Source organism: Rhamphochromis longiceps, linkage group LG23 (assembly GCF_057381845.1).
Source record: "Rhamphochromis longiceps isolate RC_006_pf linkage group LG23, R_longiceps_female_GT1.1, whole genome shotgun sequence".
NCBI classification, from domain to species: domain Eukaryota; kingdom Metazoa; phylum Chordata; class Actinopteri; order Cichliformes; family Cichlidae; genus Rhamphochromis; species Rhamphochromis longiceps.
In genome coordinates, this window is record NC_140578.1 from 157,185 (window position 1) to 228,919 (window position 71,735).

At 42.9% G+C, this 71,735-nt stretch overlaps 2 protein-coding genes across 4 annotated transcripts in view; one reads left to right on the plus strand and one right to left on the minus strand.

Moving 5' to 3' along the window:
* Positions 1-1,235: 1,235 nt before the first annotated feature.
* usp13 (ubiquitin specific peptidase 13) lies at positions 1,236-36,269 on the plus strand. 2 transcript variants are annotated; one of them, XM_085399193.1, is made up of 22 exons: positions 1,548-1,691; positions 1,832-2,065; positions 3,800-3,925; positions 6,148-6,211; positions 7,350-7,471; positions 8,084-8,226; positions 9,154-9,338; positions 9,746-9,843; positions 10,679-10,869; positions 11,218-11,289; positions 12,740-12,845; positions 14,339-14,464; positions 19,257-19,410; positions 19,779-19,953; positions 20,075-20,163; positions 20,603-20,725; positions 23,325-23,348; positions 25,367-25,510; positions 31,335-31,504; positions 33,589-33,781; positions 34,126-34,210; positions 34,498-36,269. In XM_085399193.1, exons 2-22 carry the CDS (start codon positions 1,955-1,957, stop codon positions 34,592-34,594), a joined length of 2,598 nt encoding a protein of 865 aa, XP_085255319.1. In that variant the 5' UTR covers positions 1,548-1,691; positions 1,832-1,954; the 3' UTR covers positions 34,595-36,269. The 2 variants fall into 2 exon arrangements, with proteins under 2 accessions (XP_085255320.1, XP_085255319.1); XM_085399194.1 differs by having other exon boundaries at positions 1,236-2,065; positions 12,740-12,812.
* Positions 36,270-41,253: 4,984 nt separating this feature from the next.
* The window catches only part of pex5la (peroxisomal biogenesis factor 5-like a), a 112,872-nt gene continuing 82,390 nt past the window's right edge, over positions 41,254-71,735 (minus strand). For both annotated transcript variants that reach the window (XM_085399196.1, XM_085399195.1), the window contains 8 exons: positions 68,341-68,436; positions 56,415-56,531; positions 54,481-54,624; positions 52,672-52,742; positions 49,702-49,920; positions 47,633-47,798; positions 44,515-44,672; positions 41,254-42,419 (listed from right to left, as the gene is read on the minus strand). In XM_085399196.1, the coding sequence (XP_085255322.1) occupies positions 42,218-42,419; positions 44,515-44,672; positions 47,633-47,798; positions 49,702-49,920; positions 52,672-52,742; positions 54,481-54,624; positions 56,415-56,531; positions 68,341-68,436 (1,173 nt within the window). In that variant the 3' untranslated portion in view covers positions 41,254-42,217. The remainder of the gene's footprint in view (positions 42,420-44,514; positions 44,673-47,632; positions 47,799-49,701; positions 49,921-52,671; positions 52,743-54,480; positions 54,625-56,414; positions 56,532-68,340; positions 68,437-71,735) is intronic.

A 71,735-nucleotide genomic window follows, 5' to 3' on the forward strand; every position in this document is an offset into this window, starting at 1 on the left:
AGCAAAATCAGAATGACTTGATATTGATGTGGTAACATCGTCAGGTTGTATACTGTTGACCTAAAGTGAAATTATCCTGTGGAAACAGCAATTTTCACTTTTAGAGCATTTTGAAATCTTTAAAAGAGTAGGTCGTATCTTGGCAATTTGAAAAGTCTTTTATTTTGGAAGGCATAATCAGAATGACTTGATATTAATATGGTATCACTGTGGGGCTGTATACTGTTGATCTGGAGTGGAATTATCCTGTGGAAACACGAAATTTCCATTTTAGAGCATTTTGAAATCACTGAAAGTTAGGTCAATTGTGGACAATTTGAAAAGGCTTTTACTTTGGAAGGCAAAATCAGAATGACTTGATATTAATATGGTATCACTGTGGGGCTGTATACTGTTGATCTAAAGTGGAATTACCCTGTGGAAACAGGAAATTTCCATTTTAGAGCATTTTGAAATTGTTCCAGGAGCAACTCAGATATGGGCAGTTTGAAAATGCTTTTATTTTTTTAAAGCAATATCAGAATGTCTTGATATTGATATGGTAACATCGTGAGGTTGTATACTGTTGATCTGGAGTGGAATTACCCTGTGGAAACAGGAAATTTCCATTGTAAAACATTTTGAAATCACTGAAAGTTAGGTCAATTATGGACAATTTAAAAAGGCTTTTATTTTGGAAGGCATAATCAGAATGACTTGATATTGATATGGTATCACTGTGGGGCTGTATACTGTTGATCTAAGGTGGAATTACCCTGTGGAAACAAGAATTTTTCATTTTAGAGCATTTTGAATCGTTAGAAGATTAAGTCAATTATGGACAATTTCAAAGGGCCATTACTATGAAAGGCAAAATCAGACTGACTTGATATTGATATGGTATCACTGTAAAAAGACTGTGGTTGGAAAGTGTTGATATAAAGTTCAAATAGTATTTGGAAATACGACTTTTGCTTTTAAGAGCATTATTAAGTCATTGAAAGAGTAGTTCAAAAATGAAGATTCACAGGGCTTTTACTTTGAAATCCAAAATAAGATGGCCTTGATAGTGACAGGGCACAATTAGGGTACAAGGCTGTGTCATATAGATCTAACATTAGAGTTTGTAAAAAAAAAGAAGCCTAAATTATATGTTATTATGTTCTTAACATACCTGTTAATTCACTCGAAGTTGGCTTTTATTTTGAAATCCGGTTTCCACATCCATTCCCGTAATACTTTGAATACACAGGGAACGTAAAACAAACTGGAGGCTGGCTTGACTGCAAGTCTCGAATTGGAGGCTGGCTTGACACAAGTGGACAACGGGCTTCTTTAGACACACGCAGCACAAGTGGACTTAAAATCACATATTAAAAATAAAAATCTGCCATCTGCAGTATATTTTTTGTTTATTTACTTATTATATTCGCAAAATCCTGCAGAGCAATGACATTTCCTGCTCTCTCTCTTTTTTAAACAAACCGACTGCAGATTGATAAAGGATCAGCAGCAGCTACTAAAAATCAAAGTGTCCTCCATAATCACGCACTTCCTGAATCCTGGAAGCTGGAAACATGCTGTAGTAAATGTGGGCGGCTTTATGAATCATCCTCAGAGGCGGGAGGGGCCTTCTCGTAAAACATCCCCGTGAGCAGGAGCAGCACAGCGGCGTCACCACAGCCAACAGCAGCAATGTAATTTCTGCGCAGGTCCGAGATTTTTCTTTTTTTGTGTGATGGGAGACAGGAAAAAGAATAGAAACACAAAAGAACAACATTAGCTTTGCGCCGCACCGTGCAGCAGCCTGCCTGCCTCCACCCCTCGGTCATTTTATTTTTATGTTTTTCAGCGTCACATCCCCCTGGTCGGAGGAATGTAGAGACGGAGTGCTTTAAAAATAGCATCCTCTCCTGTGACAGGCGCTGCCCCGGAGGCTCCGCAGCATTGTGGTGCGAGAAGCAGGAATGCGAAGATGGCTGCAGACCTCGGAGAGCTGCTGGTCCCATACATGCCCACCATCAGGGTCCCCAGAACAGGAGACCGGGTGTTCAAGAGCGAGTGCGCCTTTTCTTTCGACTCTCCCGTAAGTGTGCCTGTCGCCCCCTTCCACACACACACACACACACACACACACACACACACACACACACACACACACACACACACACACACAGCGACACGAGCGGCTTGTTTGGGGAGAGAAAGTGCGTCGCAGGCAAGCTGACAGCTTGTTTTGCACGAGCTCAGCGGCGCACGTGAATCTGCTGTAAATGAGCGTGTTTCCATGGTCACCGTCCCCGCGAGCTTGAGAGGGGAAAAGACAATTAAAGGGTGTTTACGTCTCAGGCGAAAGAGATGAAAGGGGTTTCCTTTGTGTCCACTTCACACCACCCCACTACTACTGGAGGTCCACACGCAGGCCAGTTAGACCAATAAACGGAGCCACACACCTACACCTGCCTGAAGCTGGGCTCCCCCTCCAGCAGCAGCACACTGAGTTCACTGCTCCACTCTTGGCCTTTTATAGTCTGTAATTTGTCTGAAAATGGCCTAAAGTGCGTCAGTGGTGCTTGGCTGGAACTGTGTCCACGGTGATGTTTCTGTTCTCAAACAGGATTTGTACACGTTTAAAGACCCTAATGGTGTTGTTTTGGTTTTTAGTAGCTTTTATGGGGTCACATGGTGTCTCTGCAACACTGTGACTATAATGAGTCAAAAAGTGAAAGATTTAATGCTTCTGCTATATGAAAATGCTTATTCTGCTTTATTTTTGTCATTTTACTTTTCTTCTGTGAATAGGACAGCAGGGACATCATGAACACAGCTGCTGCTTTACTTTATTTGAACCTTTAAGGGGTTTCATGCGCTGATGATTCAGTTCTTCCTGTACGTGAACTGAACCCTGCATTTTTGTATCTGTCACAGGTACCCTTCCTACCTGTGACAGATATAAATAACATTTCTTTGCCCCAATGAAATCTCGCTTTCTCGACTGAACCCGTTTTTAAAGGTGACTCAGCTGTCTGGAGTTTGTCATGTTGGCCTGAGGACTGGGTTATTTTTACCCTTGCACTGTTGAGGCTCATATGTCACTCTGGGCCACTTAAAGGTTTATCACGGGGGGTTTATAAGGCCTGGCCTGGTCGCAGATTTAGGTTAACTTTGAAGGTGTATTTTCCAAGTGTGTTGTTTTCCCATGTGAAGTGAACTGTCAAGGAAAGGAAAAGGTTGATTATTGTAGATTTGAAAGCATGTTTAGGTGTCTGTCACTGTTCACGTGGACATTTTTTGATAATAACAAGATGACCAAAGAATCGTGTTCTTCTCTCAAAGACATGACACAAGTCAGTCTCAGCTTATGGGCTGTTACTAAAGGTAAAAATCATTCTCCCAAGAGCTCAGACATGTTGTTAATGAAATAGTCTGCCTGTAATGGGATGCTTTTCAGTTTCAGAAACAACAGCATAAAATTGTTGTATCATGTTGCTCGTATGAAGCCTAATATGAGACAATAATCAATTACTTTCCTTGGCTTAAATGACCTGTCAGAAGAGGCATTTGCATTAAAACTAATGCTTGTCAGCAGCACAAATGCTGAAAGGTGGAAAGTTTTTGGTGCAAATAATAATTCTTTGAGCGAGAAAGAGTTTGGAAAGTGTCAGAATCACATCTCTGTGTTTGATGTTACCGTGATGAGTTTGGCAAACTGGGCAAAATAGAAGATCCTGAAATTGTTCCCACGGTAAGAAATATTTCAAATGTGCTCATAGTGTGCCAGTTGTGCTTTCTCATTGTTATTGTTTGTTTTGCTCCGCAGGAGTCTGAGGGAGGCCTGTATGTGTGTATGAACACATTCCTGGGCTTCGGTCGAGAACATGTGGAGCGACATTATCGCAAAACAGGACAGAGCGTTTACATGCACCTCAAACGGCACGTCAAAGAGGTGCGTCTTCCACCTGCTCCATGTGCTTTGTCGGGCGTTGATTGTAAATACAGACTAAAGTAGAATTCAGAGCACAGAAATCATCTTTGTTTCTAAAGTGCTTTTCAAATCCTGTTTATAGAGCACGTTTGAATCCGTAGCACATAAAGGTAATTCATTTAATAGAATTTAACAGAGTCGAACAGAAAAGCTAAAAAAACAACTCCTGAGTAAAACCAGTGATGTGTGGAATATTGATTCATATATTTAAATGATGATTGTTAACACATAAGACCAAATTAAATCCAGATTTCTTGCGCACAAAAATAATCACAACGTGTCAAGTTGTAAAAGCGTTTTATCGCAGATGTAAACTGAGAGAAATGTTTATGAAAAAAGTGTCTGGAGAGCGAGTAGGCCAGGTGCTTGAGTTTTGGGAGAGGAACGTCATCCCGGCCCTGTCTGATGCAGCATCCCAGTTGCTCCACGGTCCTACATCTGCTCGGTCATATTGTTCATTTCAATAAGTGTTTCCAGTTGGTGAAGCTGGACTGCAGGCAGGTAGGCCAGTTCAGGACACAGACTCTCCTCCCACAGAGGCTGATGCAGCATAATAGATGCAAGTTAGCATCGTCTTGGTAAATGTATTTGTATAGCGCTTTTCTAGTCCCTAAGGATCCCAAAGCACCTTACACTACATCCAGTCATCCACCCATTCACACACACATTCACACACTGGTGATGGCAGCTACATTGTAGCCACAGCCACCCTGGGGCGCACTGACAGAGGCGAGGCTGCCGGACACTGGCGCCACCAGTAGGCAGCAACGGGTGAAGTGTCTCGCCCAAGGACACAACGACCGAGACTGTCCAAGCCGGGGCTCGAACCGGCAACTGTCCGATTACAAGGCGAACTCCCAACTCTTGAGCCACGATCGCCCGCTGGGCCCCTATGGGTTCATTTGCAAATCATTACACCCCCCCCTGTTTGTGTGTAACACTTGATGTTTTCAGGCCTGTTTCTCACCTCTAACTTTCCTCACTGAACGTTTTTCTAGTTTTTGTGTGTTTGGAAAATTCCAAGAGTTAACTTGGTAATTTGCTACTAATTATGTGGAAAGTTGAGGATTTCTTTAACTTGTAATAAAGAGATTAAAATCTATTTTTCTTAGTTTGCTGAACACGCCGTTAAAACCCACAATTCATCAAGCTGTGATGTTTTTAAGATTGGACCAGTGAGGTGTGCTTCAGTAAAACATGAGTAAAAACAATTTTCCAATTGGAAAGCAACAATAAGACGAGCATTACAAAAGTGAAACGACTGAACCCATTTATATCACAACAGAATTTATTACTGTAGAGTTTTATTACAATTAATGATGTTTTGTCCAAAGACTGTAACGTTACGCTTTTGTTGAGACTGAGCCACAGAGCTGCTGAGTCATTTAAGGGAACAGTCTTTGCAAAAGTATCACATCTGAACCAAAACATGCTTCACTTTTGTCTTTCTATGAAAACTGGATGGTGACCGACAAAGATCAGAGCTGCTGCCTCTAATTGGCTTCTGCTCTGCTTTGTAGAGAACTGCTATTTCAATGCCTGGATCTGTCCACAAACAGCTGCTCACATTCTGCAGGCTCCTGTGTCTGCTGGGTTTTTTCCCATGGGTCCACTCGGTCTCAAGCGTGTCAGCATTCTCCGTCTTTCTGCCCTGTTTACCCACCGAGAGAGGCTCATTCAGGCCAACCTGATCAAACTGAAAGGAAACCAGTTGGTGGCGCTGTGGAGTTGTGCTGCCAACTGATGATTCTGCAGATTCACGGTCCTAAGCCATTCAATAACTGTGTCAAAGCTAAAATATGTTAATGTTACTATTCTTTGTTTTTGTGTTCATGCTGCCTTTTTGATCGCACTTGACGACATTCAATGAAGAGACAATTGCAGCAGAGGCAGAAAAAGACCATGACACACACTACAGGCAAAGACAGGCCCACACATGATGTAAACAGTATCTGTCGTACTGAAGCACTTTATTAATCATCCTGTATGTTGACCCTGCCATGGTCGGGGTTTTCCGCTTGCCTTGTAAACTGACCCGGCACCTGGAACGTCCAGCATCTATTCCTAACAAAATGACAACTATCTGGATTGGCTTTAGCACGGCATAAAAATGTGTTTTTTCAAGTAATTCTGGATGTCTGTGCAGGGTGCTGAAAGGTGTTTAAATGTGATGTTTCCTACAGAAAGCCACCGGAGCTGCTGGAGGCGGCGCCATCCCCAGAAGAAGAAATGGAAAAGTGTTTCTAGGTAAGACCGAGGCAGTGGTGCAAGTAGAGTTTACAGCCTTATGAATATAAGTAAAAGCATTCAGGGTTTTACTTCACTGGTACAAGAAACTCACTAAATGCTCCTTTCCTCACCACGAGACCTATCGTCAGAACTTAAATGTACCAGAGTAACGACGATCATGTTTACGGATTTTGTAGCATGAGAACAGGAAAATGAGTAATCAACTGTTTATACTCCAGCAGAGGCAGGATTAAAGCACTAAATCATACCTGAACAGTAAATCTCGTTGATTGGTGTTTGCAAAAGTGCAGCTCCAGAAGTAATTTACTGTTTTGGTGGTTTAATGTTAATGTGGTCAGAAACGCATCTCCTGCTCTGTCGTGACCCTCCAGCCGCCCCCTCTTGCCAGCCTTTACCCAAAGCGTCAGATATTCCTCATGATGTGTCCCCTCCTCTTCTTCCTCCGCTTCATCTTGTTCTCTAAATATAGCTCATTTATTTGTAAATGTGGTTGGTAACTGTTCTAAATCAAATCCTGGCCCGCTCCCCTTCATCTCCGCCTCTTTGGGGGTGCGGAGAGGGAGAGTCGCCGGCCTCTCAGCTGCCACCGCCTGTCAACCTCCCGTCCAGGCTGCTGACACGCTTCTGCTGCAGCTATGACGCTGCGCCCAGAGGACCAGGTGACTCTGCCTCCTTCCTGACGGAGGAATTCCTTCCACTCCATGAAGGGTAGATTAGATCAGCCCTCCAGCCATTACCTGCCTCTTCCTGAGGACTCCTTCTTTGGAGCAGTTCTTCCTGTTATCCTTTTAAGATCTTGAAGTGACAGCGGTTATGTACGTATCCGCCATAATCCCCACGTTGGTCCAGTGATCTAATTAAGGCGCTAGCTGCTGACGTCGCATGCAATCAGTAGGCATAACAGCATTGTCAGGGTTAACCTATGATCCTGTTTCCCACTGAGTCATTATGCACGTTTAGGCTGCAGTGGAAAACAAATGCTCTGTATGGAGGGTGATCAAAGCCCGCTCCTTAGAAATCCGCTACTGACTAAAGGAACAAATCATCATCTCAAATTCAAGCAGAAAAGAACATCAAGTAAAGATATTTCAGAACAATTTCAGTGGCAGCTGACTGTTTGCTTCCTCCCTGAAAGATTTAGAGCTGAACCGTGATTTTAACGGGGAGGACTATGAATACGAGGATGAGGCCAAGCTCGTCATTTTTCCAGACCACTTCGAGATCCCCTTACCAAATATTGAGGAGTTGCCCGCTCTGGTCAGTGAGTCGGTGTTACCGTTACAGTGCACGCTGATGGTTCCCTGAGTGGCCACCCCGTCTGTCTTGTAGAGCCACCATTTGGTCTCAATCCATATGTTTTACATTCAAGGTTCAAAAACATCTGTGAAAATTCAAAAACGAACTTCATTATAGAGGATTGGTGGGTGACCTGTGAGATGTACACCTTTGCAAACATTTCGGGGAACCATGTGGTGCACCTGTATGTGCCTTGTTTTCTGTGTTTACTGCTTGCATGGAGCACAGAAGAGACTTTTCACACATTTATTCGTTAGTTTGGCTTTTAGAGCTTGGCTTTGGCACGACCTCGACGTCTGTTTTATTATTTAATGCATGTGCGATTTCATGTTGCCGCGGTGGAAAATATTTAATTGTACAGTGTAATAAAAGAGCAGGTGTGTTTTGCTGCTGGATTTTTCTTAACTCTTTCGGTGTTGAATCAGTCATGTGACGTGGCACACACTTTCTTTTTTAAGCACAAATCTTGCATGACCTCTTTGGCTCTTTTCTGTGGTTCTGAGCTTTTATGTTCAGTTGTAAGAAAATAATTGCTGAAATAAAATACTGACCGCTGACTCTGCTGACGTCCAGGTGACCATCGCCTGTGATGCAGTACTCAATGCACCATCAGCTTACAAGAAACAGGAGCCTGAGTCCTGGGAGGAGGAGATCCAGGTGTCTCGGCATGCCAGAAGCCTCAGACAGCTGGATAACGGGGTCAGGATCCCACCCAGGTCGGAGTGAAGTCTGTGTTATTCCCTGTATGCTGTCAATACAAATAACGGCAGTAAGAAACAACAGCTCTATATAGCACCATGATCACTTTGACCTTCAGATCAATGTACTGACTTTGAAGAGGTCAGAGGTCAAATCTGACACGTACTTTGTGTATGTCAACAATAATCACGACACCACAGAATTCTGGTTTCAAAGTTACGGTTTTTGTCCGTTTTTGACCACGAAGCCATTAAGTTGACTTTGAAGGCATCTCTGGATAGAAGTCCAGTTTATTCAGGTTATTGTGTTTGCAAACAGAATGATGGCACGCACACACTACAAAAACCTCGTTAGTGAAGCCAAAACGAAATGTGAACCATATTTCACATTTGACACTTCATTGATCAAAGTAATCTTTGGTTTCCACCTATTAAAGGCTTTGCTGCGTACTTTATTATACGTGTCTGAATAGGCATGGATGTAAACGTCTATGTTTTTAATGATTCTATATAAGGAAAGTCTTGTATTTGTAGTCTTTGTTTCTGTTGCTTTGATAACTAAAGAACAGGAGAGAACCTGTAAATCCGACGACTTTCACCCCTGTTGTTGAGGAAAATGCAATGTTGCAGTAAAAGTCTAAGTGGCTCGGATGGAAAAGCTGCTTGAAGATGTTTCACCTCTCATCCGAGAAGCTTCTTCATTCTAGGGTCAAATGGTGGAGAGTCCCAGATTGACTGTTTTGACCTTAGAACTCAGATGAGAGGTGAAACGTCTTGAAGCAGCTTAAAGGAGTCCAGACGCTTCTCCATCCGAGCTCCTTAGACTGCTGTGACCTGGATGACTGAGAAGCTTCACAGACATTTTGCAGTCAAAAGTGAGGCTTGGCACGACTGAGTGATTAAAAATGGCACATCAACAACACGAGTCTGTTTTGTTGTCTGCAGTGGCTGGAAGTGTCAGAAGTGTGAGATGAGAGAGAACCTGTGGCTGAACCTGACAGACGGAGCGGTGCTCTGTGGGAAGTGGTTCTTTGATGGGAGCGGTGGTAACGGCCATGCGCTGGAGCACTACAGAGAGACCAACTACCCTCTGGCTGTCAAACTGGACACCATCACCCCCGATGGAGCAGGTCTGGGACTCTTGATATCATCACGAGAGCCGTTCCACGAATCCAGAATTTCATTTATTTCACGTTGTCAGTGATCCTTCCTTTACATTTGTTTTGATCTTTAATGCAAAGAAAACTACAGAAAACTTGTAGTTTAGATCAAATTTATGGTAGTGTTTAAAACACAATAATATGTAGTTAAACTCGCTTCGTTTTTAAAAATTTGACATAATGTGTAGCATCGTGTAGCTATAATAATAATTTCACCTACCGACTGTCCGATCAAAGTTTTGTTCCTGAAGCTCACACAGTGACTCTTGGAAATACAAAGCAAGATCTCATCCATCTGTAGTTCATTTCTAAAGCGAGTAAGTTACCATCCCAACAATGAATCTTGTTGTAGTGATTAACTGCTCTTTAAATTTCAGACATCTATTCGTTTGAGGAAGAAGAAGCTGTGTTGGACCCGCACGTATCAGAGCACCTGTCACATTTTGGAATAGACATGCTACAGATGCAGAAAGGAGTAAGTTAGCTGCTTTGAGCCTAAAACATCTAAAACACATCAAAGAAATCAGTAATAATCAGTCAATTATCAAATCAATAACAAACGCACACCACGCTTCACTGCTGCAGCTACACACTGAACATTTTCATTGGAGTTTTACAAACATTTGTTACATTTCTTTACGTGAAATAAAGAAAACTTTGAAGAGATGTAGCGCTGTTAAATTCACTGAGAGGTTTATGACACAGCTGCCCTAAATCACTGCTATTTAAATGTAGTAATTGGTGTTTCTGTAATGGTTAATGCTATGGAAGAGGACTCCAGTGGCCCTAATCCTCTCCCATATTAATCTGTATGAGTGAAGCACACTATTATTTTTGATTAAAATGCCAAATTACACAAATTGACTTGCATTCCTACAGTGGTTGAATATTATGCTTGATTGATTTGAAGTTTTTGAAAGAGCTGTAAATATTTATGTTTTCTTGTTTGTATGTCAGATGCTCCAATAAATTTGATGAACACTGTATTTAAATCGTGCCAATAGGTGTCAGTCCCAAAAACATCAGTCTGGGGTTTTTGGGGATATTTCAATCAAAACAATCCACATTTAAAAGAACTTCATCTCAGAGTTTAGTTTAGTACATGAATAAAAAGTGTAGGACTGATTGGGATTGACCTGCCTGGATTCTCCAACGCTGTTTTTGGTCTAACCAGGCGTTTTTCATGTGGGGTGGAGTTTAAAAACCATAATAGACTTTCCAGTCAAATTCTCTCCAGCTTTGAGAACCAGATGAAGACTCTGTTTCTCCCAAAAGGTGTTTCTAATATAGCTTCCCTTTTCCCCCTTCAGACAGAAAACGGGCACCACACAGACAATAAACCCCGGCCGCGGGTCAGCGAGTGGGAGGTGATCCAAGAGTCGGGCATGAAGCTGAAGGAGGTGTATGGCTCTGGTTATACAGGCATCAAAAATCTGGGAAGCAGCTGCTACCTTAGTACGGTCATGCAGGTCCTCTTCAGCATCCCAGACTTCCAAAGGATGTGAGTAATATCTCGTATGTCAGATGTTATTGATTCTGTACTGGTTTCACAGAAAGACTGCTTTTCTTTAGAGCCAGTTTAAAAATGAGGTCTTGTTACCACAGAAGAATCTGAAATACTTTTTCAGTTTTTATTAACAATCAAAGCTGTTTTTTATCAAGTGTTTAAAGTGTAAATTTGTTGTTCAAAATAATTTACAAATATTTATTCATGTCAGTCGACAGAGGACATAAAAAAAATCTTTTGAGCAATATTTAAAACTGTTACTTTACAGTTAATGTTCCTGAGGGTCCATCATCCCGTATGCTCCTCTGTAGGTCAGAGTGTGACTCATGCTTTGCTCTCCAGGTATGTGGGTAATCTTCAGAGGATATTTGACTACTCACCGCTCGACCCCACCCAGGACTTTGCAACTCAAATGTAAGTGACTGCAGTGTCACGTTATGCAGTGTGGAACTGCACAAACAGGAGAGGGTGTTTTTCTAGCTGCTCAGGACTGGAATATTTTGTTAATTATAACATAATTAACACGATGTGTCGTTTTCTAATAGAACCAAATCTTGCCAATGAATTTTGATGCTAGTTGTAAAATCTGTTTGACTTTGTCACATAAGCCAGTATGTTGCAAGAGGCCAGTCAGATGCTGTGGGTGTGATGAATGGGAAGCAGATTCTTAGCCAGGAAGGCGATAGATATCAGCTGTGTATTTCATGCTGTGAGGCACGCAGCCAGATAAAAACACGTTTATATCTGTCACTGTTAGAGCTTGTCAGCGAGAAATGGGTCATAGGAAAGTAAACCGTTTATTTGTATAATGGCGCTCTCTTAAAGTTGGATTATTCTGAAGACAATTATGTTGTAAACAGGTACTTAATAGAAACGCTACGTGTGAATAAAGGTCAAGGTGCTGAAGGACAAACAGGAAAGTCTTTCATGATACACATGACGCATTCGGGGGGCGGGGATTGGAGCTGAGGTTCTGCCACCAAATATTTAAGTTCATTAAATTAGCATGTTGCTAAAGGTCGTGTAATCATTTGAAGAGGCTCTCCTCCAGATCTTTGCAGTAGTTGCGGTGCTGCGTGCCTCACTAAGTTAAGCAGGTGACCTGTAAGCTGTAAGGCTAACACAGGGCCGGGTTTACGCCACTTATCACACATTTATGGACTCATGCACCGTCTGGCACAAACTGTTTTAGCTCCTCTTGAAGCAAACGTCCGTCTGATTGGCTGCTCTGCATAAACACAAGGTTTGAACAGCAGGTGGGTGGAGCTACTGTCCTCGCAGCTATAGCTGTGTGCCTGTTATTACTGAATATCGGACGTCTGCTTTTGATCCAAGAGTGGAAAAACGCCCATGAAAACACGCCTGGATCGGGATAACTGTTACATGACCTCACTGTTTAATAAGAACATCAGTGTAATAGTGTATATATGACAGGGAAACAAATGAAGCAGACTAGGTCCCCTTGCTTGCTCCTTTTCACTTTTAATAAATATGAAGTAGTATACAGTCGATGAAAACTGTCATCAGCCTTGAATGAATCTAAATGACTGTATTTCTCCTAATTGTCTCTCTGGAGTACCACTGCACAGACGTATTTATAAGACAAGAAACAACCACAAAGAGCTGCAAAGAGGCGCCACAGCCAGTCCAATAACAAAACAGGCACTTAGGACTACAGCCTGCTTTAGTTTAAACTCAGGATTATCACGAGCTGGCCTCCAAGTGCCCTGTCTGAAGGTTTTGTAGTGTCTTTTTCCTTGACATCTGTGCACACTTCCTTCAGGGTGTGCCATCTAAAAAATAACCCCAGCAAGACTAAAATAAGACTCTACTTTATGCTTATGTGTGTGTTTTTGTGTGGCAGGGCTAAACTGGGACATGGACTGCTTTCAGGCCAGTACTCCAAACCGCCCATGAAATCTGAGCTCATTGAACAGGTGATGAAAGAAGAATACAAGGTGTTAAACTGGGTATGTCCAGCTTCCAAACTGGGTCCATAAGCAACAGAAGCATGCGAATAATCCTAACATTCAGATTTAGCCGCTCAGTTTGATTTAACGTTTGGTTTTTCATAGTAACGTAACAGAGTTGTTTTTTAAGGAGTGTAGTTGAGTTTATATATGTTTAAAGTCGCTTCTCTCCTCCTCCTGCTGTTTTCATTTGGTCTACAAACTGTTGACAGCAGTTTGAGCTGCTCGACTTCAACAGCTCCGTTAATATTTTGTGTTCTGCCTTTTAGTTCCTCACATCACAGCTTTATGCTGCTACATGGGTAAAATGTGCTACTGTTTAATTTATATGAATATTTACGTGTTTGTTTGTCATTTGAAACTGTTGCCTTTTCGGAGTCGTAGTACACATCTGCCACAAAATTACAGGACAGCCATAAAGGGTTATTTCTGTAAGCCCTGGGCTTCTTCCATAAGCTTCACCAGCCACCAGGCCGAGCTGTGAGCTTCCTGCATGTGTGATGGGGAATCGTGGTTGGACATATATTGACAGCTGGGGAGATGTGGGGGGAGAGCTTGTATTATGTCAGTGTGACCCAGCACAATCACAGAGTCTCATCAAATTGTTTCCTTAATGCTGGTACACGTTCTCGTGATGGAGGTTGGTGGTTTTACGTGTTAAAGACTATTACTTTTGTTTGATTGCAGAGAAAAAATATAGATTGGATGGCAGCAACATATTTAAACGTCTGCTTATTTTATAGTAACTGCTGGTTTATGCTTTTTCACACTTTAACTTCTGTTTAACCAAAGTAAATGTAGATATGTGTGAAGGAGCCAGGTTAAATGTTTTTGCTGCATCTTTGTGAAAGCACATTTTTATATGTATGGCAGCAACAAAGTTTTAGTCACAAGCTGCAAGTATCAACAGTGATGGCGAGCATTGGAAAAGATGCTTTTTACCTGAGCATTGTGATGCAGACGTCTGTATTTCTTGTTGTGACAGCTAGCTTAAAGTTTGAGTTTTTTAACAAAGAAGGTGGCGATGCCAGTGCAAAGAACCCACCGCAGACCCGATGGTGTTGTCGTTAACATGCTTTTCAGCATACTTGGTTGCTGTTCACACACTCAGTCAGCTGCAGCTCATAGCCCAACTCGCATTGACATCAACAACCCAGGACCCAGTCAGATTTTTAAGCCGGCAAGACGTGATTGCAGATGGCGTGCAGGTGTGTCCATCACCCCTGCAGCAGCACCGCAGACCGTGCCCCCACAGCAGCGAGTTTTTGAAGTATCTGTGTTACTTTGTAGCATCATATTTTAGCACATATATTATTGTCACGTTAGACAAACATGTTGATTAGCCTGACATCACACATTCCTTCCAACATCTATAATTCCCACTCTCGGTCAGCTGTCTCTTGTGTTATATGGTCCTCTGAAAAGGCCGAGTATTTACGCGTAGTCAGATTATGTGAGACATCTTTTTATATGTATATATATTTTAATTGCAGCACCAGCAGAAGGGCATCTCTGCTCGAATGTTGAAGGCTCTGGTCAGCAGGGGACACCCAGAGTTTTCCTCCAACAGACAACAAGATGCTCATGAATTCCTCCTGCACATGATCAACCTGGTGGAGGTGAGTGAAGCCGGGTGGAAAAATGTCTTCACATATCCACATGTACACTAATTACACACTTTATTAGACATCCCTTGTTGTGGCCATTTTTGTTGAATGTTTATAAAATGCAATTTGTATTCATTTTTGTTTTTTCTTTAAAGGTGTAAGAATATACTGACCTGGTTTTGTTATGTAAATTTGTAATTAATTTTATTGGAGAAGCTTTTGCAAAGTGATTGGTTTATTAGCTTATGGACCCTCTCATTAATCAAGAGATTAAGAGCACCCTGGATGGGTGTGGTAAAGAGGTTTTTTGTTTGCCAAATGTCAGATGGGAAGACGGGAGGGTTAGGAAATGATTTTTTGACCACTTTTGAAGTTGTTAAAGCAAATTAAGTTAACTTTCGTTTAATTTTAAGTTTTAAGAAGTTATTTGGCTGATTTTTGTTTATAATTTTCCACGAAATAAACGGCATATGATTTTTAAACAATGGAGTCAGAAGTGCGTTCTAAAACAAACCTCCCGTTGCCACCCACGGCCTTTTCTTGGACTTTTTTGGTGTTTGGAACGTAAAAGGCCGCGACATCCCTGTTCAACTGTCTTATAATGCAAATACTGTGTTCAAGTTCAAACTGGGCACCAGAATGGGAAAGAGGTGATTCCAGTGACTGTGAAAGTGACAGGCTGTGACTGCAGAGTTTGCTGAACTGCTGGGATTTCCCAACACGACCTTCTCTATGTTTGAAAAAGAGAAAATATCCAGTGAGTGCGAGTACGAGACGTCAGAGTCAGACTGAGGCTGGCAGCAATAACTCAAATAAACACTTGTTGGAATCAATGTATGCAAATGAGCACAAAGTTGATCTTAAACTGCTTTCAGTGACAACGCACTGCAGTTTGAAAGGCCTCCACAGTCACCAAATTTCAAACTACTAGAGTTTGGGTTGTGGTGGAAACGGGAGATTCGCATCATGGACGTGGAGTTGAATAAATCTGCAGCAACATCGAACCAAAATCTCTGATCTTTGTTTCCAGCACCCTGTTGGCACAAAGAATTAGAGAAGTTAAGAAAACAAAGGGGGTCCAAATGGTATTAGCAAGGTGTATCTAATAAAGCGGCTGATGAATGTATAAATCTGGCAAACGACTTTTAGAAATGTGAATGTAAATACATCTGTGAATTCTATATTTGATGTAAGTGTTACAATGTTGCTCTGTAAAATTAAAAAACCCTGACGTCTGTCAGCGTGCCTCGCTGCGTCACAGAAAATCTTTAAAATGACGTAAAACATCCCACGTGACCGATGTGCTGTAAACTGCAGTTTTCTGTGACATTGTCACAGAGTGGGAGCTGTTGTGGGATATGGTGAGTGTGACACACGGGGACAGACAGTTTATTGGAGGAGGGGCCGTTTGTTTTCGACTAAACACAGCACGCCGTCTCCCTGGTTGGTACATAAACATGGGGTGTGCTGAAATGTCTGTCTCAAGCAGGATATCTATAGACCTCTGCTATCGCTTACACTGTGTGGCCAGATAATGCCTCCGATTCTGCCTCACCCAGGACGCATGCCCTGAGATAGTCTGCACATAAACAAAACATAACAACCAATCTCTCCTAACCTCTGTGGCTGTTGTTAAAAAAAATCATCTGTAGATATATTTCACACTAAATGTGATTAACATTTTTGTTTTTGTTTCCACACCTCCTTTGACCTACTAGTCAGTGTTTACATGCCAGTTTAGTTACCCATACATGGATAACCTGAATAACATCACCACCATCAGCAGCACGCCCAGCCTGTGCCATCCTACAAATATGGCTGAAGTGACATTATAACTCGTGTATTGCTGTAGCATCTTAGAATAGAAGGGCTGGGGTGCAGAGAGGCCTTGGCCTTGGCAAACGAGTGCTTTAATCACAGTGCCATCCTTCACCACAGTCTTCAAATAAACACTGCTTCAATCAGCCCTGCTGAGGATATGGAGCCTGTCAGTGATAATGATTCTTCCTAGTTTTCTAAAAAAGATGCAGCTCTCTCCATTGAGGCATTTGGTAAATTAAAGAGTCACATCAGTGTTTTGAATGGCTGTATTAAGAAATGTGGGTCAAACTGCAGTCACGCTTAAGTCTTGCCAGGAGAGTCTAGAGAGACCACGGCAAAGACAGTCGTTTCTGTGATTTATATATCCAGTCTCTATCCACCTCTTCCCCAGTTTATGTCATTGTCAAATAGAGCTGTTACATTTAACCGTATTTATAATTTGCTTAATATGCCAGCGCTCCCACCTCCGGCAGAGCTCAACAGCAATCTGAGGGAGACTCGGGACATTGAGTCTGACCATGTTCAGCACCTCCGTTGCACTGAGCTGCGGCTGCAAGGTGGTTGGTACCCGTCGTGGTGGTGTCCCCCGAACCAGACGTGAAGGGAACCATCAGACTGACAAAGGAGTCCTGTCAGGTTTGGTTAGCCTAGGACTTCGATGGCAGCTGATAGGTACCGATTGGCCAAGCGGAACATGGTTTGGGAGTGGCTGAAGCAAAAACTCGAGTGTGGGAGGAGTTCAGGGAGGAAAAAGACTTTCGGACTGCCTTGAAGAAACATGGAAAACCGTCAGGCGACTCGGAGGGTAAAGCAGTGCTCTACCTGCACTGTGTGTAGTGGAGCGCTGCTGGCTTCGACCGAGGACATTGTTGCACAGTGGATGGAACTCAGAGGACTTCCTTAGTCTTCCGCAGAGAAAGCAGAGTCTGGAGACGAGGGGGACAACTCGTCTTTTCCGGGGGGAGGTCACTGAAGTAGCTCCTTGGTGCCAGAGCCCCTGGTGTGGACGAGGTTCGCCCTGAGTTCCTGAAGGCTCTGGATGTTGTAGGGCGGGCTTGGTTGAAACGCCTCTGCAGTGCTGCGTGGAGATCAGGTGTGGTACCTCTGGATTGATAGACCGGAGTCGTGGTTCCCATCTTCAAGAAAGGGTGTGCTCCAACTGTAGGGGATCACAGTCCTCAGCCTCCCTGGGAAAGTCTATGCCAGGGTGCTGGAAAGGAAAATGTATCCGTTAGTCGAACCTCGGATAAAGGAGGAACAATGCGGTTTTTGTCCTGGTCGTGGAACCAGGACCATGGACTTGGAGAAGACATTCGACTTTGTCCCTTGGTGTATCCAGTGGGAGGTGCTCAGGGAGTATGGGGTGTTTGGTTAATTGCAGAGCTTGGTCTGCATAGTCTCCAAATCTGAGGCCATGGTCCTCAGCTCGAAAAGGGTGAAGTGCCTACTCTAGGACAAGTTCCCAAGTGGAGGAGTATCTTGGGGTCTTGTTCATGAGTGAAAGGAGAAAGGGACAGGAGATTGACAGACGGATTGATGCTGTGGCTGCAGTGATGCAGACGCTGTACCAGTCCATCATGGCGAAGAGAGAGCTGAGTGTGAAAGCAATGCTCTCAATGTACTTGTTGTTCTACATCCCTACCCCTGTGGTCATGAGCTTTGGGTAGTGACCGAAATACAAGCAGCGGAAATGAGCTTTCTCTGAAGAGTGGCTGTCAATGGAAAATTGTATTTAGTAGTCAGTATAATCTTTTAGTGATATAAGTTTGCATATGGTAGAATACTGCATGTAGTTATTTGTATTAGGAAATATTTAACCATGTATGCTTAGAGGCATATAATTAATTGTGTAGTGACAGGATGTGTGATCTCTAACAGGCTGCAGGCTTGGTGTGCACTCCAGGAATGCACCCCCACGTCCTGGGAGCATGAGAGGTTGCACCTTGTTTTATTGTTTTATTGTTTTAACATAGCTATGTCTGTTTTAGTCTAAGTGCCTTTTTGCCTAGATGAACCGCTGGACTTCTTCACTGTGTTATCTAGGGTGAACCATCTAGGGTGAGGGGGAGATTACCCTCTTCTTAACCAAGGATGTACCTTTTGTGCTTTCATGTTATATGACCCTTTGATCAGCAGCACACACACACACACACACACACACACACACACACACACACACACACACACACACACACACACACACACACGCTCACTGAAGTATAAATAAAGACCGGGGCAGTTTCTTAGTGCGAGTCTCAGTTTGGAGGCTGCCCTTGCTAGCAAGAAGTTCTGTGTGTTTCTCTTCTCTGAGTCTTTACTGAAGAAGTGTTTTAGAATATTTTCCCTAACAGTGGCTTAGAGATGGGGTGAGGAGTTTGGCCATCTTGGAGGAGCTCAGAGTAGAGCCGCTGCTCCTCCACATTGAAAGGAGCCGGTTGAGGTGTGCCGGGCCAAGAGGCAGGACACGCTGGAGAGATTATGTCTCTCGGCTGGCCTGGGAACGCCTTGGTGTTTCCCCGGAAAGGCTGGAGGTGGCCGGAGAGAGGCAGGTCGGGGCTTCTCTGCTTAGGCTGCTGCCCCTGCGACCCGGCCCCAGATAACCGAAACAAAATTAATGATGGATGGATGGGACTAATACTTTATGACAGTGGTGTCCAACTCCAGGCCTCGAGGGCCGGTGTCCTGCAGGTTTTAGATGTGTCCTTGATCCAACACAGCTGATTTAAACGGTTAATGACCTCCTCAACATGTCTTGATGTTCTCCAGATGCCTGGTAATGAACTAATCATTTGATTTAGGTGTGTTGACCCAGGGTGAGATCTAAAACCTGCAGGACACCGGCCCTCGAGGCCTGGACTCGGCCAAGCCTGCTTTAGGGATAATAAACTAAAGTCAGCCTGACACATAATCCAAATGTGGTCCGATTCTGTTATCGATGCTCATATTCAGCGTCTCTGAATCGTAAATCTTGGTGTTTCTGCAGAGGAACAGCGCAGGCTCAGAGAATCCAAGTGATGTGTTTCGCTTCCTGGTGGAGGAGCGAGTTCAGTGCTGCCAGACTCGTCGTGTCCGTTACACTCAGCGGGTTGACTACTGCATCCAGCTGCCCGCTCCATTTGAGGCCGCCAGCAATCGAGGTAACGGAGCCCCCACACGCTTACAATGCGAATGGAGGCCACGATTGCCTCTGGTCACTGCAGCAAGTGGGAGAATGAACTGGACCTGCTCTGAGAAGGGAATAATGTTCCCGGCTAAGAGCTGTTTTGTATGTAAGGTATAATTACACCTTCACAGCTTGATATAAAGTATTACGTGACAAATTGTATGTACTATTTAAATGTTGCCAAGATGAGAGTATTTGACTGAAACAGTGGAGTTTTAGTTAAAGCTCTGCAATGCTACACTTACAACAAATACATTGGCTTTTGCAGCTTTTGCAGCACCTTCAGTTCTGAGAATGCTGCAAATGAAAGTGACACATTTTTGTTGTTTTTTTCATTACCAGAGGAGCTACTTGCATATGAGGTCAAGCGTAAGGAAGCAGAAGAGAACATGCGTCCCCCTCCTGAACCAGTGAGAGCGCGGATCCCTTTCACTGCTTGTCTGCAGGCCTTCACAGAGCCGGAAAATGTTCCTGATTTCTGGAGCTCGGCACTGCAGGCCAAGTCAGCTGGAGTCAAGTAAGCAACGTCCACTTGTTCTCGGGCCAGAAATGACCAACGTACACCCCTTTTTAACCAGTATATTTAAACGAAAACCAGCTGGATTCATAAACTGAATTTTCAACACATTCTTTTACAGAACTTCCCGATTTGCCTCGTTCCCAGAGTATCTGGTGGTGCAGATTAAGAAATTCACATTTGGAGTTGATTGGGTGCCGAAAAAACTAGGTAACTAGTATCTCACACTTTAGTGACTGATCAGATTTATTGACCTTATATTTCCCTCCACCAGCATGTCTCAGTAAGTGCAATGCTATAAACCCCCAGCAGAGGGCACCATTAAACTGCAGTTCACAAGGCACAGCAGTGAATCTGTTGCCGGGTGGAGAAAACGTTTCACCTGCACTTTGAACACATGGTTATAAACGTTTATCTGTCATCCTGTCGGTGTCCGTAAAACGCTTTTGCTGTTTAGCTGGTAGTTGAAAATCAATCGGTGTGTTTAGCACCTTAAAATGTTCATAAAGTGTTCAGTTCAGTTCATAAATGGGGAAAAAGGTCAGTTCACGCCTCACATATAGATCGTAATATTTAAAAGTTGATCTGGGAGCTCACTGTTCTTACTGCTGGATTCTTCAGTTTGATACTTTTATATCTCGCTCTGCAGATGTGGTCATTGACGTTCCCGACTTCCTGGATCTGAACCGGCTCCGAGCCACGGGGCTGCAGGCAGGTGAAGAAGAGCTGCCGGACCTCATGCCTCCCATTGTTTTACCCGAAGACACCAGAGGTATGAAATAAAATGGAGGAGGGAGTTTTTAAGCCTATTTGAGTTTAACAATTTGCTCTTTTCTGTATTATTTTCTGTTTGATGTTTACAAATAAACATCCATATATTATAATATATGGCATCTATTAGATGCTGCTCCATTTTTCTCACCCAGAATTCAATGAGAAGGTTACAGGCTCTCATAAATTGCCTGCATTGGCCTACAGGGGTGTTAGCAGTCATGCATGAATTCTAGAAAAACAGTGTACCAGCACCCTTAATTACTCCGGGCGTTTTTGGCCCTTCATCTTTGATTTCACAGTCCCTTATTAATTTTAAAGGGCACTGTTTTCCCAGAGCGCGAAGCCTTTTGTTGTACTGTTTAGCCAAAAAAGCCAAGAATATTTCTTCACTCCATTTATGTGCTAGAAACACCTCAGTATATGAAACTTTGTGTTTACCCTATAACATAACACGTTGCTGCTTAAACCAGCTGCAGTGCCCCAGATCCTTTTTGGCAGGTCTCGGGTATTTTTGTGAATTAAATGGTCTGTGAAATTGTCTCTAATATAATATTCTGCTGAAAGCCACCCATATTCCCTCCTAAGGACACATTAAATGGAATCCCACAGGAAAGGCATGCTCAATCAATTACTGAAGAGTGTTTGTGTTCACAGTGTGGCTAAGCCTAATAGGTTCTAATGATTTCACCAGATCTCCTTGTAACGCACTTCCCTCAGCTCTGGGATTAAAGTACTGGAAGCTAGCGAGTTATAGCACTCAATAAAATATTGTCACTTTTTAAGAAACTTTTTTGCAGGCTTGGTAATATTTCAGCCGTTAAATCCATGCCACTTTAGCCCTTATTAAAAATAAAAAATCAACCCCACAAAGGCAGTGCCCTCCTTTTTGTTTGCCTTTCGTCTCTCTCTGCTCTGTGATTGCAGTTTCCTCCTCCTGTTGTAAAGTTCAGCTACATCAAGTTATCGCTGTCTCTGTTAATATTTCAGCAGATGTGAAGTACAGAGAGTCCTATAATGTTTCAGGCTGTGAGCACATTTGGGGGTGGGCTCGAGCAGAGACGGTAACATCTGAGAGCAGCCTTTGCTGTGCTTCACACATCCATAAACTTGGATCTTTCTTTGGTTTCGTCTGCTGCATCTTAGCACATGAATACACAATAGAAAAACTTTGCACTCGCTTGTCTTAGTGTGCCTAAATATTTTAGGACTGAACATGGTGTGCTGTACTGTCGGTGTCAAACAATCTGAGTGGAGTATCTGCACATTAGAGCATCATTGTTTTGGTTTGCTTAGACCCTGTTACGGCTTGGCGTCCTGTACAGATATCTTTGAGGGCCACAGACACACACATGCTTTTATTTGCAGCAAATCTGCACGTCGCTCTGAGCTTCTATTTCAGGAGGTTAACAACAGCGTTGCCTCTGTAAATCGTGCAGCTAAAGCTGTGAAATGAAAACAGGTCAGAGGAGACAACACGCTGCATTCAATGGCCTTTCAGATTTATTTATTTCACATTCATATGATGAGTTTTGCTGGTTGTAAATGAACCGCTGGCCCGTTCCTCCCCTGCTGGAATTCGCAGTGATTCATCGTTGGTCGCACTTCTATCTCCAAAAGGCTTCAGTGATTCTTATTGATTTCATAGCAGCACACAAATGTGTTTTCCTGTACGCTGCTTGAAGCACATTATTTCTCATTGGTCTGTTTCTATTCACTCAATTATTCCAGGCCATTCAGAAAATGGAAAGTGAATTGTTTTCTTTTGCTTCCACTTTTCTTTTGGTTAAAAAATACAAAATTAACAATCACAAACTGCACACGATGTATTGAAACTGGTTCAGCTTTGTTCCTTCCCTGTTTTGGTTACTCACATTATCCATTTAAACCTATTAAAGCAAACCTGCGATTTAAAAGAAACCATGGAAGATGGCTACTCCAGCTGCATTCACTGGGTCAGTATCTCCTTTCAGTTAATATAGCAAACTGGATAAAACCCAGCAGCCGTCCGAGGGGCTGTAACTGAGGCCATGAGGGGAAAACAAAGGAAAATGAACAAAAGCCTGTGCCGCTCTCAGGCCGTGTTTCTGCATTATTTTTTTTCTTCGTTCACCCGATGTTTTCATATCTGTGTAAAATAAAATGTGTTTGTAGGACACTGACAACATTTCACGGTCCAAAATAACACAGTTGGGCAGTGTTTCTGTGACTCATGAGGGGTGTGGGAGGGGACATTTGCTTCTCCCCTTGATGTTCTGCAGCTAAATGATCCTTTTATGAGAAAGGTAAAAAGAAAATTTAAAAGACAGAAATACCAACTGTGCCCAGGACCCGCCACGGGTACTCGAAAACATCTGGATTCCCTGTGTTACAATGGATTTGTTTGATGAACTGTACCTTTGTTTGTGAATATTAATAACGTGCCGGCAGCTCAGATTTTCCAGGATATTGTCTTGGCCGATTATAGATGCTATCTGTACAAATGTCTGCAAATCTTTTATTATTCTCAAAGAGTGAAATGATTCCAAAACAGAATCAACAGTAAATACAGAGCCAGCGATGGTGATGCTTGACTGTGCCGTGTCCTCCTCCTCTTTCAGATAACTCCATGAGCTCCTTGGACTGTAAGTATTTAATTTCTCTGCACAGCTGTGTGCCAAACTGAATAAACATGCAACATTTCTATAAGTTATAACCATAGAAAATGTATTTCGAGCTCGAAGCAGTGGTGATGAATGCTAGCGAGCTACAGTGGGGCAAAAAAGTATTTAGTCAGCCAGCGATTGTGCAAGTTCCCCCACCTAAAATGATGACAGAGGTCAGTAATTTGCACCAGAGGTACACTTCAACTGTGAGAGACAGAATGTGAAAAAAAAATCCATGAATCCACATGGTAGGATTTGTAAAGAATTTATTGGTAAATCAGGGTGGAAAATAAGTATTTGGTCAATAACAAAAATACAACTCAATACTTTGTAACATAACCTTTGTTGGCAATAACAGAGGTCAAACGTTTACTATAGGTCTTTACCAGGTTTGCACACACAGTAGCTGGTATTTTGGCCCATTCCTCCATGCAGATCTTCTCGAGAGCAGTGATGTTTTGGGGCTGTCGCCGAGCAACACGGACTTTCAACTCCCGCCACAGATTTTCTATGGGGTTGAGGTCTGGAGACTGGCTAGGCCACTCCAGGACTTTCAAATGCTTCTTACGGAGCCACTCCTTTGTTGCCCGGGCGGTGTGTTTTGGATCATTGTCATGTTGGAAGACCCAGCCTCATTTCATCTTCAAAGTTCTCACTGATGGAAGGAGGTTTTGGCTCAAAATCTCACGATACATGGCCCCATTCATTCTGTCCTTAACACGGATCAGTCGTCCTGTCCCCTTGGCAGAAAAACAGCCCCATAGCATGATGTTTCCACCCCCATGCTTCACAGTAGGTATGGTGTTCTTGGGATGCAACTCAGTATTCTTCTTCCTCCAAACACGACGAGTTGAGTTTATACCAAAAAGTTCTACTTTGGTTTCATCTGACCACATGACATTCTCCCAATCCTCTGCTGTATCATCCATGTGCTCTCTGGCAAACTTCAGACGGGCCTGGACATGCACTGGCTTCAGCAGCGGAACACGTCTGGCACTGCGGGATTTGATTCCCTGCCGTTGTAGTGTGTTACTGATGGTGACCTTTGTTACTTTGGTCCCAGCTCTCTGCAGGTCATTCACCAGGTCCCCCCGTGTGGTTCTGGGATCTTTGCTCACCGTTCTCATGATCATTTTGACCCCACGGGATGAGATCTTGCGTGGAGCCCCAGATCGAGGGAGATTATCAGTGGTCTTGTATGTCTTCCATTTTCTGATGATTGCTCCCACAGTTGATTTTTTCACACCAAGCTGCTTGCCTATTGTAGATTCACTCTTCCCAGTCTGGTGCAGGTCTACAATACTTTTCCTGGTGTCCTTCGAAAGCTCTTTGGTCTTGGCCATGGCGGAGTTTGGAGTCTGACTGTTTGAGGCTGTGGACAGGTGTCTTTTATACAGATGATGAGTTCAAACAGGTGCCATTCATACAGGTAACGAGTGGGGGACAGAAAAGCTTCTTACAGAAGACGTTACAGGTCTGTGAGAGCCAGAGATTTTCCTTGTTTGAGGTGACCAAATACTTATTTTCCACCCTGATTTACGAATAAATTCTTTACAAATCCTACCATGTGGATTCATGGATTTTTTTTCACATTCTGTCTCTCACAGTTGAAGTGTACCTCTGGTGCAAATTACTGACCTCTGTCATCATTTTAGGTGGGGGAACTTGCACAATCGGTGGCTGACTAAATACTTTTTTGCCCCACTGTAAACCTCTGACCTACCTGAGCAGGTGCTGCAGCTGCTCTCGACTTTGTGACAAACTTGGCTTTGCTGTGCAGCTCTGCTTGCTTTAGCCAGACTCATTTCTCTCCTTGATAAATCATCCCTCAACAAAGATGCCTCTGCAGGCCCGACGCTCCTCTGCTCTCTTTGTTTAATGAGTCCCACAGAGGGAGTCGCCACAAATCTGTTTGGCTGTTTAGACTCAAGCCACTGCTACTGTTGAATCAGCAACTGCATGTTTTAGTTATTGATGCTGATTTGTTGTGTCCCCAGCTCCAGAAATAGACGAGGCTGCAGTAATGCAGCTGGCGGAGATGGGCTTTCCGCTGGAGGCCTGCAGGAAGGCGGTGTACTACACGGGGAACATGGGCCCTGAGATGGCCTTCAACTGGATCATAGCCCATATGGAAGAGCCAGGTGAGCCAGCATCACGGCACAATGCACCGAGGATGGAGGATGATGTCGTGGTGGAGTGTGAAATTAAACATGTCACATGACCTCTACAGTCAGAAGTTCTGTACAAACATTTTTCTCAGTTCAGGGCTATAAACATGTTAGTGCTGGTATCAAATTACATGTTGGGACTTATTTGCTTTTTTTCACACATAAAATACTAAATAAAAACAATACAAATGCATTTTTTCCACAATGTACACTTTATATCACCAGAAGCACGCACCCACCCAAATCATTCAGTTCAGGTGTTTCAGTCACTTCTGTGGCTGCAGGTGTGTAAAGTCAGCTGCTGCAGACTGCTTCTACAAACAACTGTGCCACGAACAGGTCGCTTGCAGGAGCTCGGTGAATTTCAGCGCGGCGCTGTGATAGGACACCACCTGTGCAGTCCACTCGTTAAATTTCCTTCTTACTAAATATTCCACAATCAACTGTTAGTGGCGTTATAACAAAGTGGTTGCAGTTGGGAACAACAGCAACTGAAGTGGAAAGAGAACTCCTCTGTGCCGAGTGTAAAGTTTTGTGGAGGAGGAAATTCTTAATGCTTCGACATGCCAAGATGTTTTGGACAACTTCATGCTCCTGAATTTGTGGGAACAGTTTGGGAACGGCCTCTTCCTGTTCCAACATGACTGCACACCAGTGCACAAAGAAAGGTCCATAAAGACGAGGATGAACACATGTTAGGTTGAAGAACACGACTGGCCTGCACAGAGTCCTGGCTTCAACCTGACAGAACAGCTCTGGGATAAATTAAAGCAGCGACTGTGAGCCGGGCCTTCTCGTTATAGTGTGTCAAAGTGCAACTAGTGTTTTAAACCTGCAAACATTCACAGCGAGGCTTCAAGACAGCATGGTGGTGATACGAAATGAGTGTGGGGAGAGTGCTGAGGATTCAAGGAGTAACTGTAATCCAGACAAAGGTAGAAATACTAGAGACAAGTAATAGAAGAGCTGCAGTGAAAACAGACAAAGTTTAGATGTTGGTCAGATTACATAAGATGTCTGTGTTGCATGTTTTTATCCACATATCAGCCAAAGGCATTTCCCCCACTGTGGTGCTGACAGAATGCATTACACAGACAGGTACGTTTATTTGTTGGGGACCTTTTTAAACACAGAGGTAATTGAAAGTGAGAGACGCATCACATCTCATGTTCTTCCATTGCATGTACTGTGTTCTTTTGTGTGCTGCAGGTGCTTATCTGTGCTCACCTGCGTGCACAATCGTCTCCAGAAACTTTGTCTGGACTGACTTTGTGTCTTTGTGCTGAGATGTTCCCCTGAGGTGCAGACTCACGTTTTTATTTCCCTGGTTGGCTGTAAAGGGCCTCTCCAGAGGAGTTTTTAAATGGGCTTGATGGATCTACAAAACGGGCTGCATTCAGGCTCAGTGACATCAGCTAAAGGGTCCGATCCTGCACGGAGGTTCTTTCAGCTTATTTTGGTTTGACAACTAAACCGCTGTTCACCTAATCACTTTAGACGCCGCAGTGAATATAAACAGCACGAGGGCTTTAAAGACAATGTGACACGGCCGTAGTTTAAGACTTCACATGCAAACATCTGCTCTTCTGTTCGGCAGCCTGACAGAGCGGCGTCTTTCTGTGGTATAAACACATCTGTATAGGAGGCGAGCAGAAGGACGCAAAACAAGGAGAACGAGACAGAGATGATAGGGGGAGATAAGTGGTGCGCAATTTAATTTATGGCAAGCAGAGTAATGAAGGCTGTGTTTATGGCCAACAGTAAGTCGTTCTATTGGGAGTGTCCTTGTTCCTCAGCGGTCATTGTGCACCTTCAGCAAATTCAACTAAAAGTAAGAGAAGTGTGTTGTACTTAAAAATGAGTATTTCCATTCCATGCTCAGTTTCACTGTTCAGCATATGTAAAACGTTCACCAGATATAAAAGTAATATTCCTTTGATTTCTCTTTTAAAAAATCTGATTGGCATATAGTTCATTTTAATGCGTTTAAAATAGCTACAAGTTGAAATGGTGGTTAGCGCTTTACTGTATCACAGACAGAAGCTCAAATATTCGGGTAAGCGTTTGATGACGGTGCAGGGAGGAATAAAACTCCCTTTTAGCAGAGAAACCTCTGGCAGGGCCAGGCTCAGGGAGAGGCAACCATCTGCTGCATTCAGCTGAGGCACCGAGGGTAAAAAGGGAAATGATGAGCATGGAGAGACAACAGACGACAAACAATAATAGTATGACAGTAAACACTGGGCTGGCTGGTGGAGCCAGTAAAAGCAGATGGTAAACAAGCAGCTCTGAAGCCAGAGATACCTGCAGGAAGGGACGGCGAAGACAGCGAGGGACAAACGCTAACTAAGACAAAGAGTTAATGATATGCAACAGTGGCATATAAGCTTGTGGAGGCTGAAATAGAGTAGATGGGAGGTTTTCAGGGACAGACCCAGACAGCATAAATAAGATTCAGGCTTAAAGAGTTTCTAATCCTCATCTTAAAGGCAGAGAGGGGAGTCTGTTTCCCATATCCAAACTGGGAGCTGACTGGGAACAGGCCAGAAATCTCTGCATAACATTCAATTCAATTCAATTTTATTTATACAGCGCCAGATCACAACAACAGTCGCCTCAAGGTGCTTTATATTGTACAGTAGATCGTATAATAATGGATTCAGAGAAAACCCAACAATCACATGACCCCCTATGAACAAGCATTTTTGGCGACAGTGGGAAGGAAAAACTCCCTTTTAACAGGAAGAAACCTCCAGCAGAACCAGGCTCAGGGAGGGGCGGGGCCATCTGCTGTGATTGGTTGGGGTGAGAGAAGGAAGACAGGATAAAGACATGCTGTGGAAGAGAGACAGAGATTAATAGCAGATATGATTCAATGCATCATGGGAATCCCCGGCAGCCTACGTCTATTGCAGCATAACTAAGGGAGGATTCAGGGTCACCTGGTCCAGCCCTAACTATATGCTTTAGCAAAAAGGAAAGTTTGAAGCCTAATCTTGAAAGTAGAGATAGTGTCTGTCTCCTGAATCCAAACTGGAAGCTGGTTCCACAGAAGAGGGGCCTGAAAACTGAAGGCTCTGCCTCCCATTCTACTTTTAAATACTCTAGGAACAACAAGTAGGCCTGCAGAGCGAGAGCGAAGTGCTCTAATAGGGTGATATGGTACTACAAGGTCATTAAGATAAGATGGGGCCTGATTGTTTAAGACCTTGTATGTGAGGAGCAGGACTTTGAATTCTGGATTTAACAGGAAGCCAAAACAGGAGAAATCTGCTCTCTTTCTAGTCCCTGTCAGGACTCTTGCTGCAGCATTTTGGATCAGCTGAAGGCTTTTCAGGGAGTTTTTTGGACTTCCTGATAATAATGAATTACAGTCGTCCAGCCTGGAAGTAATAAATGCATGAACTAGTTTTTCAGCGTCACTCTGAGACAGGATATTTCTAACTTTAGAGATGTTGCACAAATGGAAGAAAGCAGTCTTACATATGTGTTTAATATGTGCGTTGAAGGACATGTCCTGGTCAAAAATGACTCCAAGGTTCCTCACAGTGTTACTGGAGGCCAAGGTAATGCCATCCAGAGTAAGAATCTGCTTAGATACCATATTTCTAGGCTTTTCAGGGCCGAGTACAATAACCTCAGTTTGATCTGAATTAAGAAGCAGAAAGTTAGCGGCCATCCAGGTCTTTATGTCTTTAAGACATTCCTGCAGTTTAACTCATTGGTGTGTGTTATCTGGCTTCATGGACAGATAGAGCTGGGTGTCATCTGCATAGCAGTGTAAATGTATGCTATGTCTTCTAATGATGCTGCCTAAGGGAAGCATGTATAATGTAAACAGAATTGGTCCTAGCACTGAACCCTGTGGAACTCCATAATTAACCTCAGTGTGTGAAGAGGACTCTCCATTTACATGCACAAACTGGAGTCTATTAGATAGATATGATACAAACCACTGCAGTGCAGTACCTGTAATACCTGCAGTATTCTACCTTTGATTCCTTTACAAAACAACAAGCATATTTGCACTAAGGGAGGAAAGTGCCAATAGCAAACATAAGACCTTTTCAGATATGATTGAGCTTTTTTCTGTTTAAAAAATATTCAGTTCTGCATTTTACAAAGAGAAGCTGGTACTGGAGAAATATGATCAGCCTAGTTCCTGCTAGTACTCGTGCTGCAGCATTTTTTTTCACATTTACATCCTGATAATAAGGACAGAAATCTAGTTCAGAATACACTAAATGAACAGAAATACTGGACAAGCCACATGTTACACTCACAGGAGCTTTGAAGCTCGCAGTTACTGCGTCAGCAAAGCATTGGTGGCAATTTCCCATCAGGGACAATAAAGTTACCATTGACCATTTTGCACTCTGCACTCAGTGACTCTGTAACTTTACATGGTCACCCACTTCCTGGCTGAGTGGTTCTTCAATGCTTCCACTTTGCAGTAATACCACTTACAAGGTTATCGTGGATTATCTAGTAGGTGACTTGTCGAGTCGTTGGCGTTCTGTTACAGCATCACGCTCAAATTCAGTGAGATCTTCTCTTTAGAACAGTCCATTCTTTCACAAAGGTTCGCATGGCCAGGTGCTTGAGTTCATACACCTGTGGAACTGAAAACACTAGATTCAAAGATTACAAGGTGTGGCCTAATATTTCTGGGAGCCTGCCTTGGAAATACACCAGCCTGATTGGATGAGCAAAAGTACAGATGGTTGGCTTGATGGATGACCAATAACTTTTGTCTCTATCGTGCAGATAGATAGATAGATAGATAGATAGATAGATAGGTGCCTCATTTTCTCAGTACTTCAGCTAAAGGAAAGTAGTGATAGAGACCTGATTTACATGCAAGTCAAAGAAGACCTCTCTTTCAGGAAATGGCCTGAGATTTCTAGCAATGGTATTGGAGGTTAAGTATATGCTGTCCAGATAGTGCATAGATGGTGTTTCTGAGGCTTTTTGTGCCAACTAGTTTAGTTTAGTCTGAATTGAGAAAGAGGAACATTACAGGTCTACAGTCAGAGGTATGAATTTACCTTATTTGAAACCCGAGACAAAGAAAAGTGAAGTGTGTCAGTGAGGTGAGCGGCCACGCTCTGCCAGAACAGCTCAAGTGACTCTAAAAGTCTCTGAAAGGGAGTCGCACACTTTCTTTCCCCTCATGTTGTTTGAGGGGGGTGTGCACTGCAGTCTGGTTTCAGATCTCCCATTGGTCTTCACTTTAGTTTAGATTTGGTGAAACTGAAGGTTGTAGCATATGATTCACATCATTTTCATACTCACTGAATTACATGGAGACTCGTCACGAAGGGTGTTGTGTTTGGACCATCCCTGCCAGCCCCACAGAGCTGGAGTCCCTCAGCGTAGGGTCCAGGTGTTTCCTGGTGTTCGTTGCCAGCCTGTACATCTGTTTGGAGAGGCGTAAGCACCTCAACAGATCAACACTCGTGGTGTGCAGACCCCCCCAAGCAAACCTGACTGTGACAAACAATCCACAGGGTGCATTTGTGTGTGTCGTTTCCACTACAGAGCATCGGGATGCCTCCCACACGCCCTCCTAACGTGACCGTTTGCTGTTTCTGTGTTTGAAATATTCTTAGTGCCAGTTAGTCACACACCAGTCGGACGTCTGTGATCAGCTTTAATCGCTTTACAGTTTGAATTAGCGTTGTCTCTAGAAAATGCGACCTTTGACCTCCAAAGCAGAAACGCACAGTAATTAGGTTAAACATAAATGGGAATGTGCTGCATCATTATTTTTTCCTTTGTCTCTTTTTCCTCGCAGACTTTGCAGAGCCGCTCACTCTGCCCTCCATGATTGATCCCGGCCCCTCCGCCGGTGACAGCCCCACGGGCGCCGCCCTGCTGGGCAACTCGCCCCCCGAGGAGAGCATTGCCATCCTTACCTCAATGGGCTTTCCCCGCACTCACAGCATCCACGCGCTGAAAGCCACGGTCAGTCTTCTGCCCACTATGTCCACTGGAGTCTTTCTAGCCACTAGCACAAAAAATGTTTAAAATACATCAGATAATTATTTTGGTAATTATCCAGGATGTCTTACAAATACCATTTTGTGTGACTGAAAAGGTCTTCTGCTGCAGTTCGTGAGAGCAGGGATTTGTTTTAAACACGAGGGGCACCCGACGGCCTGTGTGGACAGCGATGGTCAGCCTGTCTGAGCCGATAAGGTGGTGCCTGTATCTCAGCCTGTTTAACATGCAATACTTTACATATTTATATAGAAATAAATCAGAGCCGAGGACGGAAATCTGGACGACAAAGAACCACCCACGCGCTTCGCTGTCTCTGATGGGTTCGGGACAAAAACACAGCTCTGACCTCCAGGCACCATAAATGTTGTTAGTTTGAAATGCAAGAGGAAAGAAACTCTGACAATTAGTCATTCATTGAGTCATTAAAACGGGTAACAATCAGGAAAATACGGCCTGTAAACCTCGAAGAAACACTGAGCAAATGGAACAATGTGTCAGGAGGTGAAGTTGGTGTAAGGCGGCGTGGTGATTTTAAACAGAGGGCAAAGTGCAGATGTGATTGGTCGTACATGTCAGAGGGATTAGAAATGTCTGCATTTAGCTGTAATCCCAGCAGCCTGTCAGGTTTAGGAACGGCTCACTGACACTTTAACTCGCTGTATCATCACATAAGATTCACTTTGAATGCATTCATAGTGTTGATTTATTTTTTCAATGAGTCAAGCGTGATACAGTTGCAGTAAATCTATCAGTGTTGTTTTGAAATGGCCTCTGATTCTCATCTTTCAAAGTGCGCCCTCAGCAAAAATAGCCCAGCAGACTGTTAGTCAGACGCACAAATAGACACACCAGGCTTCTCATCATCAGTGAGCCCAACTCGCTGCCTGCCTCCGTGTTGTTGAAGTGGAAAAAAGCTCACGTTGGTCCTGAGGGATGGAGGTGTGAAACAGAGAAGCGGTCTCAAGTCTTGGTTCATTATTAGCACAAAATTAGGAAGAAAAAGAGAGTTGCTCTTCAAGCGCAGTGACCCGCCCGGCAACATCAGGCAGCTTAACTCCTCATCATCCCGACATGCTCCTCACGCTGACATTCCCCAGGCATCACATCTCTATTTTGGACCGAACGCAAACATCCTCTGTGGAAAAATGAGCACAGGCAGATGTTTGCGTTCACCTTTCTAGTAAATAATTGTTCATTTAACACGTTCCTAAAAGTGAGACTGCTTTTTATGAGGAGTTTATCCAAGATGCACTGGAGCTGTGGGGGAAAATAAATCCCCCCAAAATTCAATCATCAGCTCTGGTTTTATTCCCACGAGTACTGCTTCTACTGTCACTGTTGATTTGAGCATTTCAGGAAATAATTTTTCCAGGAAAAGCAGAAATATTTGTGGGTGTGGTTAAGGATGTAGAGCAGGTCATCCACTAATTGGAAAGTTTGTAGTTTGATCCCTGGCTGCTGCAGCCTGGACAAGATGCTGAACCCCGAATTGCTCCCAGTGCATTCACTGGAGTGTGAATGTTAGAAAAAAGCTGCTTGTATGAATGTGTGTGAATGAGATAAAAGTGCTTTAACCTCCTAGGACCTGGCGTCCACATATGAAGACATCACATTTTGGGTTATTTAGACCAAAATACTCCATTTTGCTCTACAAAGGCCTGAAATCCACTCACGAGGACATTATACTGCTACTGTTCTATCAGAATTTTAAACAAATATCCTCATGTGTGGCTCCTATTTTTCATAAAAACTCAAATAATGTAAAAAAACAAAATCTGGTAATTCTTTGTTTTTACATTCATTGGGCCCCAATGTGACCAAATATCAAAGAGAAATAAAAATGCATGCCGTGGAAGAGTTCGGGTCTTAGGAGGTTAAGAAAAGCCCTTTGTATAAGAACCGGTCCATTACCTGGTGAGCATGTTCACATCTGCATGAGAAGAAGAGATTCCCTATGGTTCTTAGCATTCCTGGGATATTACGGCCTTTTTAGTTCTGAATGTCAGCGAGCTGACCGTGTTTGCGCCGCTTTTGGCATTTTACAGAACAATAATCTTGAACGAGCTCTCGACTGGATCTTCACCCACCCGGAGGAGGAGGAGGAGAGTGATGCCCTTTCAGACATGGCTGACACAGAGCCCAATGACAACGCCTTCTCCAACGCCAACTCGCACAGCGACTCCACGCTGTCCCCAGACGGAGACGCGTCGGGCCCCAGAGTCAAAGACGGACCGGGACGTGAGTGACTCTGCACGACCGCCGCTCCGACAGAAACATACTGCTTCTCTGCCCTTGAATTTAATCTCGACATTGTGAGCGTCCACGGGCCATTTTAGCCCCAGTCAGGTCTGATTATGACGCGTGCTGTACCCACGTGCTGCTGGGCACTGGATTTCAAGGTGTAGCAGCATCAAAAAACAATTTAAATTCCTTCATTTTATCCCCACGTGCTAAATACATCACCTGTTTTTAAGTTAAAACTGAAAATGAGCACTTTATTAGATAATTATCACTTTAATTGTTTTTCTATAAATATGCGTTAGTTTGTCACTCACTGACTTTGTTCTTCTTCTTTTTCTAAGGATATGAGCTCTTCGCCTTCATCAGTCACATGGGAGCGTCCACGATGTCTGGACATTATGTTTGTCACATCAAAAAGGAGGGACGGTGAGCGGCACGCAGTGTTTCATGTTACAGAGCTGACGACCTGTCACAGAAACATCTCTGATGTCTCATCTCGTTGCATTAACTGTGTACAGATTTATTATTGTTTTTAGTTCTACGATAGTTCACCAGTCTGGCTGCGTGCTGCTGGATCATAACTGAGCCTGTTTCCTCTTTACACTGAGTAGAAAAAGAATAATGAACCCATTAAATCTTTTCATTCAAATTTGAGAAAAATGACACTTTAAAAGCATTTGTGTGAATTTAATGTGCACTTCTCCCGCCTGCAGGTGGGTGATCTACAACGACCACAAAGTGTGTTTGTCAGAAAGACCTCCAAAGGACTTGGGCTACGTCTACTTTTACCATCGACTGTCGAGCAGTTAGACCGCTGCTCGCTGCGCCGTGTCCTTTAAATAACCACAGACCCAGAAGACTGGCAGACAACTGTGACGTCTCAGTGGGAACGATGGGATAACCTCTCCGACCAGCTGCTTGCCTTATTGTGATGTCATTCTGGAGCAACCAGGAACTCTGGTCAGAAGGGAAAGCGATGTGCTTTTTGTGTATTAGTGTTATGCTTTAAATATCAGTGTTTGTGTTCAAAGAAAGAACATGTCTTTACAGTGTTGGTACAGAGGGATCTGTGCAATTTCTACGATTGTGCTCTTTACACGAAACAACGCCACATATCAACTCTCAGTCTTTCTCCTCTTCTCTGCCTTCAGTCACTGTGCCGTTTTTTCTTTTTTCCCAAAGTGGTGCATTTTATAAATGTGTACTTAAGTGCAGTGCTTCACTGCCAGCCCTGCTCTGAAACTGCAACAACAAACAAGAAGCTCCTGTGCTGCAGGGGGCTTTGCATTGAATGTTTTGAGAAACTGGAAAGAGAAGAGGAGCGCGATGCTCCTTCCACAGTGCAATCCCAAGTGCTTCATGTAAAACATTACAAATATGAAGCGGAGCAAAATTCACTAAGAATGAAAAGGTTTTGGTTTTCCACACATGGAAGTCACCACGTGAGTTTCAGAGTGATAAATGGGCATTAACTCGATTCGTCCCGGTTATGCTCGAGGCCGACGTGTACGTTTGTCACATTTAATGAAAAACCTTCAACGCCCTGATGCGCCGGCTGTCAGGATGTTAGTGTCATTTCTGTCCCTGTTGCACTTTTTGGACTTTTTCCTGTACCTGCACTGTACTTGCCAGTCACAAACTACCAGGACTCATGTCTGAAGTGCGGCACTGCCAAGGAGATTATATTCATTTGATTCGATCTAATTAAGGCCAGCCTGGCTGTCCAGTCGTCCCTGTTCAGGGAGGTTGCATAGTAACGTAGGTGAACCTTTTGTGTACATAATTTTTGCTCAAAGTGCAAAATATCTGCAAACTCGACATAACTGTTACTGGGCTGCACCTGGCTCCCGCTGGTTCTTTTATCACTCTGACAGATTCGGACTGTAGCCCAGAAGCTAAAACGATTGTTTCAGGCCATGTAAGTTTGAATGTTTTTGTCTAGAGCAATATGCACTAATAACCAAATCTGCTGTTGAACAGCTGTACGAGAACAGCTGTACAGTGACCGTACCTCCTCTGAATGTATACACTCGTGGTGCTCGCTGCAAACAAAACACTCAGACATGACTGTGATGCTACAGCGGGCCACTCTTTAGGGCCTGGAGCTGGTCTAGCCTCCAGCTCTCTGCTTTATCTGCTCAGTAATATTCATAATGTGCAGGATGGATTAAACACTGTGCTCTTGACTGTCAGTATCTCCATACTTGGCTTCATATCTTTATTTTTATTCACGTTTTATTCATCTCGGAGAGCGCAGTCTGCTTCCGGTAGCATATTTGAAGGTGGAGTTCTGCTCAAATTAATCGTAATTTATCAAACGTTGAATTACAGTTAATTATTTTAGGCTCTCGTACTCAAAGGGAAGACGTGCTGTTGACAAAGAGAGTAGAAAAGAAAAGCAGAACAGCACCACGATGGTTTCTACGGGCGTTTTTCATTGACACAGACAAAAAACACTAATGTAATTTATATAACAAATCCATATGACTCCCCTTTAACAACACTGTGCCTCGATTTCCCTGAGCAAATCTTAGCCTCTTACCAGAGAAACTGTTTGTCTATGCATTGGGGAATACTAAACATCTCTATGCAAGTCTTGTGTTTGTGCCTCTCGTCGTCGCTGAGTGAGTGACAAGCTTTTGCCTAATGATGGGTAGCTGTCTCTGCTCCTCTCGTGGTCCCGGCTCATTGCCGTCTTTCTGTCCTCGTCTTTCAGCTTTCTCTCCAGCTCCGTCGCTTCCATTCTTCTCTACCTTGTTTAAAACGTAATGGTTCATTTTGTCATATAAAAAAGGTTTTTTCCACTGTCAGCATGTTAACTAGAGATGGACATTTAGTCGTCTGGGTTGTACCGTTGTACTCTTGTGAGCTTCATTCTCTTTTTCTCTCCATTTAACTAAATGTCAAAAAGCTTCTTGACCTGTTTCTAATCTTTCTGCCTTTTTTGTCAGTTCTGTAGTTTTCATTTCAGAGCTCTCCTTGAACTGATTATTTTAAGCTGACTTTTGTAATGTATCCAAATATGGCTTAGGTGTATGTGAACAGAGTCATGGCAGTCCAGTGTACCAGTGGCACTGTTTACTTACGATGTTTGGATCATTTAATAAACGACATGTTTGTTGAGACCTGGCTTCATCGTGTCGGGCAGGAGTCGGCACAATAAAGACACGGGAGTGTCGAATATATAACAACACTTTATTTTAAAAGATTACTTTCATGTTGTACGTTCCAAAGGTGCTAATGCTGACCTCGTGATTATACAGGGAGAGTAATATGCATTATAGTAGGTGTTTCAATAAACGAGTGGCTGTATACAAATTACATTATTTCTAATTTCATCCCTCAAAATATATTATTCATATACGTGTGACGCAAATAAATGATAACAAGGTGCACGTTCTGAACCGGAGCAGTGGAGGAAGTACATATGCAACAGCAACCTCAATGAGCCCAACCAGTGAAGCCATCACGAATGCTTTATGGATTTTCTGTACCCTAAGCACCAATTCCCACATTTTAAAAGCACAAATCTTTTAGAGATAATAAAAGTGGACAAAGCCAAATAAAAAGTGTCTTATTGATACACAAAAACAAAGTTATTCCAGTGAAATGAAGAATAATGCCCCTCCTTTGGAGTCTTTTTATTCTGTTTTGACCTTTTTTTTTTTTCAGTATCATTGTTTCATTAGAACGAAGAATTATTTGTGTGTCTGGGTATTTATTCGTTTTTTCAGTTAATAGAAACATGCCGGAGCCAAAGATGTGATTGCCTCATTAGGATCGTTAACTGGACAGTTCATTAGGTACACCTTGCTAGTACCCCTGCACACATTTTTAATAAATTCAATATGTAATTAAATCTTATTTTATCCAAGAAGCTGAATGGAAACATTTATCAGCGTGGTCATTATCAGGTAGGCTGCTGTGTTTAAATGATGCTCATTTTCATACCAAGGGGACCAAAATGACCCACTGACACAGGCAGCCATGTTTTCATGCTTATGCCAAATTCTGACCGAGCCATCCGAATGTCAGGAGAAGCCAAGGAGCATCAGACCAGACGTGTTTCGAATCTTCAGTTTTGATGGTCCGTTTCCTGTTCTTAGCTGACAGCAGTGGTTACATGTTCACAGATGCTCTTCTACATCTGTTGCTCCTGGTTTCAGACTACTCTGTGTAAACTATAGAGATCCAGAAGTCAACAGTCTCTGAAGTAGTCACGCTAGTCCTTCTGGTACCAACAACCACATTCAGAATCACATCTGCACTGTGTGACTGCCACACGATCTGCATCTATGCAGCTGAACAGGTGTACCTAACACAGCAGTCAGTGAGCGATTGTATTTGGTCTGTTTTCACTCCATAAAACTGCGTAACTCTCACCTTTGAACACTTTAGGTCTCCACAATAGAAGACACGGTGAGCAAGTCTGTGTAAAAGCTGTGAATTTGAACTGTTGTATGACTGTCCACTTTTACTCTCCCTCTTTCTTAAGTGTAAACAGAACTAATGAAGTGATTCTTGCAAACATTAAAACCTTATAAAAACAGCTGTTAAAGGGTCACAGCAGGTTGTGAAAGTCTACATAAAAACTTTTCAGCACTAAAGAGTTGTGCAATAACAGCTAGACAGCTTTATAGGTTGGGGTCATTGCAGTGGTTACAAACATGTTTGTAATTTGTAGAAGTAATAAATATAACATTTGTGCATAACTATGATTATCCAGTTCATTAGCCAGTATTCAAGCTGAAGTGTGTTTGCAGTGTGCTGTGCCTTAGACTCGTTATTTTGAGCCTCTCACACTTCCATGCAAGAAAAAGCATCTTGTGTAGAATACATACTGTTTATATACATCATGTTTTGTCAAAGTTTGCGAACTTAAAAGTGCATTATAGCGATATTGCAAGGAAACCTCATGATATATTTACTTTTCTTGGGGTCGGAAGAGAAAGCACTTCCATGTATGTCATGCATACGAATGAAAACGTCATTAAAAAAGTAGAAATGTAAAGGATCTAACATGCAAACAGCCTCAGTTTGTTGCACAGGTGCATGCGTTAGGCTAGGTCAGTTCACCTGAGAAGGTACAGTAGTAGGTTCAGCAAAATAAAGAAAACTGCATCCTATCTCAATGCACTATGGAATGATGTGGACGGCAGAAGAAGGTTGTGGCCCAGCAATGTAAGATTTCTTTAAAAAACATGAACCTGTGGTAACCTGTAACGAAATGGAAAAGAGCGAGGGCCTGCGACCTCATAAGACAACTAGAGTTGATTTTGTAAAACACCTGGGAGCACCTGGGAGGACAGGCATGCCAGGTAAAAATGTGGAACAGCTCCTGGCCTGCAGAACCTCTCGCTGATAGGGACCTCCTACAGGGTTGAGTTAACGCTTTAGCAAAGAAAACTGGAGGGGGATCGTCGTGCACTGGACTACCACGCTAGCTGCTCTGTGAGCCTAAAAGTGGAGCTTTGAGCGAAATGCAGCACTCACTCTGACAATGCTAACATACTGATAATATCTCCTGTGTTCAATAAGGAGAGATCAAGAACTGAACATGATTTGTTGAGACAAAGAAATGAATGTATTTGGCGATCAGACTCTGGTGACCCATCTTACCTGTCCCAGCAGGAATAGGATTTAGGACAGGACCCCCTGGAGTCTAGACGCTGGTGGTGGTGAACATGAAAATAGAGATGGGGACGAGGTGGGTTGTGCAAATGACAGTCTGAAAGGGAGAGCAATGAAGAGCACAGATTTAAACCAGAGTGGAAGCTAATTGGCTCAAAGAAGGCAGGCAAGAAGGTGATTGAACGAGAGTATTATGACTGGGTGTGAAAGTGTGGCAATGATCTAAAGAACAGAACAGCGGCTGAACAAGAAAGCAGGCAGGTGAGGGATTGCAGAGCTTCCATATCGAATTTAACCACAAGCTTTATTATATTAAAACGCTGACAGCCAAATGGCTCTAAAGGTAGCTCGATGCAGGTTCATGGCGCCGTCGCAAACTTTGCAGTTATTTGGGCTAAACCCATTCTGCCGGCCGAGTGACACTTTTGTTTTTGGGAGACGTGCTGGAAGCAAATTTCACGCCACCCCTTTCAGTCTGGGCCAAACTGGCAGACAGACCCTCGCTGGCATGTATGGAGCTACAAGCATGCTTAAATTTGACTTCCACAGTAATTTAATGCTAATCAAACAGAAATCAAACATGAACTCCTGGATGTAAACCTGATTTGTTCCAGCGAAGGATACCTTTTATCATCGTCCAGTCTCCCACCGTGAAAACATTTGTGCATGCACCCCTGCTTTGGCCTCGTTGCCAAAGTCGCTGTTAGCTCCCCTCTGAGGCCGACTGTTAGAGGCATGCACATATGTGCTGTGTATCTCTGACTTCTCGTCTAGTGTTTGATCTATTTATCCTGGTTGTGTGATAAATAGAGTCTGTGCCAATATTTTTTTAAGTATCTGGCAAGTAGAGCAGCTGATCTTTTTTCATCAGTGGCGGTGAATTTGATGGATGCAACTAAGGTCAAAGACGCCATGTCCGTGCAACCTGGTTCTAAAAGCAGAAGGCTGCACTCTTTGTGTCGATCAGTCTTTCTTTTAGTCAGAGCTTCTGACCACTTTCTCCCTGGGAGAACACTTGTTTTCATTCTGGCAACTTCCTGATGAAACACTTCTTCTTGTACAGACCGTGACACCCCGGCTGTACAGTTTGGAAGATGAATGGCTCTCACACTGGTCTCTGGTTCTGCCTGATAGTCTTCTTTCCAAACACCGAAATGACGCTTCCTTTCAGTCTGCCGAGGCAGACGGGGACCCGCAACAATTCAGAATGGCAACATAAAACATGACCTTTTGCATAGGAGCTACAATAAAAACCCTCAGACCGTGGACACGCCTGATAAACACCCGAATGTGCTGAGCTATGCAGTACAGAAGATTATCTATCATTTACTCTGTTGCACAGCGAGGTACAGGGTATTCACTTCAGAGAGTGACTTTCAAACTAGCAGCAGTGATGCAAGTGAAGCTGTCAGCTAAAAAGTATGTCTAAGGAAAAGCTTTCGTCCTGCAGCAGGAGAGTCACTGTATTTACACAATCATGTTTTCTGCAGATGCATAACCATCTCGAGTTTGAACATCAACCTGATGTGATTTGAAGTGTGTGGTGAAACGAACAGCGTTCATCATACATGTGCAGCATTCTGCCCAAGCTTACGTAAATATTCAAATCATGCATTATGACTATTAAATGCATGAGCCTTGCTGTCTTTGGAGGAGCAGCAAAGACACCAGTGACGGCGTCAGCAGATACTGACAACAGAAAACAAACTGAGTCAGGTCAGCAAAAATAAAAAAGGACTGAATAATGTGTACAGTAGTCATTAGTAACTCTGAAGCCATCCCAGAACTAGCAGAAGAAGATAAAAAGAGATATTTTTAGACTTGTTAAGAATAACGTTTTCATATGCTAAAGTTTGAAAAGACTAATGAAGGTTTTATAGATTGCTGTTGCCCAGCTTTTCTGTGTTTCTGCAGTCAGCTTAAAGGGAACAAAGAGGAGCTAGGAGCCAAAAGAAAGGAGAGAAAAACCGAGCGAAACAAAAATTAGTGGCTCAGAAAGCTTTCAAGTTCAAAAGACAGCAGTTATTTAAGAAAATGAAACTAGTCTGAAAATGGCTTAGTGTGGGTTTTTTCTGTTTTCATAAAAATAGTATAAATAAATATTGTTGGTCGCATGCTTTTGAGTAAGGCTTGCACATTCCACTCGGACTGAGGAAGTTATATCTGTTTATCTGATGTGCAAAGGGAAAACCTCTAAAAGTATGTTAATTTGAAACAAGAATCCAGTTATGAAAATGCTTATTCATGCAGTATCATTATTTTCCCATTGAAAGGATGAAAATAAGCCAGGAACAGAGCTTGGAGTTCCAGGTTATACGCTGCAGTCTTTGTCATTTGCTCACTAAATCCATCCTTCAGGAGTCAAATGTTTTTTCCTCTCTTTTCTTTGAAAACGGCCTGTGAGGTCTGCTCTATCAGGCTCATACAACCGTCCGTCTCTGCCGGCTCTGTTCCGCTGGATGAGTCAGTTTTTAATTGATGTGTCCTCTAAGGCATTGCTCGTACAATCTTTGCCCGTCCTTGTGCTCTTCAGGGAAATCACAAATTACAGTGCAAATCCAACACAGAGCAGTCCCTTCAAACCCTTGGAAGAACCTGTCCCCAGAACTGCTCCGAGGTACTTGGGTGAAAAATATAATAGCTTTGACGACTGTAGTTAATTTGGACGTGCATAAAAATACACTGTTGTCTCTGACGTCCATCAGTCCATTCTGACTGTGCACTTTGGACTTTTGGCTGTTGGGTAGAAATCAGATAGTAAGTGAAGAGGGGGCAGATGTTAGCATTACTGCCTCCTGGTCGTCAAATGTCTAAGTTGAAGGCCCGCATGAGATGATCCAAGTCGCCGATATTTGCAGCCTGGAAGAGTTCAGGCTGGTCCATCATGGATAAAGCTATCCTCAAAGCCGCCCAGATGTTTCCAGACATCACCTGGTGGGACTGCTGGCGACTCCGGCTTTTCCTCTGAAGGCTTAAGGCAGTCAGGAAGTTGCTGGCCGCCTCTCTGGGGAAGAAGGAATAAAAGCAAGTCATTGCATCACAAAATTCCATCAGCTGGTCTCCTCAGTTCTGAGACACGTACAGACTGTTGTTAAAAGAAGAGGCGATACTACACAGTGGTAAAGATGACCCTGAGAAATGTTGCTGCCATCAAACAGGAAGAAACCTTGGACAAATCCAGGCTCAGGGAGAGGCCCGCCCAGTCGGTTGGGGTGAGGGGAGGAAGACGAGACCAACTTATTTTGCACAACAAGAATATAAACAAAAAGGCCAAAACATAACAAACCTTACTGCACTTGATCACTCTGCGAGACGTCTCAAGCAGATGTCTCACCTGCCAAACTAACAGGACCTGTGTGGTTGCATTAAGGCAACTGTGCAGACATTTAAAGCTACCTCAACGTCAAGGCATTTCTTGCGTTTTAGTGGTAAGGTTTAGAAAACTTACTCATTTGAACTAGAGTAAATTTACATGAAGTCCTGTTGTTTCTATGACTATTTCTATGCTTTTATTTTGTTAGTGTCTATGCTATTTATTTACTTCGGCCACTGACAGCTGTCTAGTGTTGGTCAAGTTACTTGAAAAAAGTAATCAGTAACTAATTACTGATTACTTTCCCCCAAAAGTAATCACATTACTTTACTGATTACTTATTTTCAAAAGTAACTAATTACTCAGTTACTTAGTTACGTTTTAAAAACACGATTTACAACCTGAGTAGGTGATAAAGCGATAGATCTTTCAGCCCAATTCTACTTTTTCTGCATAATCCATCATACAAAATGTAATCAAATGGAAAAGTCTCTTTTTAAAACTTGTTTTATTAGTTTTAATCTTTTAACTTTATGCATCAAGCAAAAATTTAATTATCTGCAACATTCTCTGACTGGAAGAAATTAGTTTAACATTTAAACCTATTTTCTGCACATTCCACACAAAATAAAGTATTTTTTGTGTTTACACTCAGTCTTTCAAAGTAAAACACAGCAGAACATAAATAAAGTCAAAGACTCAGCGGTCCTGTTGCTCTATTTTCACCTGTAAAGCAGGAGTGGGGCAGGCGGAGGTTTACCCTGGTGCAGGTGTGCCGCGGTCAGTGGAAGAATCCGCGAGTTTCTCTGTGAGTTTCCCATTACGTCATAGCTACTCGGTGCTTGTTTGGAAGTTTAGGGGTTTTTTCGCTGTAAAAAGAAGTTTTCTTCCCACGCACAGCGGACACTAATGTTTTTGTCACTTTTTATGGAATCAAACTCAAAGTAAGGTCAGTACTTCCACGCTTTAAACGCTGCACGCTCATACTCTCTCTGCACTCGATATATGATCCATTGTTGATCTGCACACAGCTGTTGTCACGAACGTCGCTGTCATGAGACATTCTCGCAAAAAAATCAGGGTTTCAGTAACGCAGTAACGCAGCGTTTCATACGGGAAAGTAACTGTAATCTAATTACCGTTTTTGCAATAGTAATAGTAATAGTAATTTGCAATAGTAATCCCTTACTTACTCATCATGTAACGCGTTACTGCCCATCTCTGAGTGTAACTGGCTGAGTTTGGATATGTCTTGATGTCTGCTCATGTCAGATTTCTGGTTGTGTGCTGCTGCTTGTATTTCTACGCTGATAGTAGCTTCAATCTGAATATTTTCTGTTTGTGGATAAGCATTTGCCTTTTGGGTGTTGTCTGGCAGGTACATATTAAAACTCATATGAATGCATATGATTGGTATCATGAGCAGAATTGATATGTGCAGACAGTATTCCACTCACCACACGAGATAAATGATTCATAAGAAGAGATCTTGTGCACCAAGTCACACATTTTGCAATTTAGATTCGAGCTGCAATAATAAATCTATCAACAGGAAATTAATCAGCCACATTTTGATTTTTGAGCCAATATCGTCTGCAGCCTTCTCAGTGTGAAGATGTCATGCTTTTATTTGGCATTTATGAAAACTCACATATTAACTCTGTGCATTGTCTTACTTCAACTGCTGCCCTTTCTGACCTACACTTTGGCTGTTATGCTTATTAATTCTACTCCACTGCATTACGCAAAAAGAATAGAAATGCTATCCCACTCACAGATCACTCACCTGTGTGCCCCCAGGTTAATACAGCTGATGCCCAGGTTGTAGCGGGACCGGATAAACCCCGGCTGCAGCTCCAGGGCTCTTGTGTAAGCCTCCACCGCCTCCTCGCTTCGATCTCCATTCGCCAGCGTGGCCCCGAGGCGGTTCCACAACAAGTAGTCCTGCACAAGAGTGCGAGTCATCGGTTGATTGAGGAATAGGAAATGTCAGGTAGTGAAGGTTTGGTACAGCTCAGTGTGGTGTCAGATGCTGCCAGCCTAAATAACCAACATACTCAAGACTTGCATTCAGTCATTTAGTGCAATTTAAAACTCATCAGCGACATCGCTTCAATTATTATTTAATTATTCAAGGCTTAAACGCTGTCCACCTTTGAAGGACCTAAAAATCAGCTTGCAGTGTCTTTAATACAATAGATGGACTAATTAGGACTTGGATAATCTGGGCTGCTGCGCATCACATGGCCTTCCATCTGCAGTGACAGCGTGACAAAGCAGTATTTCTTTAGAGACCTAAATAACAAGGGGCTGTTTTGGAGCATTGTAACATCTCCCCTGGTTAAAAGTAACTCAAGAAGGGTAATTTAAGGATAGCTGAGTTATATCACAAAGGATGTCCTTGCTGTTGTTTCCCACCTGCAGGTAGACAGGCACATACAGAGGTCATGGTCTGTTACAGGGATCCTTCATCTCTGGCTAAGCCCAGCACTGGGGTATAATTATCTCCCTTTGTGTTCAGAGCTATTTTTCCAGCAGGGGACCTGATATTACCAAGTCAAATGCGGGAGGCTGGATTTAACAGTGAGTAATATTCATGCCGGCCTGGGACAGTGCTGGGAGGATGGAGCTCATTTGCATACAGAGAAATGGTAGAAAAGTTCTTGGTTGTATTTGCGTGCGTGTCCATTTTATCTGTCGCATGCCTGTGTGTTCTAGTGGAGTGAATATGCATGCATCTGAGATTATTTTTAGCTCTCTGCGTAATTATGTGTGTTTTTGTGTATGTGTGTGCGGATTGCGTCTTGCTCAACCGTTGTGCTGGATCACAAGCGAGAGCATATGTGTGCCAGTCAGGAGTTCACCAGGCCAGATTTGGCAGCGCGACAGTTCGCATATTGCTGTGACAGTTTGCTGTGCCTCACTGCATCTGTTTGCACAAGCTCTCCCTTGATATCGTGGCTCATCCTCGCTATGCTTTGGGGCTTCGTGTCTGCTGCGTGTGTTTGGAAGTCTGGCTCTTACAGTATGTACAGTATTAGAAAGCACAGCACACGCTCACAGGAAACATTCCTGAAGGGTTCACATCAGCACGATAATAACACACACACACAACCAACACACACAGCTGCTGCAGATTTATCTGCGTTCCACCACATCCCAGAGATGCTCTGCTGGACTGGGATCTGGTGACTGTGGTGGCCGTACAGAGACTTCAGTGTCATGTTCAAGAAACCAGTTTGATCTGATCCATGGGACGTAGTGTGCTATTCTGCTGTCAGCAGAGGGATGGACACGTTCAGCAACAATACTCAGGTCGGCTGTGGTGTTTAAATACTGACCGGTCGGTACTAAGAGGCCCAAAGTGCGCTAGATCAGCGGTCCCCAACCCCCGGGCCACGGACCGCTCGTTTGATACCGGGCTGCGAGGCTTGAGGTTTCAGTTTTCAGTTCCCTGGGTCTTTCCCGTGTTGAAGTTGTGCGTCTTATTTTGAAAGAAACGTTTACACGTTACCATAGTAACAGAGAGGGGGATGTTACTCTCGCTGTTGTTCAGGGGGACGCTGCTAATAAAGTTACACAATTACACAGTGAATTCGCTTTTATTATTATATTTACAAAGCGCCACAGTTTTTGTCTCGGTTGTATCATTTTATTTTGTTGTATTTATCCGCCACACCTTAAAGGCCGGCCCGTGAAAATATGGTCCGACATTAAACTGGTCCGTGGCGCACAAAAGGGGCCGCTTCTCCAGATACTGTACCCAGCACCACTCTAACACCAACAGCCTGAACTATTGATGCGAAGCCGGATGAAGCGATTGTTGCTGCAGAATATGAGACTCATTGAATCAAGCAACATTTTTCCAGTCTTGTATTATCCATGTAAACTGTAGCCTCAGTTTCCTGTTTTAAGCAGGCGGGGCAGACAGTGTGGTCTTCTGCTGCTGCACTGTGCACTCAGAGATGCTCTTTTTATATACTGCCTGTAATAACTGGTTATTTTTTTGGCATTTGCCTTTATTTGATTACAATAATGGAACTAGACAGGAAAGCAGAGAAAGACAGGGAAGACATGCATGAAAGGGCCATACGATCGCCTGCTCACCCACTGTGGTAACTGGTGCCATATTTGAGTTACTGTTGGCTTCCTATCAGCTGGAAGCTATTTTTGACTGACCGCTGACACCAAGGAAGGATTTTCACCAAGTTTCTCTTTTTTTGAATCATTCTTTCTAAACCTGAGAGATGATGATTGTGTGTGAAAGCAGATCAGCAGTTTCTGAAACACTAAGACCACTAAGTCTAAAGTCTAAGTCTAAATTACATACCTTATCAATAAAGTAAAACGTAAGCCAAAAAGAAAGAGCAGCTCACTAGCTGCAAACACAACAAGCACTCAGCTCACAAGCTGTAACCACACTACTGGCACTCTGGCCCAGAGCTCACCTTTCCCTGGGCTTAAATCTCCTTGATTACTGACGCGAGTCAGCTGTGTAAAAGGGAAAGGTGGCACCTCAGGCAGAAGAGGTGGTGGGACACGCCCACACAGGCATCTTCAGGAGGAGGCCCTGCTAGGGCCGTAACACCACGACAACAGAAAACCCACTGTTGTGCTGTAACATGGATGTAATATGTGAGCAACCGATCCACTGTTGTATGAAAGCCGTTGACATTGGTGCATTAATGCAGTGCCAGCTGTTCATGTGTTATGAGCCGTGTTTGGATTATCACTTATTTCCCTTCTCTCTTTTAAAAACTATACTTGATAAGTAGAGCCTAACTAACAAAGCTGCTAAGTTGTTGACTGGTATATGGTAAAGTGTCAGCCTAAAGTCATCTTTTTGGAGAACCATGCATATTAAACCGTGCCCCTGTGTGTAGTGCGTAGGGCTGTGTGTCTACCTCGGGCCGCACTGACAAAGCCGTGTTGAAGGCCTCCACGGCTTTGTTAAACTCTCCGCTGAGGTTGTAAAGCACCCCGAGGCCCGTCTGCAAATCTGGGTCGATGCTGTCAGAGTTCTGCTGAACTGCTTCCAGGTAGAGCTCCTTGACCTCTGGTAGCAGGGAGCTGTGGACACACACACACACACACACAAAATTGAGATAAGGATTAGTGTGACTTAAGGCTGCTGAGTAAGCACGCATAAGACTGCAGGGCCATGATGTGCACTGGACTTTTATTCACAGCGTAACATGATGAGAGGCAGCCGGGGGAATGATGGGGGCGGTACAGAGAGGAAAACTGGAAACCAGGCCGGTCGTATGGAAAGAATGAATTTCTGTTTGTAAACAGTTTGTAAACATGTTCACTGATGTTTGTAAACATGAGTGAAGCTGTGGTCTAATATTTAGCAGTGCATGTATCTGAAAACTGTGACGCGAGCCTTAGCAGAGCGATAAAAGGAAGGGATAGAAAATGAGGGATGAGGTGAGCAGCAAAAATTTAAAGGGATGTTATTCCGTGGACTAGAGGGGAGACCGCAGTAATTGGGCTGTAACTGTGTCTCTTCACACTGACTAGACGATTAATGATTTGATAAAGCGCTACTTTACCTCGGGAGTGGAATTAGGTCTTTCAGATCAGATATACCAAACAACCTCAATTATACGACTTAAAATATTGCAGACAGCACGCACTTAACAAAGTAATTTAACAAGGTCCACACATGTACTGTAACCCTCCGTCTACCATCTCACCAGTATTACTGCCACTACCAGTGTCACCAGTACTACATTTCACAAGTACATATACGAGAGTATTAACAAATCCTGGAATCGTAATTTTACCAGTTTTAACAACAGAAGTCAAATCCAATAAAACACATCTGAAACTTTCTGTTTCTGTCTATCCGAAGCCGCCAGGCTGCAACTCCAACTGTCCAGGAGCTCAGCGATAGTCTGGTCCAGATCTGGGAGGAGCTCCTCCAGGACGCCATCAGTTACCTCATCAGGAGCACGCCCCTTTGTTGTCAGCTACTCTTGGGGCCCACTCTGAGCACCATCTCAGCATCCTTTCATTACCCAGTCCATGTCAGTATAGATATCTAGCATGATTGTTTGTTTCCTATTGACAGTTTCAGTGTCTTCCTTTTATTTTTTTGGCTGTGCATATATTTTATATTAGAGACACGAACAATCCCAATAATAAAGATAAGCCAGCCAAATGAATGAAGCCGTCTGCTATAATGTTGCAACGGAGTGTAAGCACACGTCAAACTGCCCGTCTGCCACAGCTTCGTCAGCTGTGGCAACAATTGCTATTAGGAAAGAAGGAACCAGGAATCTGTGGAAGAAGGATTTTGTCATTCATATTTGCTAGAATTAAAAATATTCCCAGCACGTGATATTTATTGTTGAATTAAAAAAACACACAAATTCAGTATGTTATAATGTTATAAATAGAAGGAAAAACTGATGTGTGGCTAATGTTAACTGCTAGTACCAACACCCTCCTTTCCTTGCAGGTTAACGTCCACATGCCTGTCCTGAAGGTATGTGTTGTGGTTAGCATTGCAGGTGTGAATGCTTGTCTGTCTCTCTCTGTTAGCCCTTTAAACACACACCAACCTGTCCGGGTTGTAGCTTATAATAGTTGAGATAACCCTTCTCCTTGTGACTCTGAATTAGAGAGGTGGAAGAAAACAGACAGATAGCAAAATAATAGCCAATTATTGTTAAATAATCAGTGTATTAGTGTACAAAACAAACACCCAGGACCAGATTTTAAAGTGAAATGTCTTAAACTTGGTTTAGTAATTGTTAACAGCTACAAGTTTAAGAAGCCTGCACAGCTACATGTTGCTTTCCACTTCATCAACAACACCTTTGACTTGCTGCAGCCTCTGATATGTGTACAAAGCCAACATACGAGACATCCGTCCATCTTTAATAAAGTGGCAAACAAGAGACTGCAGGTTTTCTTATGCTGTAGTGATCCTTTTAATTAGGTCTAAAGAGTTTAAATACTCTACCTTTCATGTCTGCCCAGGTTGGGAGCATGAGACATCCTGCGCTGGGAGTTTGGAGATCCCGTTAGATGAGTCTTGCCTTTGACAAGATGCTTGTACTTGGGATTGTGTCTCAGCCAGCGGAGGAGGGCCTCACAGGCATCATGGCGCATACCAGTGTTGGTCAGGCTCACTGCCAGAGCCAAGAGGGCTATAAGGTTGTTTGGGTGGAGCTCCAAACACCTGGATGGAGACACGATTCGTTCACGGGAGAAGAGAAATCAAGTAAGGTGTTCACTTCAAAGAGAAATCTAGATTTGACAAGCATTAATTGGGACAGGCCAAAGCAGAGGAACATCAGGCCAAGGCTAATGATTTCTGGGCCAGAGCGAACGAGCAACACTTCTCCTGCTCCGTCTCTGCTGCAGAGAGTCGTGTTTGCATGCTACCCACAGCTGATGATTTGAATTAGCTTTGCACTTAGGCAAAACGGCATGGGTGGTTGTTCCAGAGACGGAAAGTATGTTTGTAGTAATTGCTGAAGTTATATCACCGGTTATATCACGTGGACGCTTGCCATTGTGCTGGCACTTCATAATTGAAAAGGGAAGAAGAACAGAACAGTGTTGGATGAACGACTTGGATTAGTTGAAAGACTAAAGGGGAGGCCAAAACGAGATTTAGCTTTCAACAAGATAATTTTTTAGCCAGATTTGCTACAGTTGATGTGCCAGCTTCCTTAAAACCATCCTAATCTCGCACAAACCAAATTATTTCAGTCCCACTGCAAATGACGTAAACCCTGGTTCAGGACACTGACGTTCACTGCATATAAAGTTAGGCCCATAAATACTCACACAGTGTTGCATTGTTTGCCTCCGTACATAGTGGATTTTAATCGAACAATTAAGGTGTGATCAAAGTGCAGACTTGACTTCAAGGCGTTTAACAAAAATACGAAACTGTTTAGGAATTATAGACATCTTTATACTTAGTCCCCCATTTTTATAGGCTTAAAAATAATTAGACCGTCAGACACAATTTGCAGATTTTGACGGCCTGTACCTCGACAACTGTTCATGGACATCACCAAATGCTGTGTTTCCGCCCTTGAGATGATCTGCCAGGCCTTCAGCCTCCTACTGTTGTTACTTTTTGGGATCTCTCTGTATCCAGTTTTCTCTTCAGTAACTAAAGAGCACGATCTGTTGGTTGAAAGCCGGTGACTGAGTCGGCCATGTTTGCCTTGCTATGTGCAGTATGCTTCTTATTATTGGTGTGCACTGTGAAATCCTTTCTGATCAGTTTAGCACCATTTAGCAGAGGGTATAGCCTTGTACACTTCACAGTGCATCCTGTTACCTCTATCAGCAGTCACACTATCAATAAACAGTTGTGACCCACACATGCCCGTGCCATAGCACAGCCTCCACTGTGTTTGACGGACGATGTGGTTTGCTTCATTTCTCTGGTTTGGTGTGCTTTTCTCTTTGCATCATTTGCATCAACAATTCTGCTCTACTTTGTGCTCTTCCAGGCCCTCTGTGATTTTCTTAGAGTAAGGCATGAACTGGCCTTTCTATGTTTATTTTGTTTTCCAGCCTAATGATGAACTTTACATATAACGTCTCATCTTTTTGGCAGTTTCCAGCAAACAGCTACTAAACAGAAGGTAAACAATTGGAATCAGATCTTTCATCTGCTTAATTTGTCATCGAATAACAAGGGAACGGGTCTCACCTCGTCAAAAACCCACCTTTCAGTCACCTGTCTGAAAATGGACTTTGCATAAAAAAACAGTTAATGTGATACGGTTTTCGAGTCATAGCTTAAAGTCTGCCCTTCGATCACATCTTAATTGCTTTATTTCAAATAGCAGTACTGTAGGTGTAGCCTTTGTATCAAAGAAGACATTTTCTGAATTAAAGCATAAACATGGCAAAACAAAGTTAAGCATATGACATTATTCAACAAACAGATAAAAAAGAGAATACAGCAGTGTTGTGAATCTGAAACGATGCCACTGTAACCACAAGCTAAAAACATTTAATCTCACTTCATACAAAAAGAGCCTTCGCAGATGGAGCCATTACATAACACAGACATTCAAACCACAGAAGGAGCGTGTAGGACTCTGCTGGACCTCAGGAATCTCAGGCCAACTAAGATATTCTGCATGACAGCGGACACCGTTTGTAATCCACGTCTAACAGCGATCACATTTTCCTAGTCTTGTTTCTTTCTTCTGAAAAATGGACCATATCTGAAGGAAGAACACTTTCTGCTGAATCTCTTGTGTTTTCTGTTGTCAGCACTCACATTCCCAGAAAGGTGTCATTTCCGGCTTCACCAGTTTGAATGAAAGTGGGCCACCTCCCATTGAGGCTTCTGCTCATAAACGTGCTCTGTGCTATCACCATCCATGTGGGGTGTCTCTGTTTTAAGAATAAAACTCCCAGAGCCTGCTCTTCCCATCTCCATCTAAGGATAACTGAACAAAACTGTGATGGTGTTCTTCTTATAATACTGTTTTAACATCGGCATATAGTTATGACTTGGTTTTGTTCTCGCTGAACCTACTGCTGTTAAACAGTTCAGTGAAACCTCGCAGGCAAATTTCACGTGCTGGGCTTCATCTTTTCACATGATATTTCCACAGTGTCCCACTTGTGCAAACATATGGTGTTCCCAAGCAGCAACAGCTGACTGACTCCAATGTCTGCGAGCGTTTTTTGATTTTAAATGGGAACTGAATGCAGTTGCCTACTGGTGGTGGTCAGAGGGCCCGGTGGCGCCAGTGTCCGGCAGCCTCGCCTCTGTCAGTGCGCCCCAGGGCAGCTGTGGCTACAATGTAGCTTGCCATCGCCAGTGTGTGAATGTGTGTGTGAATGGGTGGATGACTGAATGTAGTGTGAAGCGCTTTGGGGTCCTTACGGACTAGAAAAGCGCTATACAAATGCAGGCCATTTACCATTTGCAGTTGTTTGTCATTACCTCTGGAGGGAGACAATCGCTGCCTGCTCGTTCTCATTTTCAGCCTGGGTGGTCCCCAGGACTTGCCAGGCCTGCATCAAAACAATACAAACAGGTAAAGAACAAAGAGTAAAAAACACACGGTGGAAACAGTGTACAGCCTATGCTGCCACGGCTGTTGTCTGGCTACTGTGAGTTAAGACATCCATAGCTCCAGCTAATTTTAAGGAAGTACAACTGGGGTATATGCAGTGATGATTAAGACTGACAGTGTTTTATTTGGACTATTGTCCTCAGGCACCATCAGATATTATGTAGTAAAACTGAAAAAGAGCATACTTTAATAATAAATATAGTTTATTTTGTGTGTAACCGCGATGGGACCTATCCAGGTATGCATTTACTGCATTGTTTGGCATCGTGTTTGGCATCGCTGTCATGCTGAAACATGAAGCCCCTGCCAATCAGATGCTTTATAGATGATATACAGTGGATCAAAATGTGAAGGTAACTGCATCCACGATTGTGCCTCCACCGTGTTTAAAAGTTGGCTGTAGACACTCAGGGCTGCTCCTCCATACATACTGTCAACACTTTGAACCAAATATTTCAAATTTGGATTCATCTCTCCAGAAGTCCTCTTGCCCCTCATTTTCTGCCCATTTCCTGTGTAACTTGGCACACCCCAATCTCCCCCATTCTCTCGAGGCTGTGCTGGTAGACACAGATAACCTCCTTGCAATGGTACGTACTGATGAGCCTTCCTGGAGGAGTTACTACCAACCTCTGTAGGGTCCAGGTATTACCTCATGCTACCAGTAGTAACACTGACCCTAGCCAAATGCAAAACTAGTGAAAACAAGAAGGAAAAAAAGCATTCCTGTTTTGGGGGTTGTCTCATCGTTGCCCAAAGCAGCTGATTATCATCCCCTTCTGCTGCTCAGCTGAGCAGATCATTATCCCACAGCTTTAAATGACTTGCTGTCCTCTTTAATTGGAATATGTTTATGTGTTAGAGGGACGACACTGACTTGAATTAGGGCCTTCATCAACACAAGAGGCCAGACAATGATATAACGAACCTGAAATCCAATCCAGATTATGAGATTAGTCCCACTGTATGATGTGTGTGTAAGGGCACATTTAATAACCTGTTCTAATCTCTCTACATGCTTTTTTTGTTCAGCTCTTTGAAACCAGGCGCCAAATGATTTCTGAATGATTCAGAGGTCTTCGCAGTCGGCCAATAAGCCGCTACGTGCCCTACAAGGAAATTTGGAATCGTATTAGTTCCATATACCGTGGGATAATCCTCTCCTCGGAATAACTGGCACATTTCTGTATATTCCAGGGGATTCCGAAGTACTTTGAATGAAGGCTTTGCTCTTTCAGCTCGCAAAGAGGTCACTCCATTGAAATGGGAGGAATACAAAAAGGAGAATGAGCTATTGTTCATCTCACTGGGCAAATGGAAATTCTCATCAAGTGCAAGTTGAGTATTTTTTTGCTACAGTAAACAACTATTTTTAAAAGGGAAAAAATCCCCTGACCTCTACAGGCAATCAGCATTGAGCCTGTGGGTGCTGCCTACCAAATCAGCTGGTCAGTGAGGCATTCTTCCTCTGTAGCAGGGGAGGATTTAGCCATAGCTTTGCAATGAAAGCCTCAGTGATCCAGTCCAGTTAGCTGGCGTAAGGCTGCAGTTTTATCGGCCATTTGTACTCTAAAAGTGTACAAATGTCTGTAAATATGAATAGCTCTGCTACTGACTTGACTGGGTAAACAGTGTGTGTTGACAGCTCTGTGCATGTGTATATTAGCAGAATTCACCTCTGAATCGTGAGGGTCCTGTAGGACAGCTGCTTCAAGCAAAAGCACAGCGTTTGGCAAGTCTCCCTCTCGGGATTTCTTCAGTCCCTCTTCGAATGCATTAGGCAAGTCCTTATAAGGATTATCTGTGTGGAAGTAGTAACCCTATCAGCAAGAAGAAAAGATAAAAACAAGCACAGTGGCAACGTCAGTTTCACTCTTCTATTATTCCATTGCAAACCAAGTGTCCTGTGCAGTTGTATATTTAAGCAAAACTGCAGGAGCAGGAATTGATCTTTTCTCCTTCACATCAAACCTGGACTGAGCTCCCCAGGGTTTGTCTGCTCTCTTTAAATGTTAAACTTTGCATTTTCAAACTGTGATTACCCTGGTGTGTTGCGTGCTTTTGAGCACGATGACTTTGAAACAGATTTTTCCTTAAGAACGAGCGCTACGCTGGGATCAATACAGAAAGCCCACAAGTCTGATCTCACATGATTTCCTGGCATAAGAAGGTCAGCTGGTGGGTGATGCTCAGACATGTGCTCATGTCCTCTGAAACTCGGGAAAACGTCATTGTGATGCGGTAAACATGCAGGTCAGTGTGCAGGCGTTGTTACATTGCATCACAACACATTAACAAGTAGTGTTGATCAGTCTGGCGTGAACCAGAAAGATAAATACAACTAAATTATTACTTTTTTTTTTTTGTATGTTTCTTCTTCAGAATGGCATATTTTTAGACTCTTAGACTTTAATTATCTGTGCTGCTTTCAATAAAATAAGCAGCTTTAGCTTTACTCGCTGTTTCACTCTTGGGTTTTCATATTGTCACTCTTCTCATACACAATAGGGAATCGGTCAAACAGACCTAGAGACCACCTCATCCCTTTGTGGCACAGCATTCACCCGGCAGCTGACTCTAGGTGAAAAAAAATCCATATTCCCCAACAACCTGGCTAATGGGTGTTGGCTATGTTGCTGGAAACTTCTATTTAAATTCTTTGGTCACTAGCAGGTTGCCACGGTCGCCTGGAGCTTACATGGAAGAAGCCACTTGTCTGCATAGACTCCCTAATTGGCCTCCTAGCTAGTGAAACTTGAAAGTTTGACAGGTTACACGTCACAGGTTCACAATCACTTAGCCAGTAGTTAGCCAGTGCTTGCAGACAATTAGGTATCTTCCACACAAACTGGAGGTGACCACTGTTATCAGCTAATGCTAAGCGACAGTATAGTAACTGGTAGTGATGGCATCACTGGCTGGTCTTTAAGAATCAGTTTCACAGCGACGGCAAGCGACCTCCAGTAACTACTGGCAACCACTAGAGGAATACTCATCTTTGCATGGATACCAGTGCTTACCAGGTATGTGTGACTGAGACCAAAGGCTTCACATTCAACACGGAGTCGTTTAACACTAGTTTACACGTCATTCCTCATTTTTAAAACCCATTCACATATATAAAAGTTCTGGATCCACAAAGCTCGGTGCATTACAGTAACCTTAAAGTTACCGTTAACCGTTAACCGTTAACCTCAGGGTGACAAGCCTCCATTAATCACGCCTGTTCCTAAAATCCCTCCGTTGCTCACTCATTCATCACTTTGAGACTTCAAGGCCACTTACTAATCATAAATCTTCCCTCATGCGCATTGTGAGAATATTAGCACAGGTTCATTTTATGGCTGCATAAATTCTGACAGTCACACATGGATAAATACAGAATTGGACACTAAATCAACGTGGAAGACAATAAATAGCTCAGATATTTTAAATGTTGATCTACAAAGGCTGATAAAACTATATTTGGTTTCAGGTTTTTATAGATGTCAGATGTAAACATACTGCACACTTTCACTCTAGGCGCACACGCAGTTCTGCATATTCCTGCATCACTGTCATCAGGACGAATCTGCGTGCGCGCTGAGAGTAACATTTTAATGATAGTGACCTTCTCGTACGGAGACACAGTGGAGGGAATCTGTGCCTGCTCGTTTTCCGTCAGCCAGTTTCGCCGAGCCAGCTCTTCCCACTCTGCCTGCATCTTATCCCAGAACTCGGTATCTGACTGCACACATCAGAGAGAGAGAGAGAGGACACAGTTCAAGAAAACAGGAAGGAAGGAGTGGAAGGTGACAGGGGGGAAATGAGTGAATAGTTAGCTCTTGCAATTTGCAATCACCCTACTGTTGGAAATGTCACGTCTGCCTATTTCCGTGCTGTAATGTACAGACCTCACACTCCTGATGACTCATCACATCTGCATGTGCTTTATGCTGGAAATGCAGCTGCAGGAAATGGATGAAGACCCGACCAGAATGAAACACGCGGCTGGCACCTTCTTTCAACAGAATCGGTTAATTCTTCAAAACAGCAGCTAAACCTGAAGTACTGTTTCTGCCGTTCAATAATTTGCATATTTTAAGCTTGGTCTGTTCTTTCTAAGACGATCAGAAACACACAAAATGTTCACCTTTCCTTGACAGAGTTGGACTTAAGGAACTCTATCAGGATGATATTTGCACCCTTCAATCAGCAGACCGAAGGCTGTCAGTGTAATGTGGGAGTTTGCTTCCTGGAGCATTTTCTAACATTTCTTCTGACAGGAAATCAAAGCCTGTACTGGGAACCTTTTAAATACATGTTTGTTTGCCATCAATTAGTTTAATCAACCAGAGTTTGTGTTGTTTTGCAATAACCCTTGAATACGACAGCTTACTGTAATGTAATTAACGGCAAGACTACTAATGATAAGGAAACTGTTGAATTGTGTTTATTTATTATGGTAGCAGACCTATAAACACTTCAAAGAGGCTTTAAGAAAACCGATTGTAACACGTGTCACCTGGCAGTTTGTTGCTCTCTGCCAGGTGATTGGCTGAAGAGCTATGAAAAGGTAGTGGGTGTGTGGGGTGAGGTCAGCACTCTTCTGTGGAAAAAACAGAAGAGTGATTAATTCACTTGGGTGCGAGTGGGCATACTGTCGGTAAGAGACTTTTGCCATTTTGTTTGGATAATTTGTTATTGTAGGTGCCCGTTTTTAATGCGTGTCGCTGGACTTTTGTAGTGTGACCACGAGTTTTAATAGAAGAATTGATCAAGCCCTCGATCGACTGCGCGCAGGGAGACGGATCAATATTGTAGGTATATTGAGTGTGTGTTTTAGCTTTGACTTTGAATGGTTTCACAAAATTGATATTTTATTGGGTAATATTTTATTCCATAATGTTGTTTGTGTTGTTCAGCTGTGCTGTCTCTGCTGTCCTTTTTTGTTCGTTCTTTTGATTGATTTGGAATTTTGTTTTGGTTAGTTCGTCCAGCCGTGAAGGCGGGTATTGATTGTGAGTGAGTTGTGTAAGGGCGGACTAACCTCCTTCTTTGTTTTTTGTTTATTTGATTGTGCCACTTCCCTTTATATTCCAGATTACAGGTCATGCATAGCGCTGCTTCCCAGCTGTACTGAGACCCGAATTGTTTGCAGTGCGTGTCACAGGTAAATTGACTGCAGTGTCGCTAAACGGGGTGTAACAGTTTGCAGTGTTGTGTTATTTCTCACACCATTTGTGTGGTAAGTCTCATGTGCAGCTGGGATATCAGCAGGATGTTGTAAGTCCTGTCTGGAAATAACTGGGAATTTGGGAATGTAAGTTTTGGATGCACAGTTGTGTGGTGTGCAGCCATACGGCTTACAAGTTCCTGTCCTATTTATGTACACAGTAAACATGATGGGGCAGTTTTTGGTGTGCGGTCCCATTTCTCTTCACGTACATGCCTGTCGCTACAGATTTACTTAATGACATGACTGCCTTTCATGCAAAACGCGAATACTCTGCATGGCCACTTTTTTCTTTCCAGCTGGTTTATTTCATGATTTGTAACCGCCTTCCTGTCAGAAGCAGAGCAAAGAACAGGAAGCCAAACAGAGCAGAGCAGCTTCCTCTGACTTATTCAGTCCTTTATAGTCATCATGACAACATGACAGCGTCGCACACAGTACATGCGTGTGTGAGACACTGTAGAAGCAAGCAGGGTCAGAGAGACCTGCTATAAGGACACATGTGTTTGTGTCAAAGGTCTCAGATCTCCACATGAAATGATCCTTTTGACTGACATCAAGGCCACGGTGCGGCCCCTCGTGGTGAAAGATGGCAGGTAATTGCAGACTGCTGACTTGCACACAAATTGCATCGAGGGGAGCCTTCGCTGTCGGCTCCATCAGGAAGCATGGCATCAGAGAGTCGGTGTTTGAAGCAGAAATTTGGAGGTCGAGTAGCTGTTTACATTTAGAAACATGTGAGTTTGTGTCATAGCCCTGTGTCGCTGCACCACATTATTTTGTTTAGCATTTTTGTTTTTGCTGGTGTGTGTGGTGCAACAGAAGAGTATCATCTGGGCTGAAACCACCAAATCCCTACAACACCAAGTACCTTTTTTCTCTGGTCCCTCTTAAATACTGCAGTACACCCTCTATTAACCCTCTCAGGCTCAAATTAAACTTTTTGTTGCTAATGCACAACCAAGTCCTGCAGTGGTACTTCTGAGTACAGCAAACTCATAAAATATGTATGTGGGGTAATCAGGTTGTTAGTTTTTAACTGTTGCAAATCGGCGACGCCCGCCTCGAGAGGGTTAAACAGCTGAGCTAATAAATCTCTCTGTGTTAGGATGCCTGTGTTTTCTTCCGTCCTGGTCGTGATCTACTCTCGTCTGTCTGTCCGTCCGGCCGTGTTTATTTTGGATTCTCAGTTTTGGTACTTTTTGAGTTTAGCATTAAAGCTGTTTTGAAGTACGCTCTTGCCTCTGAGCGTCTGCACTTTGGGTCCTCCTTACCACCACTCCTGCCTGCACACAGCCCTGACTTGACAGTCTGGGCCCAAATCTGAACTCCACATGTAAATAATAAGGTGTTTCTCATCTCTCCTTCACACATTGTACTCTAAGTTTAAGCAAGCATTTATGCAATAAATCGAACTGATATACAAAGTGTGACCAGCGTGATCCAGTGTGAGAACTGCGAGTATCATAGCAGGAAGTCCTTAAAATGTCTTGCTGAAAGTAACCAGCACACGTTAGTCTTGCATTCACATCGGCTGAGTCTGACTGGCTTAATGATTGGCTGTTATTACAGGCTTGTATTATTCATCTTGGTGTCAGGATGTTTCCTGTGTTACAGAACATAACGGAGAAAAGATGCCCAGCAGCTCGCTTGTTTACACCACTATCAGTGCTATCTGCAGTTACAAAGTGTGTAAAAATACACTGCTGAAGGTTAACAATGACTCCGACCCTCTTCCTTAATACTAATAATAAAATGCTAAAATACAGTTTTTACCCCTAAAATCAGTATAAGATTAAGAAACTACCATTTACTTAAAATAAATTAAAAATCCACAATATTGCGCTCATATGATCCATACTTCCAGTTGTTAGTCCCGAATCCTGATTCCCTGCACAGCATCATTTCCTCCTGGCTTCCGGCAGTGTTCATCTTCATGTTCTTATAATAGATTTTTATGGCAGGCTGCAGTCATTGTGGTAATTTAAATACTACGGCTTTAATGTTTTTTCATTATTTTTATCGCAGGGCCTGCATTGGCCCTGTTACCTACCCATCATCTCAATGTTTCCAAGTCGTAGACGGTAAACTGCTTGCGGTACCGCTCAGTAAATTGCTCGGAGAATTAAAATCGAGTAAATACACATGCATGTTGTGAAATGACAAGAAATTCATATTTCTTCATAATGCTGTGACGGATGTTTTCAACGCTGGCATTGGCAGTTTAATTATGAGGAACAAGGCAAAGACACAGCAAGGTAATTATATCCTGCGTACGACTGGAGTGAGGCCACGGCTGCGACTCTAATTTCAGCAGCTCTGATGAAGTGTTACGTGAAAGAGACAGAGAGCTTCCCACAACCAAACATGTCGCCGCTGCTTGTAAATGAGGTGGGGTTTCATTAGTTACTTCATGAATACATTATTAACAACAGCAATAATCATAGCAGCCTCTACAGAGCTTGCACATCGCTGTTTGTGTCGCCTACTTTTGGAAAAACTATACTTATGTTTTGCCTTTAGAGTCCAATTAATGCGTGCTACTCAAACGGGCTGAGGTGATGAATGCAGTGAAAATAAATGGACGCGGCTGAGAAGGTAATTTGTAATGAAAATTCTCGATAAGTCAGCTAAAAAACGAAAGGTGCAATATATTTATCTTAGGCCTGATAGGAAAAACAGAGCCATAATTATTTATAATAAATGATTATGAAATGCCCTTTTGCATAGAGCATTATCGTTACTGTAAACACAGGTGGACTTATAGACTTAATATAAAGGTAGAGATGCACACTCACGGGAGTTGTGTGTGTAAACCAGCATAGTTAGCATTCAAACAGCAACATGAAACTTTGTCTTATGGATGAGTTCAGATCTCGCTCATGTCTGCATTTATACAAACGACTTTATCACCAGGTGCAGAGGGAATGGAGACCCACAGGCTTTAAAGCTTTTGGCAACCATCAGACCAACCTTCATCACACTAAAGTGAATATTTCCTGCTTTTCGCTAACTGAAAAAATGCTAATAATCCATAAATGAATGTTATTTTGTTTTGTTCCTTGTGATGTTGAAATTTGCGATGATAACTGGCCTAACAGGACGTCAGTTTGAACTGTTACCTTGAAACACAGTCTTTGGAAGAAAGCTAGAGTCCCGATAATGTCACTCAGAGACGAGTAAAATGCACTGCTGTGGACAAAGTGCTACCAGTGCATTTTGGCAGACCTTCTGCATGGATGTCTTTGATAACAGCACATAGATCTACTTCAGTGAGGGCTTTTTCATGTAAAGGTTTGTGGCTGATTGCAAACAAACTGAAATGAAAGATCCTTACTCTAGGTTGAGCCGGAGTAGCAACAAAGTTTGCTTCTTTTATTATAGTAGTGAAGATGTGACCTTCAGGACCTACTTCCTTATTGTATTCTTCCTCACTGTAGTAGACACTGCAGTATATTATTTGATAGCTGCTGACGAAATACGCAGCTGCAATGTTTTATGGTAGTTTTATTTTAATAGTGACAGAGAGAATAACAATCTAAAATGTAGAAAAAATGCATTAGATAAAAGTTATAAATGGATTTGAATGTCACTGAGTGAAATAAGCACTTGATCCCATTGAATCCAGCTGGAATTCTGGCTGCCAGTGATACCAGGCCTGTGAGCCCATGTTTCATGCAGATTACAGGTAATCAACTTGATCTGAAGTCATTATGCATGTACAGCACACAAGGCTGGAGTGGGCTACAAGACCATCGGGAGACGTAACAACTGTTGGTGGGATCATCTAGAAATGGAAGCAATAAAAAAACAGTCGCCTTCGTTCTGGAGCTCCACACAAGGATGATGATGAGGAAGGTGGAGGATCAGCCCAAAACTACACAAGTTTGAAGATAACTGGGACCACAGCCACCACTTGGTAACACATTATTGTCACGGTTCTGGGTCTTTTGTTTTCAGTGTTTTGAGTTTTCTCATGGTTTTTGTCATTTTGTATGATGTTAGTCTACTTTGTTATTCTACGGTTGACTCTGTAGTGCCTCGGTTGCTTATTCTGTTTAGCTTTTGGTTATTGTGTCCTTGCCAACTGTGTTTATTTAATTGTGTGAGTTCTTGTTTCTCTCATTGTGTTTCGCTTCATTATGTTCATGTTTCCCCAGCCCATCACATCTGCACCGTCGCTCCCTCGTGTTCCCTCGCTCCCTCTGTGCTCGCCATCAAGAGCTCGCCCCCTTGATCGGGGATCAAATACATATTTCATTAAAGTACATAGAAAGTTTAATTAACAGCCAAATGAAGCTTTTTGTGGGATCAAAGTAGATAAAGGGACAGCATCTTACATACTGCACTATAGCTTATAGTTTATTTAATGGATTTTCTTTATTTTTCACTTATGTTTCCATGTTAGGCTACAAATACTTTTTTCTGCTTTCAATTTTAAAAAATAGCTGTTGAGAGCATGTCTAATGTGGCGATATAGCCCTGAATGTGTACAAATACTGGCCTACATATAGGAAGCCTACAAATAAACAGGGCCATGCTAATGTTTTTTACACATGACAAGTCTGCATGTAAACACAGAACCTGGGCTCCTGAAAACCTTCACACTGGAAGGAACTTTCACCAGCTCATTTTTCAGTGACCCAAAGTGTTGTTTCAAAGCACAAAGGCTCACTTTTTGCACTCCACATTTTGAAAGTTTCCATTCATGCTGCATTCACCACTCATCAAATATATAAATATCATTTTTCTTCAATGCAGGTACATTTATACTTTTTTAGGAGATGCTTTGTGCGTCTTCATTCTCACGCTGAAAATTTTACAGCTCCAACATTTGCAATTTTGTGGACTGCTGGAGGGCACAGAGATGGAGATTGTTGAGAGTAGTGGAGGCATTACTCATTTACTTTCCCCATCCTAATTTTCCCCAGGAGGACTGTGGATTAAAACTGCTGACCTTTTGATCGCAGGGCTGCATCTCTAACTTGTCGGCAACTACATTGCCGCAACAAAGGCAACTTAAACCAAGACTGCCTCAGACTAATATTCTGTCAGATAAAATTGAAGCCGCTGCGTTTTAATCAAACGGGAGGGTGCGCAGTCACCTTCGTCTCATTTTTATCACCACTGTGGGACCTTTTCCTATGCCCCTCAGCCAAAACGCTGTTTCCCAAAGTCACAATTTAGCCTGCAGCAATTTCAGGGCTTCTCTGTTTAATGAAAGCATTGCATTGTCATCAGCTCAAAGTAATTTATGGCGTCCTCGTGTGACATGCACTGTGCATACTTTAAATATATCTCCCCTGTATAGTTAGTAGTCTTGGACCGCTGCCACTTTATCCTCCCTTTTCCACAGATTTTATGTGCAAAGGCACTAAAGGCATAAGCTTACAGGTTCCCATAAGTGCCAGCTTCGTAAAATGAATCTTATTTAGACGGCTAATTCCACGAATCCTCCCCGGGTCCTAATTTTCTTACATTTGGCTGCTTCGTCTAATTGAATGAATTGGAAGAAAGACGCTGTGCTGATTTAATGTTCTCTCTGTGCTGTCTCTACCGCCGTGTCTTTGTAAGTATGAAAGAGCATGCATATGCACAGCTGCTTAAATTGAAATTATGCGATTAAGGTCTTTGGCATTGGCAAGCGAAGCCAAAATGGCTGACGGCTCGCATCAAATGAAGGCCAGCACTCAGGCTTCTCGATCAAGGCTGTGAGATACTGTTACGAATCGATACGCCGTTCTCAGAAGGAGAATCTCTAAATCTCATCATTTATCTGCCACCGGACGACCAGAACCTGTACAGGTGTTTGGGTGGATGCAGCTTTTCGCTAATATGAAATGTTACGTCATCGTCAAATTTGGGATGGGATCCCCCGAACGGGCGGCTCTACTCCCTTACTGCTGCTGCTCCTCTCACTTCTGTTATTTATTGATCATTGCACGTAGCTCGGTGTGCAGCAGTCTATTGTAACCTTCAGCAGTGCAGGGCTTACTCCCATTTTCAGACGTCTGCTGAGCGGTAAAATGACTTTATTACAGAAACACAACCTTCGTGGTTATGTCTGTTATCCTATGTCCAGTTTAGAAAGTCAGTGTTTTTGGTTTATTTGTACCTAGTGACTATGCTGTAACGTTTCAAAAATAAACCTGTTTGAAAAGTGAAAGAACAAACATTTACAGGGAAATCTTTGTTGTTGTTCGTGTAATCGTTGGGTCAAATAGTAACTTGGTGGGCAAAGAATTTGAAAAGTGACAACAGTACTTTAGGAACAAAACAGAAGCGAGTAAGCAGTGTTTCATGTTTCACGGTGACCCCGACAGGACAAGAAAATTAGTCTCTTCTTAGCTGATTTGAAAAATACAACCTCAGAACTGGAAGTATACGGCTGTGCTTTACACGCTGCTTCTTTCACTTTTGTTAAATAAATAACGACATAGTTTAATGTGTCGTGTTTTATTTAAAAAATGCATAAATTCTTTTTTCACTCGACTGTGCGCTCTCCAATAATGTCTCTAATTACTGTAACTTATACTGTGACATCAGGCAAAATGTCCGGTTTGTTTACCGTCCGTTTGCAAGCTCGCTCAGAGTCGTGAATATTTTTCTCGGTCAGCCCACTCATGAACTCTCCTCTGTGGATTTTACACACACTGTTGTGTCAGTTGGCACCACAGGCCGATTACGTTGTAGGAAGCACAATAGTGATCATTTCACAAAGAGATTAAAAAAGAGCTGAAGAAATCAAATGGAAATCAGCTCCATGGGGCTTCAGGTAGAAATTCACATTGCACGAGCCATCATGAGTGAACATCTTACTATTCATCACTGATTGAAGAAAATAAGAACAACCCCAGGTTTCTCTTCAGCTCTGTAGCCAGGCTGACAAACAGTCAGAGCTCTGTTGAGCCAACCATCCCTTTAACGTTAACTAGTAATGACTTCATGAACTTCTTCACAAATAAAATTTTTATCATTAGAGAAAAAATTACCAGTAATCATCCCACAGATGTAATATTATCTACAGCTACTCTTAGTACCATTGATGTTAAGTTAGACTCTTTTTCTCTAATTGATCTTTCTGAGTTAACTTCAATAATTACTTCCTCCAAACCATCAACGTGTCTTTTAGACCCCATTCCTACAAAACTGCTCAAAGAAGTCCTGCCATTAATTAATGCTTCGATCTTAAATATGATCAACCTATCTCTAATAATCGGCTATGTACCACAGGCCTTCAAGCTGGCTGTAGTTAAACCTTTACTCAAAAAGCATCTCTAGACCCAGCAGTCTTAGCTAATTATAGGCCAATCTCCAACCTTCCTTTATATCAAACATCCTTGAAAGAGTAGTTGTCAAACAGCTAACAGATCATCTGCAGAGGCTTATTTGAAGAGTTTCAGTCAGGTTTCAGAGCTCATCACAGCACAGAAACAGCTTTAGTGAAGGTTACAAATGATCTTCTTATGGCCTCTGACAGTGGACTCATCTCTGTGCTTGTCCTGCTAGACCTCAGTGCAGCGTTCGATACTGTCGACCATAATATCCTATTAGAGCGATTAGAACATGCTGTAGGTATTACAGGTACTGTGCTGCAGTGGTTTGTATCATATCTATCTAATAGACTCCAGTTTGTGCATGTAAATGGAGAGTCCTCTTCACACACTGAGGTTAATTATGGAGTTCCACAGGGTTCAGTGCTAGGACCAATTCTGTTTACATTATACATGCTTCCCTTAGGCAGCATCATTAGAAGACATAGCATACATTTACACTGCTATGCAGATGACACCCAGCTCTATCTGTCCATGAAGCCAGATAACACACACCAATGAGTTAAACTGCAGGAATGTCTTAAAGACATAAAGACCTGGATGGCCGCTAACTTTCTGTTTCTTAATTCAGATCAAACTGAGGTTATTGTACTCGGCCCTGAAAAGCTTAGAAATATGGTATCTAACCAGATTCTTACTCTGGATGGCATTACCTTGGCCTCCAGTAACACTGTGAGGAACCTTGGAGTCATTTTTGACCAGGACATGTCCTTCAATGCACATATTAAACAAATATGTAAGACTGCGTTCTTCCATTTGTGCAACATCTCTAAAGTTAGAAATATCCTGTCTCAGAGTGACGCTGAAAAACTAGTTCATGCATTTATTACTTCCAGGCTGGACGACTGTAATTCATTGTTATCAGGAAGTCCTAAAAACTCCCTGAAAAGCCTTCAGCTGATCCAAAATGCTGCAGCAAGAGTCCTGACAGGGACTAGAAAGAGAGAGCAGATTTCTCCTGTTTTGGCTTCCTGTTAAATCCAGAATTCAAAGTCCTGCTCCTCACATACAAGGTCTTAAATAATCAGGCCCCATCTTATCTTAATGACCTTGTAGTACCATATCACCCTATTAGAGCACTTCGCTCTCGCTCTGCAGGCCTACTTGTTGTTCCTAGAGTATTTAAAAGTAGAATGGGAGGCAGAGCCTTCAGTTTTCAGGCCCCTCTTCTGTGGAACCAGCTTCCAGTTTGGATTCAGGAGACAGACTGTCACGATCCTGGGTCTTATGACCCAGCGTTTTGAGTTTTAGTTCATTTTGATGTTTATAGTGTATGTTTAAGCTCATTAAATTTTCTATGTTCATTTATTTATTATATTCCCCTTGTGTTTTCAACCCTTGTGTTAAGTCTCCCTTATCCTTTATGTGTTTCATGTCTGTTTCTTATGTTGTCAAGTTCATGTAGTCATGTCAGTGTTTCATTGTTTCCTATTTTATTTTGAAAGAGGTCCTGTGCTTCTGTGTTCTGTTTTGATCTTTCCCTGTGGGCGTTGTTATGTTCATGTTGTGTCTACTTTGCCTTTCTGTCCCATGTTTCAGGTCCCTATGTTCTGTCTCAGTTGCTGTTAAGTTTTCATGTTTTGAGTTCAGTCCGTGTGTTTCCTGTTTTACTTTCACAGTCTGTCCTATGTTAATGTTTCTAGTTTTGCTTCCCTTGTCTGTCCTGCGTTATTACTCCCAGCTGTGCTCTCCTCCTGTGGCTCATTCCCCCTCGTTATCGCTCTGTGTATATAAGCCCCGTGTTTCTCTTTGTCAGCGTTGCGTCCTCCCTCATAGCTGTGTGATTTTCCCTGTGGTGCCTTGTGCTTCAGTTTCCCAGTTTAGTTTTGTATTGTTTGTATTGTCCCCCTACACCAGCAATAAAGCTGTGTTTTTTGAGTTTACCTTTGTCTCTACAAGTTTGCGTTTGGGTCCTTCCTTTGCCTGCACACAGCCGTACTGTGACACAGACACTATCTCTACTTTCAAGATTAGGCTTCAAACTTTCCTTTTTGCTAAAGCATATAGTTAGGGCTGGACCAGGTGACCCTGAATCCTCCCTTAGTTATGCTGCAATAGACGTAGGCTGCCGGGGATTCCCATGATGCATTGAGTTTTTCCTTTCCAGTCACCTTTCTCACTCACTATGTGTTAACAGACCTCTCTGCATTGAATCATATCTGTTATTAACCTCTGTCTCTCTTCCACAGCATGTCTTTATCCTGTCTTCCTTCTCTCACCCCAACCAATCACAGCAGATGGCCCCGCCCCTCCCTGAGCCTGGTTCTGCTGGAGGTTTCTTCCTGTTCAAAGGGAGTTTTTCCTTCCCACTGTCGCCAAAGTGCTTGCTCATAGGGGGTCATATGATAGTTGGGCTTTCTCTGAATCCATTATTGTACGATCTACTGTACAATATAAAGCGCCCTTATTTGATTTGGCACTGTATAAATAAAATTGAATTGAACTGAATTGAATACATGGGCAATGATGGTTGAAATGTGATATTGAAGACAGTTCTCATGGCTTAATGCCCACAGAACCTTTATTGCAATTCTTTAAACTCAAAAGATTTTCCCTTAAAAAAGCAGGAGGAGTATTATCATGTCGATAACAGAGAAAATTACTTTTACCCAGCTGATCAGGGGTCGTGCTAAACTACAGAAGAACAGTGTTTAAGTTCCTTGGGATTCACTGTTTAATAAGTACGATTTTTCACAGCTTGTTTTTTTCTTTGCATTTCTTAGTGAATTACAAAGATAAGCTCAAGCTGGAATAAGGAATGTTGTTTCGATGAGTAGGGCTGGATTCCAGTAAGCTGTCCGTCTCTCTAACTCGTGCCCGTTCCTGAAACTCGCACAGAAAAAGAGGGTGTTTGCCAGGAAGGGTGCATGCACGAAACAGTTTAGCTGATGGAAACTGAACATCCAACCTTCCTGTTAAGTCTTAGTAGAAGTCAGCGGCGGATGAGCCTCTTTGCTGGCAGATGTACTAAAGAGAACTCTGCTTACCTCAACAGCAGCCTTGGCCCGCTCAAACTCCTCCTCCAGGGACTGATGTCTGGACAGCAGCGCGCTCCCCCACCGCTGCTCCTTCGTTAAGCGAGCCTGTCATACACACATGCATGCACACATTTCATAGTAATATAAACATTTATGCGCAAACAGGCTCCGTTACCTTCACTCACTTGCACATGACAAACCATCACGTTCGCACACACGCTTCAAACATAGAACATCGCATTACACACACGCGCAGATAGGAGGACAGGCGGGCAGGGAGAGTGTGCAGGGTCAGCCGTCTCTGCTTTCTCAGGGATGAGTAAATATCCCTGCCTCAACAAAGCCTCTGACATGCTTAGGAAGGCCAGCCGAATCACTACTGTCAGCACCCACCCACCCGCCCAGCCCTCGCCTCGCAGACCTGCTCCTCATCTGAACCACATCCTACTTATCCAGCCTCTCACAATTTCACCCTCCGGCCTGGCTCACTCCTGTGTGCATGCAATGTAAAACCAGAATATGCTGATAGATTCCCACTTACACACTTGGATAATGAAGCTTTGCTGTGCTGAGAAAATGGAAACCAACCAATTACACGCAAGTAGTTTTGCATTATCAGAGTGTGGTATAGTTTACACAACTTCATATGCATTCATTTTGAGAAGTAAATGATTCTGAGATACTCGTATACAATGCATTAGGCTTACTAGACATAGCAATAGCTGTATGTATCGCAGGGCTAGGAAATCTATTAGAGACTGCTCCCTGTGCTTGCAGTCCCGCCAGCTATTATCTGTAACATTTCCCATCTGGAAAGATATAATGCAAAATTCATCTTAATGTCACCCAGAATGGGTGCAAGAAAGTGCTTCATGAAGAGCAAAATGCATGCAGTGCCAAAAAGAAAAAGTTGCCACAAATGCAGGATTCTGTATTTGGATTGCTTAAGGAAAAATCCACCCGAAAGTGCTCTGTCACAGTTTCCTGTCTTCAGCTTAAATCAGAAATGTGGCGAGATTTACTATTCTGCTGTGAGATCTCCAGTCCAGCTGTAGTTTCATACCAGACAACATTTTAACAACTTTTATTCCAAATCCTTGGTGGTTGTTTTTTGGGCTTCTTTCCACACTTTTCACTTTTAGTTCATAACAAGATGGAATTTAGATTACATGGTTACAATTCACACAGTGCAACCTGATGATGTGATTGGGCGTTGCCTTGGCCATCAGTTAATCGTGTATACACCACCTGACTGGTAGTGTATACACTATTAACTTCTCATTCAATGGTTTTTCTTTATTTTCATGTTTACATTGTAGATTCTCACTGAAGGCATCAAAACTAGGAATGAACACAGACGAATTATGTAGAAGACAAAAGTGTGAAATAACTCAAAACATGTTAGATTCTAGCCAGCCTTTGCTTTGATTACTGCTTTGCACACTCTTGGCGTTCTCTCCATGAGCTTCATGAGGTCATCTCCTGAAATAGTTTTCCAACAGTGTTGAAGGCGTTTCCAAAGATGCTGAGCACTTGATTGTCCTTTTGCCTTCACTCTGCGCTCCATCTCATCCCAAACCATCTCCATTGGGTTTAGGTCAGGTGACTGGAGGCCAGGCCTCCATCACTCTCCTTCTTGGTCAAACAGCCTTCACACAGCCTGGAGGTGAGTGTGGAGTGATTGTGCTGTTGGAAAATAAATGATGGGATGGTGTGTGGCTGCAGGATGCTGTGGTAGCCATGCTGGTTCAGTGTGCCTTCAGTTTTGAATAAAACCCCAACAAACCCTAACCCACTGTCAACAAAGCAAAGGATGGCTGCTTTCTAAAATATACGACATGTTTAGAGTTATTTGTCATTTTTGTCTTTGCTGGGTAATTCCATATATGTTGCTTCATAGATTTTAAGTCTTCAGTTTGTATCTACACTGTAGAAAGTAGTAAAAATAAAGAAAAACCATGAAATGAGAAGGTGTGTCCAAACTTATAGGAACCCTGTGTGAAAACCTGATAACTAAGAACAGCAATCAAGCCTCTGCAATAACTGGCGATGAGTCTCTCACATCGCTGTTGAGGAATGTTTCTTCTTTTGCAGAATTGTTTTTAATGAGACTTTTCTCAGTCATGCACACAGAGGTTGTCGATTGGTGACATAGTCATAGCTAAAAAAACAAATACGTATTCAGGTTTAAAATAATGAGCCCTGAATTTCAAGCAGTGTCTTATTTCCTGTTGGTATTTATTGTTTTGCTTTTTTCCAGCTGTTGTTTGTCTGTGTTTTCTTTTTCTTGCTGCCCAGAGGAAACCCCAAGAATCTGCATTTAAAATGCAAAATGTTTCTGTAAAAGCAGTGGAAGTAAGTAAGCACCAGACTGCTCTGCAGAGCTATTGAGCTCGTGATGATAAAGAAAAATGTAAGATGGGATTGCCAGGACAGGCACTGAGGTGGAGGCCATTTGTTTTCTGTCTGTTTTTATCAAGATTATGCAAAAACCACAAAAGCTAATTTCATGAAGGCTAGCACAGAGGCTGAGCGTATGCCAAGCAAGAGTCCTTTAAATGTTGAAATCTTTCTTTCAGACATTGGTCTTGGCAGAGGATGTGCCCTCCAGTTGCCCTTCTTATATTTCTAAGACATGATGTTTTTACTAAAGGCTTGATAGGATGAGGACTTACTGGCAAATTACAGTTGGATGAGCTCTTTAAAAGCAGGGACTGAGGAAACAATAAAACCTTGAAGCGTGAAGCTGGAGCTCACAGTGAGCATGCACTGTAACTGCATCATAAAAAGATTTCTTTTCATGTTTATAAACATATAAAATGACGATTCTTTCTCCTCCTTGATGTTTAACTCCACAAAATAACGAGGGTGGATTTTTCCTTTGAAGGTTGAGTTATACACTTGTGTTAGTTCGTGTATGTAAATCTCATGCAGGACCCGCCTCATCTTTGCATGCATTTTTTTTCTGTGTGCGTGTTGTACCTGCTGTGTGGGAAGCTAAAACCACTCTTTACAGTATCTCTGTCAGCGAGCTACAATGTAACTCCTGAGCAAAACAAATTTGGTGTGTTTGTTTGCCAATAGCTCCCCGGCCCCCGTCTTGGACAGCTATCTTTAATCCCAAATCTATTATTTATCAGTGTGCTGAAAAGGTGATATAGGCTTAGCTAGCTCGGTGAGCTCAACACTAATGGGTTTGGAGTAAGGCTGCTGAATAATTCATAGGCTATTAATCTAATAATGGCGTCTGAAAACAAGACCCCTATGCAGACCTACACAGAGACACCAACTAAGGCAGAAAGCGCTTGACATTTGGACCTAGTAGCACCACAAAGGAATCCATCCCAAGCCAACTTTGATCTTTATCTTACTTTTTGCTCTCAGTACAGTCACCTTGTTTTTGG

Excerpts from the sequence above, each read along its gene's own strand:
- usp13 (XM_085399193.1), top strand. The coding sequence starts at position 1,955 with ATGGCTGCAGACCTCGGAGAGCTGCTGGTCCCATACATGCCCACCATC. Across the intron at positions 9,844-10,678 it reads TGCTACAGATGCAGAAAGGA|ACAGAAAACGGGCACCACAC; the intron begins GTAAGTTAGCTG and ends TTCCCCCTTCAG. Across the intron at positions 25,511-31,334 it reads AGCCCATATGGAAGAGCCAG|ACTTTGCAGAGCCGCTCACT; the intron begins GTGAGCCAGCAT and ends TTTTCCTCGCAG.